Source organism: Lampetra fluviatilis, chromosome 9, assembly GCF_964198595.1.
Source record: "Lampetra fluviatilis chromosome 9, kcLamFluv1.1, whole genome shotgun sequence".
NCBI classification, from domain to species: Eukaryota; Metazoa; Chordata; class Hyperoartia; order Petromyzontiformes; family Petromyzontidae; genus Lampetra; species Lampetra fluviatilis.
This window is the reverse complement of record NC_136283.1, coordinates 12,991,020-13,047,494: the sequence shown is the minus strand read 5'-3', so window position 1 is coordinate 13,047,494 and position 56,475 is coordinate 12,991,020. Positions and strand designations below refer to the sequence as shown.

At 54.5% G+C, this 56,475-nt stretch overlaps 1 protein-coding gene across 8 annotated transcripts; it reads left to right on the top strand.

Moving 5' to 3' along the window:
- The first annotated feature begins 5,368 nt into the window (after positions 1-5,368).
- Positions 5,369-50,787, top strand: LOC144934227 (zinc finger MIZ domain-containing protein 1-like). Of its 8 annotated transcripts, none has more exons than XM_078859841.1 (19): positions 5,369-5,589; positions 27,301-27,445; positions 28,777-28,894; positions 32,487-32,674; positions 33,173-33,371; positions 34,050-34,307; positions 35,231-35,431; positions 36,353-36,430; positions 36,885-37,065; positions 37,884-38,025; positions 39,448-39,658; positions 40,863-40,968; positions 41,927-42,084; positions 42,414-42,481; positions 43,144-43,212; positions 44,039-44,247; positions 44,602-44,726; positions 45,105-45,491; positions 46,631-50,787. In XM_078859841.1, exons 2-19 carry the CDS (start codon positions 27,396-27,398, stop codon positions 46,736-46,738), a joined length of 2,856 nt encoding a protein of 951 aa, XP_078715967.1. In that variant the 5' UTR covers positions 5,369-5,589; positions 27,301-27,395; the 3' UTR covers positions 46,739-50,787. The 8 variants fall into 8 exon arrangements, with proteins under 8 accessions (XP_078715967.1, XP_078715968.1, XP_078715964.1 ...); XM_078859842.1 differs by having other exon boundaries at positions 5,370-5,589; positions 33,155-33,371; positions 41,948-42,084; XM_078859838.1 differs by having other exon boundaries at positions 5,370-5,589; positions 33,155-33,371.
- The last annotated feature ends 5,688 nt before the right edge of the window (positions 50,788-56,475 follow it).

Sequence of the window (56,475 nt, the reverse complement as noted above, 5' to 3'; positions counted from 1 at the left end):
TGTACTGTGTGTAGTGTGTGTACTGTGTGTAGTGTGTGTAGTGTGTGTACTGTGTGTAGTGTGTGTACTGTGTGTAGTGTGTGTAGTGTGTGTAGTGTGTGTAGTGTGTGTACTGTGTATAGTGTGTGTACTGTGTGTATTGTGTGTACTGTGTGTAGTGTGTGTAGTGTGTGTACTGTGTATAGTGTGTGTACTGTGTGTATTGTGTGTACTGTGTGTAGTGTGTGTACTGTGTGTAGTGTGTGTAGTGTGTGTACTGTGTATAGTGTGTGTACTGTGTATAGTGTGTGTACTGTGTGTATTGTGTGTACTGTGTGTAGTGTGTGTACTGTGTATAGTGTGTGTACTGTGTGTAGTGTGTGTAGTGTGTGTACTGTGTGTAGTGTGTGTACTGTGTGTAGTGTGTGTACTGTGTGTATAGTGTGTGTACTGTGTGTATAGTGTGTGTACTGTGTATACTGTGTAGTGTGTAGACTGTATAGTGTGTGTACTGTGTGTATTATGTATACTGTGTGTATTGTGTATAGTGTGTAGTGTTTATAGTGTGTGTACTGTGTGTATTGTGTGTATAGTGTGTGTACTGTGTATAGTGTGTGTACTGTGTGTATTATGTGTACTGTGTATAGTGTGTATAGTGTGTGTACTGTGTATAGTGTGTGTACTGTGTGTATTGTGTGTACTGTGTATACTGTGTGTAGTGTGTCGACTGTGTATAGTGTGTGTACTGTGTATAGTGTGTGTACTGTGTGTATTGTGTGTAGTGTGTGTACTGTGTGTATTGTGTGTACTGTGTATACTGTGTGTAGTGTGTAGACTGTTGTATAGTGTGTGTACTGTGTATACTGTGTGTATTGTGTGTATTGTGTATACTGTGTGTAGTGTGTAGACTGTGTGTATTGTGTGTATTGTGTGTACTGTGTATACTGTGTGTAGTGTGTAGACTGTGTATAGTGTGTGTACTGTGTATACTGTGTGTATTGTGTGTAGTGTTGTATACTGTGTGTAGTGTAGACTGTGTGTATTGTGTGTATTGTGTGTACTGTGTATACTGTGTGTAGTGTGTAGACTGTGTGTACTGTGTATACTGTGTGTAGTGTAGACTGTGTGTATTGTGTGTATTGTGTGTACTGTGTATACTGTGTGTAGTGTGTAGACTGTGTGTACTGTGTATACTGTGTGTAGTGTGTATACTGTGTGTAGTGTAGACTGTGTGTATTGTGGTGTATTGTGTGTACTGTGTATACTGTGTGTATTGTGTATACTGTGTGTATTGTGTGTACTGTGTGTATTGTGTGTACTGTGTGTACTGTGTGTATTGTGTGTACTGTGTATACTGTGTGTATTGTGTATACTGTGTGTATTGTGTGTACTGTGTGTATTGTGTGTACTGTGTGTATTGTGTGTACTGTGTGTATTGTGTGTACTGTGTGTATTGTGTGTACTGTGTATACTGTGTGTATTGTGTGTACTGTGTATACTGTGTGTAGTGTGTAGACTGTGTGTACTGTGTATACTGTGTGTATTGTGTGTACTGTGTATACTGTGTGTATTGTGTGTACTGTGTGTACTGTGTGTATTGTGTATACTGTGTGTATTGTGTGTACTGTGTGTATTGTGTGTATTGTGTGTACTGTGTGTATTGTGTGTACTGTGTGTAGTGTGTGTACTGTGTGTATTGTGTGTACTGTGTATACTGTGTGTATTGTGTATACTGTGTGTATTGTGTGTACTGTGTGTATTGTGTGTATTGTGTGTACTGTGTGTATTGTGTGTACTGCGTGTATTGTGTATACTGTGTTTACTGTGTGTTGTGTATAGTGTGTAGACTGTATATTGTGTGTACTGTGTGTACTATGTAGACTGTGTGTACTGTGTATATTGTGTATACTGTGTAGACTGTATATTGTGTATACTGTGTGTCGTGTGTGTGTAGACTATGTATTGTGTGTACTGTGTAGACTGTATATTGTGTATATTGTCCTTGTGATATTACCAGTCGTGGCAATTATGACGGCGATAGTTCTGGTGATGGTCGCTGCTGCTGATGATGATGCTGATGACGCTATGATTGATAATTGATGGTAAAAAATGACGATGAATGATAGCGAATGTGTTGCAATCACTAGCACTGCGACACGTGGACACACACACACGTGGATATACACACGTGGATATGCACACGTGGACATAACTGCACACGTGGACACACGTGGATACAACTGCACACGTGGTCACTTGGACGACACGGACACACGCGGGCATACAACAATCAGACACGTGGACACGTGCATACAAAGACACAGCTCCCCCATATAGCCTTAACATACTGTTGGGGCAAGTGCCGTTAGCGAGCACCTATTAAGGGTTGCCAACACCACACCCGGCCACCTTTGTCTCCCTAGTGGCGATGTTTACACATCACACCAGGTACTCATTCGAGGCTGAGTCGACCTAGGGGAGGCCTAGGACCGGTTCAGATAATCGTCACTGGTTGATGTAGCGCTAACCGCTACACCACCGCTCCCCACACTCACATACACATCTACTCATACACACACATATACACACGTACACACACACGTACACACACACACGTGCACACACACACGTACACACACACACGTACACACACACACGTGCACACACACACACACAGGCACTCGACACACGCGGACACACACGTATACACACATACACACGTGGACACACACGTATACACACATACACACACACGTGGACACACGCGGACACACACGCGTGACCCCTGGTGGTTGTGTAAGCGGGTGGTGGGGCGGGCGCCAGGTTTGGCAGCTGCCACCACCACCACCATCACTGCGGGAGAGGTGGGGGGAGAGAGAAGGGAGAGAGGAGAGGGAGAGAGGAGAGGGAGGAGGGAGAGAGGAGAGGGAGGAGGGAGAGAGGAGAGGGAGGAGGGAGAGAGAGCCGGGAGGAGGAGGTGGGGGGAGAGACCCTGTCCATGTTTGGCATGAACACGCAGCCATTTTGTCTCTTGTCTGGATGAGTGGCTACCACCACCACGACCACCACCAACACCACCACCAACACCAGCAGCACCACCAGCACCACCACCAGCACCACCAGCACCACCACCAGCACCACCACCAGCAGCACCACCACCAGCACCACCACCAGCACCACTACCAACACCAGCACTACCAGCAGCACCACCACCAACACCAGCACTACCAGCAGCACCACTAGCACCACCACCAGCACCACTACCAACACCAGCACCACCACCAACACCACCACCAGCACCACCAGCACTAGCACCACCAGCACTAGCACCACCACCACTAGCAGCACCACTAGCACCAGTACCAGCACCACCACCAACAGCACCACCACCAGCACCACCACCACCATCAGCACCACCAGTACTACCAGCAGCACCACCAGCACCACCACCACCAGCGCCACCACCAGCACCACCACCACCAGCACCACCAGCACCACCAGCGCCACCACCAGCACCACCACCACTAGTACCACCAGCAGCACCACCAGCACCACCACCACCAGCACCACCAGCACCACCACCAGCGCCACCACCAGTACCACCACCAGCACCACCAGCACCACCACCAGCGCCACCACCAGCACCACCACCACCACCAGCACCACCACCACCACCAGCGCCACCACCAGCACCACCACCACCAGTACCACCAGCAGCACCACCAGCACCAGCACCACCACCAGCAGCACCACCAGCGCCACCACCAGCGCCACTACCAGCACCACCAGCACCACCAGCAGCACCACCAGCACGGCACACACGACTGTAGTGGCGAGTGCTGTTTGCGAGCACCTCCTGCGGCTAAAGTCAATCACTGGGGGTTATGGGCGACACGCTCGATAGAGGGTGGAGGTGTTGTGGCCGGTACAAATGTATCACAATCCTTGTTGTTGACGGTATCGTACGGTTCCTATTTAATGCCGAGTTAACCTGCTAGAGGTCCAAGGCTGATTTATTTACGAACCTCTGATTGTCAACGTTACCATCTATAAACAAAGGCAAATACAGGGTGTTTCAAAACGATGGACCCAATTTCAAAGATATCGATTTCAAATGGGGTCCATCTTTTTGAAACAGCCTGTATATCCCTTTGTAGCCATCAGTAGACTTTATTGGGGGGGGGGGGGGGTCAAGTGCTGTGAGCGAGCACCTTTTATTAAAAGAGTGGGTGACCAACACCACGCCCGGCCGCCTTTGTCTCCCCAGTGCCGACGAATCACGGCACCGGGTACTCGTTTAGGGCCGAGTCGACCTAGGGGAGGAGGAGGCCCAGGGTCTGTTCAGATATTCACCGTTTATCGTGAGCAGATGGCCGGTTTCGTGGCCCAAGTTCGCTAACCACTGCGCCACCGCTCCCCCCCCACGTGTCTCCTGTAAGAGCCTGTTGGTGGCAAATGCTGTTAGCGAGCGCCTATTAAGGCCGTCACACGAAGGGGGAGCGTTGACATGGAGTAGGGAGAGAGGGGGTAGAGAGAGAGGGGGTAGAGAGAGAGGGGGTAGGGAGAGAGGGGGTAGAGAGAGGGGGTAGAGAGAGAGGGGGTAGGGAGAGAGGGGGTAGAGAGAGAGGGGGTAGGGAGAGAGGGGGTAGAGAGAGAGGGGGTAGGGAGAGAGGGGGTAGGGAGAGAGGGGGTAGGGAGAGAGGGGGTAGAGAGAGAGGGGGTAGGGAGAGAGGGGGTAGGGAGAGAGGGGGTAGAGAGAGAGGGGGTAGGGAGAGAGGGGGTAGAGAGAGAGGGGGTAAGAGAGAGAGGGTAGGGGTAAGGAGAGCAGAGAGTGACATTGTGAAATCTTTCATTTAAAAGGGTTACATAAAGCAAAGCATTATAAAAACCCCAAAAAAACTAAATGATGAACGAAGCAAAGTGCCAGCTACACCGAGCATCTTCTTGTTTCCTCTGATCGTAAGAAGAAGATTCCCCCGTGCAGCCTCCGAGTAGCAACACACTGTTGCAGCAAGTGCCATGACACGCGCACACAGACGACGCCACAGGCTACAACACACCACACACACACACGTCCCCACCTCGCCTCTCCACACACATCTCATCCCCCCCCACCTCCTTAACCCTGATGTTTTATATTTATTTCAATCCTCTCTCTTCGCCACCCGCTCGTGTCCTCTCTCTCCTCCTCCTCTCTCCCCGTCCCTCCGTGTCCCTCCCCTCCTCCTCCTCCCCGTCTTTCTCTCTCTCCCCTCCCCGTGCCTCCAGGCTTTGCTCACTCACTAGCTCCCCGGGAGGTCATGCGGGAGTCGCCAGGCAACGCGAGCGAGAGATTAACATGAATAATGCATGCGGCGCTCGCGTTATTATTGTGCCTTGGCTGGGAGGAGGAGGCGGCGGCGGCGAAGAGGGAGGGAGGAGAGAGATCAGGGAGTGGAGAGAGAGAGGACACACACACACTCACGTAGACACACGTACACACATGCACACGCACACATAGAGTAGTAGAGAGAGAGAGGGAGTTGCCATGTGCAGACACAGAGCTCACGGTGGGACAGACCGTGGCATCATAGCGGCGATGGTGCCACAACTGTGACCGGCATTTTGGTGGTGAGTGGTTGGGGCATTCCAAGTGGTGCGACAGGGGGGTTGTGGTTTGGTGGCTTTTGGTGTGCTGCCTCTGTCTATGTGTGTCTATGCCAGCATATGCTAGTCTGTCTACCTGTGTGTGTGTCAGTGTCCGTCTCTGGGTATATTTGTATCTGTGTCTGCCTGTGGAGGCTCTGTAGCGTGAGTCTGTCTGACTGCATTGTCTGCTGTGTGTGTGTCTTCCTTGTCCATCTTGTGTGCCCATCCCCCAGTAGCTTCTTGTAGATTGACAGATATATATATCTTTTTGCAGTGGCCGGTCTGGTTGCCGTGGTTGCAGAGTGCATTTTGCAGAGTTCATTAAGGAGAAATAAATATAAAAAATATAAAAAATAAAAACAGCGGACAAAAAAAAATCTACTGCGGATCGGAGCGCTGATTGGCTGTTGGCAGATCGGCTGCCCCCAATCGGCCGCCCGTGATTGGCTACTGCCAGAGGTTAAAGGTGGCTGCTGTTCTCAGCCCGGGCTGTACCATCATCCCCACTGGGGGAGGGGGGTGCGAGAGAAGAGGTCAAAGGCAATAGGTTGCCGGAATGGTTTCGTCCGCACAGGGCGCATGTGTGGTGGGATTGGGAAGTGTAGAGAGTGGGGAGAGTGGGAAGGAAGGAGAGAGAGAGAGGGGTGGAATGAGAGAGAGGGAAGGAAGGAGAGGGGGGGGGTAAGGAAGGAGTGCGGGGAGTGTAGGTGGGAGGCATTGGCCGGGTGAGTGGGGGGGGATGTAGTTGGTGGTCGTGGTGATTGTGGCGGTCGTGGCTGTGTGATGCAAACGCTTCTCGTCCTCTGCAGCTCTGGAATGGGACACGACGTCCAGAACACTCCGTTAGCGCCACGGAACATTTCATAAAACGTAATTTCTCAGAAATGTTATTAAATTAAAACAAAGCACGCCCAAGCGCCTTTATACTGGTTGCATTTTTTGTTGTTTTTGTGGCGTGTGTTTTTTTTGCCGCACGCTTGCAGCAGCAGCAGTAGCAGCAGCGGCGGCGGCAGCGGGAGGAGCCAGATTAACCTGAGCTTTGGCCCGTACGGTTGAGTCGGCGTACGGAGCCGCAGTGGCCGTCATCGTTTGCCCCCCCCCGCTGCCCACGCGTTGATCTCGGCTCGCGACTCTTCCGCGGCAGTTTTCGTCTCTCGTTGGACGAGGCTCGTGTGGCCGTTCCTCCTCGCTGGGAACCAACCTGTTCGTACCCCGGTGCGCCCACCCTCCCCACACTCCCCACCGGTGGAGCGGCGGTGGTTTGGCTGCGCTGCCTGTTGTCACCTGCCGGTGTAACTAATCCCAGGTGCAGTGCGACGAAGATGGGTGCCGGTGGGAGTTGAGCGCTGCTACGGTGCGGGGAGGGGGGTGGTGCTGGTGATTCCTGGTATTATGATGCAGATTTGGGCCAAGCCCCGGTGTTTGTGTAACCGTGTCATTTATGTAACGATGTCCCCCGGGGTCAGCGACCGTTAAGAACTAATGCTTGCGCTCTCGATTCGCGGGTGGATTTGTGCGTGCGACGATCGATTTGTTTACAATTTTCGCCTATCGGACGTGAGTAATTAGCCATAATAGAGGTTTTTTTGGGTTGGATTGCGTAAATATAAATGTGTAGTTAAACCCGCCGCCACCACCCGACACGGCCAATTAGTAAGGTTTGTCACGACATGCCAATTAGTTACTAGTTCAGCACACCGGTGTGCTGGAGAGTAAACCCACTACATTTACAATTCGAGTACTGTGACGTTTTCGCCGCTAATTACAACCCCAGCCTCATCAGGCGACAGCCAGAATTGTAATTAGCTTACGCAACATTCGACAGCGAACTCTTAAGTCGAGTTGGGTCGACTTAACCTGGCCCTATGTCGAGTTGAGACAACATGAGGTGGTGTCCTAAGCTACTTGAGTCGTCCACGCGGCTTGGGACAGGATTTCTCCCAGAAACACATCCGAGTTTGACTCTCCCAGAAAAGCCTGTACGAACAAGTTCATGACCGCATTGCTCACAAGGTTAATTGTTAAATGTGCCGCCCGACTACATTTTTAATGGTTACGTGTTTATTAAGTCGTGGGTTATATATATGCAGGAGGTCGTAGGTTTGATCGCAACCCTCGCACCTGTATATTTGGAGTTTTTCATGTTCTCCCCGTGGCCTCCGGTTTTTATCTACAAGTTTAGAAACATGCGTTTAGAGTATTTGGCTGCTATACATTTCCACGTGATAAGCCGCTTCGTTGAGATATCATTTGTGGCCAGGTCACGTCTTAAAAAGATCAAGTGGGCCCTATCTGGTCAAATATTGTATTGTTCTGTTTCGTATTCATGCGCCGCCCGATATTCTGAGTTTTGTGAGCTCAGGCCCCGGGCCGTGAAGCGAGGCCGGCCCAGAGAGAGAGAGAAGTCGGCCTCCAGTTCGAAAGTGGCAGCGGAAATGCAGCGCCAAGGGAGCAACTTGAGAGCACACTTGAATTCCGTGGCTCGCTGAAAATATGCAGTTTTGGACTTTGAGCTGTGGTGAAACCCAGTCGCAGTGTCAGCGTCCCTCTGTGTCTGTGTAACCCAGTCCGGTGCAACTCGTGGTCAGTCAGTGTCGTGTGTTGTCAGTGCAACTCAGTGCCGATTGAAATCCGGATTACCTCCAGTCGAAATCAACATTCTGATTCATTGTCACTCGGTATCGCTGCAACTTTGTCAGCGTAATTCGGTGTCGGTGTAACCCAGTCTCATTTCAACGTCAGCCGGTGTCCGTGTAACTCACTGTGAGTGGTGTGCTCTGGCGGGGTAGTCTAACCCAGTCTCAGGGTAACTCTGTGTCATGGTTAGACTGAAACCGAGTTACACTGAAACTGGTTTAACCGAGTCTCATTGCAACTCAACATTAGTGTAACGATGTGTCGGTGTAATTCATTGTCCATGTAACGCTGTGTCAATCTCACTTGGTATCAGTGTAACTCGGTGTAAGTGGCAGGTGGGTGCCTACGGAATTAAACCCGTGTGTGGTGACCATTCCGTGGGCAGCTAGCCGGAGCGAGAAAGCAATTGGGGGGGGGGGGGCGTGCTTCATGCGGGATCCGTCATCCTGGAAACGGCAGTTCCGCATTTTTTGAAATTCCGTCAGAGGTGACGTGCTACACGTGCACGCACTTTGACTCGCTCGCTCGCACACGCACCCACGCACACGTACACACACCCACCCACGCGGGTAGCACACGTTGGCACCTGTGTTTCAGTCCGCTCGCTTTAAAAATAGAAAAACACCCACAAGACACCAAACAACATCCACAACCACTGTACTCTTCTGCGGAATTACCCAATTCGGTCACTCAAATGTGAAACTTCCACCGTTGCCTGTAAACAGGGCGTGAGTGTGGTGTCCAATTCTCGTTAGAGCTGCAAATTACTTTGAAACAAATTTCGGTGACGCATGGAAAGACAAGATCCCCCGTACAGATTTAACATACAGTCCGGGCAAGTGTGGTTAGCGAGTAGCACCTATGAAGGCCAAAGTGGCACACGAGGGGATGGGTGGCCAGCACCACGCCCGGCCGCCATGGTCTCCTTAGTGGCGATGTTTTTACACATCACACCAAGTACTTATTTGAGGCTGAGTCGACCTAGGGGAGGCCCAGGACCGGTTCAGATAATCGTAAATAATGTTGGCCATGAGCGGGAATCGAACTCGGTCACCAGGCTCGTAGCTCAGCAGCGCGCTAACCGCCACACTACCCTACGCACACGCACACGCATTGCCCTCCGTCGTGATGGCTGGCTTCTCAAGCGTAGCAAGGTGATTGTGTCAGCCCAGTCACCAACGAGAATGCACAAAAAACGCAATTTCGTTAAACGTATTTCTCGCTTGAATTTGGCAAATCGTTGCCCTTAACTTATTTACTTGGAATTGCTACGTGACAATCGTGGATAAGAGGCTATTTGAAGGATGCTCAGAAGTAGTTCTGCAATGTCATCTTCCGTGGGCCACTCTCTTCACGCGGGAATGACTATGCACGGCTTTTGCGCTCGAGTTTTGTGTGGAAAGTTCTCATGGCAACGTGACGCTGATAGCGGGATTGGAAAATAACCGGGATGAAAGTTAAAATATGTAACTCAAAAACACCACCACCGCAATTCAGCACTCACACGCCGGTTACGTTTGTGCATTCTACAATGAAAAGTTCACTTGGTTAATTTGATTAACGGTGTTTTGTGATTTAATTAGGTGGAGTGTGATTTTGGAGGGGGTTGTGTTCCACGTAGGATGGGGCCTCAAGCTAGCAGTGGAGTCAGGAGTGATTGGCTGTAACCAGACTGGAGTTCCAGAATCGGGGCTCTCTACCGGAGCCCGTAGATTGATAGCCTCTGAACTGCAGCTCAAGGCTGGAGCTGTAGACCAAAACAAGTTGAGGTTCAATTGGATATTTATTTAAATGTGTTCACAGTGGCCGTTCGGGATTATTTCATACGACCAATGAAGAGAAACCATTCGAGATTCAGTCGGGAGTGATATAGCCATTCTATTGCTGTGGCTTAGAGTTGGTTTCCTTTCACGCGAATGGGGCACATGATGTACGTGTCTGTAAGAGTCTGAGTCTGTCGGTCTGTCGCCTCGCGACACGTTCGCAGACCGGGCCCTCGCTTAGTTGAGTAACAGCCCATAATACGTTCCAGTTGACCACAGGACCAGTAAAAATACAACTTAATCCGGGTTAATAACACTTTAAAATAGGTTTATATACTGCAGCAGTTTCATATACTGTAGGAAACTTAACTGAGGCGGGTGGCATGGCGTGCGTTTTCGGGTTTTGTGGGTGTGCGAGATAAGGGAATTGGCTTGAGGAGTCGAGGGGTTGTGAGTTTGTGGGCGGGTTCCGAGTTGGTGGCGGGTGGGGTGGGTGGGGACGATGTGGTTGACATGTGGCGGTGCCGCTCTCGATACCACCAGCTCTCCCTCCCTCCCACCACCCCGGCCTTTCCACCTCCACCCCCACACTGAAGGAAGCCAGAGCGTGTACATCCGGGGAGTGGGGGCGGGGATGGTGGAGCAGAGCAAGCTCTCGTTCAGGAAGTGTGGTTTTGGAAGAGCGAGTATTGGGCGATCGGAGCGAACCCCACGCTTTTGTCTGCGCCGCTTCTCTGCGGTGCACGTGGCGCCCTCCCCGTGCCATTTCCTGCGTCGGGGTGCCGCTGGGACGCCAATTTCCTGGGCTCTGGAAGCGGCGGCGGTCGTCGTGATGCCGCCAAGGCCATCGACGCGATCGAGATACGAAACACAAATCGGCGGTGAAATAATGCGGGAAAACGTTGATCTTCAATCGGCCGAATGACGCGAGATTGAATTTGTGAAACTATACAAGATGTCCCTTCCCGCCTTCTTGGGTCATGGGTACATGTGGAGGTTGCTGGGAATATCTGGGCAAGCAACTTGGGATAGGGTAAGCAACTTGAAGGTTCAGGATAGAATTTGTCGAGATAGTGTGGCAGGCAAATGTAATCGGGGGAAGTAGAGTGTTGTGATGGGTGGGGACTTGTGTGCAGGCTGGAGAAGGAGGAGGGAAGGTGACTTGAGACGGGCATTTGGGTGGCAGCCAGAGGTTGACGACCCAAGGGGAGAGAAAGACCTCCATCGGGACGAGGACGGTGGTGGTGATGAGAATGGCAGAGTGATCCTTGGAGCTCCGGATATCGACTGCAATAATTGGTGATATTTTCTACCGACGTGACTTTACCGAAAGAACCAAAGAGTATGGATTCCTGCAGTCACGAAAGCTTCAATCTGAACTGGTGATTTGTGACAAAAGGGAGGAAATGCTGTTGAGGTGGTGATCGTCTTAAGCATCGTCCACGATGTTTCTCTCGGTGAGGATTCACCTGAATTAATCTCTCCGAATGCATTCCCCATAGAGCTAATCCCATCAGCAGGGTGTGTGTATCTTCTTAAACCAATGCTACTAAATTGGTACGCAGCCAAGGTGACCCACCCACACTGCCTTCTGCTTCTTAACACGAACCGTGTGCCTGTGTACTGCTCACATCTGAGTTCCTGCATCCGTGTACTCATCGCCGTGTGTGCCCGTGTACTCCCTCGCCCCACGCACCGCCGCCATTATCGTCGCTTTCGCCCACAGTGGCCTCCGAGGTCAGCTTCTCACTGCGCTCGCTCCACCGCTTCACCAGCAGCAAAGTGAGCCGCCTGTGACGTCACTGGCTGACGGTGCCGCCTGTGACGTGTGGCGTGTGACGTCACTGGCTGACGGTGCCGCCTGTGACGTGTGGCGTGTGACGTCACTGGCTGACGGTGCCGCCTGTGACTGGAGGAGGGGGGGGTGCTGTGACTTTTGTTTGTAGAATGTTCGAGCTATGGACGGAATAACATTTTGTTTTGTGTCTCCGAGCGGAGTCGCGGGGAGTCGCGACGAGGCTGGGGCTGTGCGCGGCTCGGTGACGACGACGACGACGAGAGGCCAACCTCGTCACCTTGGCTGCCATGCCTCTCTCTCTCTCTCTCTTACCTCCCTCTTGGCCCTGTTCACTGGGTAGGGTGTGGGTTGTGTGTGGGTAGGGTGTGGGTGGTGTGTGGGTTGTGTGGGTGATGTGTGGGTGGGTGGTGTGTGGGTGGTGTGTGGGTGGTGTGTGGGTGGGTGGTGTGTGGATGGTGTGTGGGTGGGTGGTGTGTGGGTGGTGTGTGGGTGGTGTGTGCGTGGGTGGTGTGTGGGTGGTGTGGGTCGTGTGTGGGTGGTGTGTGGGTGGTGTGTGTGTGGCTGGTGTGTGGGTGGGTGGTGTGTGGGTGGTGTGTGGGTGGTGTGGGTGGTGTGTGGGTGGTGTGTGGGTTGTGTGTGTGTGGGTGGTGTGTGGGTTGTGTGTGTGGGTGGTGTGTGGGTGGTGTGTGGGTGGTGTGTGTGTGGGTGGTGTGTGGGTGGTATGTGGGTGGTGTGTGGGTGGTGTGTGGGTGGGTGGTGTGTGGGTGGGTGGTGTGTGGGTGGTGCGGGTGGCCGTGCCCTGTGCGAAAAGATTAATTTCCTTCCGAATTATTGCCGGGACGCTGGCAGAACGGAGCAGTCGCGGTGTGACGAGAGCAAACCCACAGCCGTAGCGAGAGTTATCATCTATATTATTACTGGACGTGTTGTGCTGGTGGTGGGGGGGGAGTGAGGTGGTTCTTCAGACAGATGCTCGGTAGGGTAGGTGGCTGGCTCCTGTCGGCAGCAGGTACGAGCTGCGTGGGCTGGAAGGGAGAGAGGAGGAGGTGGAGGTGGTGCCGTGCGCGCCGCGTGTCGATTCCGCTGCCTCTGTGCCCTCTTTGCAGCACAAACAGATCTCGGTATTTTTAGATTCTGACGCTGTGAGCGCCGTGTCACCATGGCGATGGGGCGGTGGTGGTGTGGATCGCTGATGAGGGCCCCCCCCCTCTCACTCCCACCACCCCTCCTCCTCCTCCACACTGTGACGTCTCACCTGGACGCGACCCAAAGCCTGGGTTTAATGGGAGGCGTGGAGCAGGTGACAGGTGTGAGTGTTTGTGTGTGTGAGTGTGTTTGTGAGTGTTTGTGTGAGTGTTTGTGTGTGTGAGTGTGTGAGTGTTTGTGTGAGTGTTTGTGTGTGTGAGTGTGTGTGTGTGAGTGTTTGTGTGAGTGTTTGTGTGTGTGAGTGTGTGTGTGAGTGTTTGTGTGAGTGTTTGTGTGTGTGAGTGAGTTTGTGAGTGTGTGGGGAGAGAGCGGTATTGCAGTGGTCAGGGCACTTAACGACGAGCGCGGCGACCCGAGTGCGATGTCTGGTCACGAGCAATAACGCTGGCGAATATTTGAACTCCTTGGGCCCTCCCCTCGGTCAAATCACCCTTCAACGAGTACCTGGTGCGGTGTGTAAGCATTAGCACCGGGGAGACAAAGGCGGCAGGGCGTGGTGCTGGCCACCCACCCCATTCGTGTGCTGTGCCGCCCTTCGTAGGTGCTCGCTAACAGCACTTGCCCCAACGGTCTGGTAAGGCTACACGGGGGATCTTCGTCTTTCTAGGTGTGCGTGTGTGTATACCTGTGTGCAGGTGTGCCTTTGTGCGCGCGTGGGCATATGCTTGCGTGCACAAGTACGACTGTGTGTATGTATATTTGTGCGTAGATCTACAGCGTGTCTGTATGGGTGTGCTTGTGTTGATTTAGTTAGGAATACATGTTTAAACAATAATACCTCTCTCGGCCAACTGTGTGTCGAATTGCAGTACAGTAGTGAGGTTATTACAGTGATTAGTGCAGAGAGTGCAGCCCCGTGGTGTAACACGCGTTGCCTTGCAGCAAGGAGGCACCTGGGTTTGATTCCAGACTCGGGATACTTCCTGTATGGGAGTGTGTGGCGAGATGTTAACTAACTCCCTCGCCCGGTGTGCAGGAGGTCGTGGGTTCGAGCACAACCCGGATGCCTGTATATTTGGAGTTTGCGTGTCTCTCTCTCAGTGGTGAGATGTTAACTACCTCGCCAGGTATACAGGAGGTCGTGGGTTCGATCCCGACCCTGACGCCTGCTGTATATTTGGATTTTGCGTGTCTCTCTCAGTGGTGAGATGTTAACTACCTCGCCTGGTATACAGGAGGTCGTGGGTTTGATCCCGATCCTGACACCCGCTGTATATTTGGAGTTTGCGTGTCTCTCTCAGTGGTGAGATGTTAACTACCTCGCCTGGTATACAGGAGGTCGTGGGTTCGATCCCGACCCTGACGCCTGTATATTTGGAGTTTGCGTGTCTCTCTGTCGGTGGTGAGATGTTAACTACCTCGCCTGGTATACAGGAGGTCGTGGGTTAGATCCCGACCCTGATGCCTGCTGTATGTTTTGAGTCTGCATCTCTCCCTCTCCCGGTGTGGATTTCCTCCGGTTTTCCCCTCCACATTTAGAATCAACATCACGCGTTTATAGTATTTGGCTGCTTTAATTTTACCCGTGATAAGCTACTTTGTTGAGCTATCATTTGTGGCCAGGTCGCTTCTGAAAAGAGCTCATTTGGGCCCTTACCTGGTAAAATAAAAGTAATTTAGTTTGTTTATTTAGTTTACATTCTCCCCCCTGTTTTGCGCGGGCTTCCGTCGGATCCTCCGGTTTCCTCCCATAGACAATAAAAAACAAGCCCATACATTCTCACTGGTATTGGCCAAACATTCCAATGGCGAAAAATTGCCTGCATATTTACTCAATCGGGATCACACACAAACATCAGCAGCAGCAGTAGCAGTGACGTCGACCCCCCCCCCCACACTGTGAGAACCTGACAGGGACCCGCCTCTAAAAGAGTCTGGAAGATTCAACGAAGCTTGCCCCCCTTGGTAAACAAGTGTAATAATATGCTTCTACTACTACTACTAATAACGTGATGCTGTGTTGCAGTAAGTTTATTGCTTGGCTGTTGTTTGGGACTTTTGAGGAGGAGGAGGAGAGGGGGCGGTTGTTGTCGCTCACGTTACACAGAATCTCTTTCGGAATCTTTATCCTGGAGAAATCCGATGAGCTATGAAGCTCTTTCCCACACATGTTTAGTGGGACACTCAGTGTGTTGGTGGGGGGATGCTTCTTGACTGACTGGGGGGGGGGGGGGGCGATGGTGATGGCCTCCATTTCAAAGGCCAGCTCTGACCTGTGCTCGCTCGAATTCCATCCGCCCGCGTGAACTGACTTCTTGGACCTGGGTTGCCTTGGCGTCGACCTTAAAAAGGTCACGTGGCCCAACGGGAGCCAATCGCACAGGTCCGGGCGAACTGGGACGGGAGTTAAAGTTTTAAAAAGTCACATTTTGGAAATTTGACCTCCCCCCTCGGTCCATGTAAACATCTGTCGTGTCTCTATAGCTGGCTCGTTCCATGCCTCTGTGTCGGCGTGTCTAAAGACATCTCTTCGTGCCTGTATATGTGTCTCTAGGTGACTCTCCGTATTTTTTGGTTATCTGTGTCTCGAGGTGTCTGCCCACGTCTCTCCACATCTCTACGCGTCTCTCCCTGTCTGTGTGTGTCTATGTGTCTCTCGCTGTCTCTCTCGATCTGTGTCTTATGTGTCTCTGGCTGTCTCTCCATCTCGCTGTGTGGCAAAGTGTCTAATCATCTCCCCGTGTCTTTGCGCGTCTATGTGCCGCATGATCTCCCCGTGTCCTCTCATCGTGTCTATCTGTGCCTGTTTGCCCAGCTGTCTGCCCGTGTCCCCCCACCGTGTCCCGCGTTCTCTCTGTCCGCCGTCGTGAGTATGCGGCTGTCTGTTAAAGCTCGTTTTAAGACACATAATTGGCGGCGGTGTCTAATTGGCCTCGTCTTGAAGCGAATTACGGGGGTGGGGTGGGGCAGGAGGTGGGAGGGGATGTGAATAAAAATAAAAATAACCCACAATCATGGGCACACAAACAATTAATTGCGGCATTTATTGCGGAGATTTTAAAGTCTCGGGGACTATTGGGTGCCAGGATTCCCGAGGGGCCGGGGGGAGGGGGTCCGGGTGCTGTTGCCTGGACTCCGTGGGGTGGAGTCGCGCCACTCCAGTGGCATGGAGGGTGTCGTCTGGACACACATCCCTTTGAACTGTGGCGCGTGCACGCACATCATCATTACCGTCGTAATTGTGCAAGTGAATGTGTGTGTGCGCGCGTGTGTGTGTAGCACCATCGTTTACCTTACTGTGCAAGGGGGGGGGGGGGGCTTGCTGTGTGGGTGTTTGCACATAGCCATGCCATGAGCGGCGCTGGTTGTGGTTTGTGTGGGTGCTTTATAGGACACGGGACGGGATATTGGCCATATGGGGAGCGGTGGCGTAGTGGTTAGCGCGCTGCGCTCCGAGTTCGATCCGCCGCTCACGACCGGTGACGGTGAATATTTGAACTGGTCCAGGGGTCACCCCTAGGTCGACTTGGCCGGAAATGAGTACCTGGTGTGGTGTGCAAAAAAAAATCGCCACTGGGGAGACAAAGGCGGTCCAGTGTGGTGTTGGACACCCCCACCAACCCCCCCCCCCTCGTGTGCCGTGCCGTTCTTAGGCGCTTTGCTAACGGCACTTTCCCCAAGTCTGCTCCAGGCTATACAGGGGATCTTTGTCTTTGTATCATGCTCTATGTTGGGTGTTTTCATATTCTTGCAAAGTCATGGTCGGTCATTATCAACTTCATCATCGCCGCGTTCAAAGGCTGGAAGGTGCACTCATGTGCAAGCTACGACGTGGATGTCTGCAATAGCGTCTCAATGCAGCTGCGTCTCAAGACTGCACACCACAACCACGAGGGAAGGTGGTTTGCGTGGAATATATGGTGCAAAACATTGCTTTCAAGAGACTCGGTCATCCATTCACCGTAACCACCACCATCATCATCACCGCCGCCACCACCATCATCACCACCACCACCACCATCATCATCATCACCACCACCATCATCATCATCGCCACCACCATCATCACCACCACCATGGTTATGAATCAAGTTCGCAAGCAGGGAAACCGTAGACTCACTCCTAATGCAGGGAAGCTTCTACCAGAGGGAGTAACAGAGGTCAGTGGCGCACAGTGCGTGTGTGTGTGTATTTGTGTGTGTATGTATGTGTGTGTATGTGTGTGTGTGTATTTGTGTGTGTGTATGTATGTGTATGTGTGTGTGTGTGTATTTGTGTGTGTGTATGTATGTGTATGTGTGTGTGCCCGCTTCGTAGAGTGTGGGGAGCGGCGCGCCGTGCTACGAACCCGGCGACACGAGTTCGATTCCCGCTCACGGCCAACGCCGGTGACGATTATCTGTACAGGTGCGGGGCCTCCCCTAGGTCGACTCAGCCTCGAATGAATACCTGGTGCGGTGTGTAACCATCGCCACTGGGGAGACAATGGCGGCCGCGCGTGGCGTTGGCCTCCCCCACCGCCACGTGTGCAGGTGCCGGCCTTCGCTCACAGCACTTGCCCGACCAGTCTGTTAAGGCTACATGGGGGACCTTTGTCTGTGTAGAGTGTAAACAGGAACGCGCGGCGCTGGGATGAGAGGCATTAGACACGCGGCGAGTGTGCCTGGAATAATGAAGGCCCGCGGCCAGAGGAAATCAATGGATCCCTGGCTCCTGCAGACTGCTGGGGGCGGGGTGTGTGCTGGTGTTGGGCTGCGGTGGTGAAGTGGGGGGGGGGAGTTGGGTGGGGGGCTGTGGTGGTTTAGTGGGGGTTTGGTGGTGGAGTTGGGGGTGGGGGGGTGTGGTGATGGAGTTGGGGGTGGGGGGTGTGGTGGTGGAGTTGGGGGTGGGGGTGTGGTGGTGGAGTTGGGGGTTTGGTGGTGGAGTTGGGGGTGGGGGGGTGTGGTGATGGAGTTGGGGGTGGGGGGTGTGGTGGTGGAGTTGGGGGTGGGGGGTGTGGTGGTGGAGTTGGGGGTGTGGTGGTGGAGTTGGGGGTGTGGTGGTGGAGTTGGGGGTTTGGTGGTGGAGTTGGGGGTGGGGGGGTGTGGTGGTGGAGTTGGGGGTGGGGGGTGTGGTGGTGGAGTTGGGGGTGTGATGGTGGAGTTGGGGGTGGGGGGGTGTGGTGGTGGAGTTGGGGGTGGGGGGGTGTGGTGGTGGAGTTGGGGGTGTGATGGTGGAGTTGGGGGTGGGGGGGTGTGGTGGTGGAGTTGGGGGTGGGGGGGGTGTGGTGGTGGAGTTGGGGTGGGGGGTTGTGGTGGTTTAGTGGGGGTTTGGTGGTGGAGTTGGGGGTGGGGGGTGTGGTGGTGGAGTTGGGGGTTTGGTGGTGGAGTTGGGGGTGGGGGGGTGTGGTGGTGGAGTTGGGGGTGGGGGGTGTGGTGGTGGAGTTGGGGGTTTGGTGGTGGAGTTGGGGGGGTGTGGTGGTGGAGTTGGGGGTGGGGGGTGTGGTGGTGGAGTTGGGGGTGTGATGGTGGAGTTGGGGGTGGGGGGGTGTGGTGGTGGAGTTGGGGGTGGGGGGGTGTGGTGGTGGAGTTGGGGGTGTGATGGTGGAGTTGGGGGTGGGGGTGTGTGGTGGTGGAGTTGGGGGTGGGGGGGTGTGGTGGTGGAGTTGGGGGTGTGGTGGTGGAGTTGGGGGTGGGGGGGGTGTGATGGTGGAGTTGGGGGTGGGGGGGTGTGATGGTGGAGTTGGGGGTGGGGTGTGTGCTGGTGTTGGGCTGGGGTAGTGAAGTGGGGGGGGGTGGAGTTGGGGTGGGGGTGGGGGGCTGTGGTGGTTTAGTGGGGGGTGTGGTGGTGGAGTTGGGGGTGGGGGGGTGGTGGAGTTGGGGGTGGTGGTGGAGTTGTTTGTGGTTGTGGTGGTGGTTTCGTGGCGTGTGTGGTGGTGGATTGGGTGGGGGTGTGGTTCGGTAGTAATGTGGAGTGATCGTGTGGCGTATAGTCACCACCATAGTTATCGTCATCTCTCCCGAGCGGCGAGTGTGGTCGTGATGGGGTGGTGGGGTGTGTCACGTGGTGGGTTAGTGAGTCGTGGGGTGTGTCACGTGGTGAGTTAGTGAGTAATGCGGTGTGTCACGTGGTGGGTTAGTGAGTAGTGGGGTGTGTCACGTGGTGGGTTAGTGAGTCGTGGGTTGTGTCACGTGGTGGGTTAGTGAGTCGTGGGTTATGTCACGTGGTGGGTTAGTGAGTAGTGGGGTGTGTCACGTGGTGGGTTAGTGAGTCGTGGGTTATGTCACGTGGTGGGTTAGTGAGTAGTGGGGAGATGACAATAACTATGGTGTACCTTGCCGGCCTTCATCGCTGCTCGCAGTCCGTCAAGGCTATACGGGGGATCTTTGTCTGTGTGTACTCGATGATTCTGTACGGTATTGCAATGGCTGGGGTGGGGGGATGTGCGCGGTGTACTGCCCAGATGCTGCCCGTGCCGTTCCGACCTTCATAGGTGCTCGCTAACAGCACATTCTATGATGTGTGTGTCAATATGTGTTTACGTGTGTCTAAGTCCATGCTTGTACACAGCTTCCTGCTTGCTCTGCCTGCCTGCGTGCTCGTTGGGAGAGTTGTGGTTGGAGAGTCGTGTGTCGTAGGGGGGAGGGAGGGAGGGTTCAGCTGTTTCTGTTTAAGCCGAATATTGCAAGAGTGAGCATTCTCACCCCCCCCCCCGAACAAAACAAGGACAACAGCTCCCCATGATGGTGCGGCCTATTGTTGCTGCTGCTTGCTACCGCGGGAGATCTGTGCGTCTGTACACATCGAGTCAAAGCCCCAACCAAAAGTAGCCGCCGATGAATTGGCAAAGTGGAACAGCACTTAACATCCCCCCACCCACCCATCACCGGTTCCTTAGCAACGCCACCTTGAGGTGTTGTTGTGAGTTCTGACTGTAGCGCGGTTGGGGAGTCCCAGCACCCCCGGCCGCCGCGTGTCGTGCCGGGGCTGTTACATCGCTGCGACGTAGCGCACACACACACACACACGGTGTGTTCGCTTGGAGCATATCAATATAGAACCGCAGAGCTCGGGAACATTGTTGGCGCCTGTCTTGGATGTGTGCCGCCTTGCCCGCTCCGTCCCTAGGTTTTCAGTCGTTCTCTCTCTTATCTCGATCATTCGATTGAGGAATCATTCTATCTCGGAATAATACTCTCTCGGAATAATACTCTCTCGATCATTCGATCTCTCTGAATCATTCTCTCCGAATCATTCTCTCTGATTCATTCTCTCCGAGACTGCGTTGTTGTCGTGCTGCAAGTTGCCACGGTGGGGGTCACAGGCGGTGTGCATCTGCCGGTCAGTCGACCCATGCCACATCTGGGTCTTCCCCGTGACCTCCTGCGAGCGGGCGTTCGACACTTCACGTGGCCTCAAAGTGTACCTAGCCTGGCACAGGAGCTGTGGTGGCGTCACTGCTACTTAGTGACGGATGGCGGTTGTTGTGTGTTTATGTAAGTGCAGGCTGGGTGTTGGTGTGTCAGTCAGAAGTAAAACATTTTTTTAAAGTTCAAGTCTTGCTCAGAGGTCCGCTCGGCAGCATCAGCGTCGTCGTCGTCGTCGTCTCGAACTGCGGGGACACTTCCACCGCCGGCTTGGAGACCGCTCCTTGAGACGCGCGCGGTGCAACACGTGTGGGTGATGTAGGGGCACACGGGGTTACACACACAGCGTGATACACACACACACACAGCGGTATACACACACACAGCGTTACACACACACAGCGTTACACACACAGCGTTACGCACACAGCATTACACACACAGCGTTACGCACACAGCGTTACGCACACAGCGTTACGCACACAGCGTTACACACACACACAGCGTTACACACACACACACAGCGGTATACACACACAGCGTTACACACACACAGCGTTACACACACACACACAGCGGTATACACACACAGCGTTACACACACACAGCGTTACACACACACAGCGTTACACACACAGCGTTACACACACACAGCGTTACACACACAGCGTTACGCACACAGCGTTACGCACACAGCGTTACGCACACAGCGTTACACACACACACACAGCGTTACACACACACACACAGCGGTATACACACACAGCGTTACACACACACACACAGCGTTACACACACAGCGTTACACACACACACACAGCGTTACACACACACACACAGCGTTACACACACACACACAGCGGTATACACACACACACAGCGGTATACACACACAGCGTTACACACACACACAGCGTTACGCACACACACACAGCGTTACACACACACACACAGCGGTATACACACACAGCGTTACACACACACACAGCGTTACACACACAGCGTTACACACACACACAGCGTTACACACACACACACAGCGGTATACACACACAGCGTTACACACACACAGCGTTACACACACACACACAGCGTTACACACACAGCGTTACACACACACACAGCGTTACACACACACAGCGGTATACACACAGCGTTACACACACAGCGTTACACACACACACAGCGTTACACACACACAGCGTTATACACACAGCGTTACACACACAGCGTTACACACACACAGCGTTACACACACACACAGCGTTACGCACACACACAGCGTTACACACACACACAGCGTTACATACACACACAGCGTTACATACACACAGCGTTACACACACACACAGCGTTACACACACACACACAGCGGTATACACACACAGCGTTACGCACACACACAGCGTTACACACACACAGCGGTATACACACACAGCGGTATACACACAGCGTTACACACACACACAGCGTTACACACACACAGCGGTATACACACAGCGTTACATACACACAGCGTTACACACACACACAGCGTTATATACACACACGGCAGCAGACTCCACGTGATGCAGATTCACCTTTACCGAGTCATGGGGGGGGGTGGGGGGTAAGCGCTGTTCGCGAGCACCGAGGACCTCTTGAGACTCAATCTGCTACTCATTCAAGGCTGAGTCGACCTAGGGGGGAAGCACAGGCCAGGTTCGGATGCCACTTGCCAAATCTTGGTGTGTGCACGGCTGTGGGAATGCAATCCAGGTCGTGCTGGATTCGTAGCGCAGTGCGCAAACCACTGCCACGCACCCACACACACACGCACGCTGGTGTGTGCGTGTGTGTACAGCGTGTGTATGTGCGTGTGTGTGTGCAGCGTTGTGTTTGTATGAAGAGGTGAACACGCGCGCGTACAAACATCACGGCGTCACGTGGCCCACGGAGTGGGGCGCCAATCTGGCTCGTGTTCAGCAACAACAGATGCACGGGCAATGACACCGCCCACCCAATTGCAGCCCTCCCACCCTCCCTCTCCCACCCTCCCTCTCCCTCCCTCCCTCCCCCTCCCTCCCTCCCCCTATCCCTCCCTCCGCCTCCCTCCCCCTATCCCTCCCTCCCTCCCTCCCACCCTCTCCCTCCCTCCCCTCCCTCCCCCTCCCTCCCTCCCCCTCCCTCCCTCCCTCCCCCTCCCTCTCTCCCCCTATCCCTCCCTCCCCCTCCCTCCCTCCCTCCCCCTCCCTCCCCCTATCCCTCCCTCTCCCTCCCTCCCTCCCCCTCCCTCCCTCCCTCCCCCTCCCTCTTTCCCCCTATCCCTCCCTCCCCCTCCCTCCCCCTATCCCTCCCCCCCCTATCCCTCCCTCCCCCTCCCTCCCTCCCACCCTCTCCCTCCCTCCCCTCCCTCCCTCCCCTCCCTCCCCCTCTCCCTCCCTCCCCCTTCCTCCCTATCCCTCTCACCCCCCTCCCTACTCCTCTGCCCACTCTCCCTCCCGCGTCTTCCCCGCACTCCCTCTCCGCCTGCAGCACCCCTCACTGCCTCCCTCCCTCCCTCCTCACCAACCCCTCCTCACCAACCCCTCCTCACCAACCCCTCCTCACCAATCCCTCCAACCCCCTTGCCTACTCCCTCCCTCCCTCTCCCCTCCTGACATCATCGCTCATCGCCATTCCCACCCCTCGCCTCCATCGCCTCCATCACCTCCATCGCCTCCACCGTCAACATCGACACCCGCCCCGACCCCGTGCTCTGCCCTGGTCGGCTGTGTCTGGGAGGTGGTGTGTGTGTGTGAGTGGGGTGTGTGGGAGGTGTGTGTGTGTGGGAGTGGGGTGTGTGGGAGGTGTGTGTGTGTGTGGTGTGTTGGAGGTGGTGTGTGTGTGTGTGACTGACTGGGAGGTGGTGTGTGTGTGACTGAGTGGGGGGTGTTGGAGGTGGTGTGTGGGGGTGTGGGAGGTGTGTGTGTGTGTGACTGAGTGGGGTGTGTTGGAGGTGTGTGTGTGAGTGTGTGACTGAGTGGGGGTGTTGGTGTGTGTGTGAGTGGTGTGTGTTGGAGGTTGTGTGTGTGTGGGGTGTGTTGGAGGTGGTGTGTGTGTGTCTGAGTGGTGTGTGTGTGGGGTGTGTTGGAGGTGGTGTGTGTGTGTGTCTGAGTGGGGTGTGTTGGAGGTGTGTGTGTGTGTGTGACTGAGTGGTGTGTGTTGGAGGTGGTGTGTGTGTGTGGGGTGTGTTGGAGGTGTGTGTGTGGGGTGTGTTGGAGGTGTGTGTGACTGAGTGGGTGTGTTGGAGGTGTGTGTGTGTGGGGTGTGTTGGAGGTGTGTGTGACTGAGTGGGTGTGTTGGAGGTGTGTGTGTGTGGGGTGTGTTGGAGGTGTGTGTGACTGAGTGGGTGTGTTGGAAGTGTGTGTGTGTGGGGTGTGTTGGAGGTGTGTGTGACTGAGTGGGTGTGTTGGAGGTGTGTGTGACTGAGTGGGTGTGTTGGAGGTGGTGCGTGTCTGTAGTGACGGGGTTGGGCTGTCTGTGCAGCTGGCAGCGTCCCCATTTCACTCTACCCCCCCCATCTCTCTCTCCCTCTTCCCCTCCCCCTTCTCTCCCTGCGTCTCCCTCCTCCTCACCACCACCACCCGTCCTCTGTCACCACCCCTCTCCCTGCCATGTCATCTTGTGTCCGTCCCTCTCCGCTCTCTCCACCCCCCCCACCTCATTCATTCATTGCCCCCACCGCCTCTCACTCTCTGATTCTCTCCCCTCCCTCCCCCTCTCCCTCCCCCTCTCCATCCCCTCTCTCCCCCCTCCCCCACTTCTCCCTCCCATCTCACCCCCCTCCTTTTCGCATCTTGCTAAATCTTGGCTTTGCGAGCCACATCATCAATGCCTTGGCCCAAACCTCCCACCCACCCACCCACCTCCCTTCCCTCGCCAATACTCGCACAACGCCTTACATGTAACTCTCCACACACACTCACGCGTCTCGAGATAGAGATCCCCCGTGTAGCCTCGACATGCTGTTAGGGTCAAGTGCTGTTAGCGAGCATCTATGACAGCCGGAATGGCACACCGAGGGGTGGGTGGCCAGCACCGTCACAAAAGGTGATGCTTACACGCCACACCAGGTACACGTTTAAGTCTGAGTCGACCTAGGGGGGAGGCCTAGGATCTGTTCAGATATTCGCCACTGTGTTTTTGGGGCGTGAGTGGGAATTTAACTCGCCGGGTTTGTAGCGCAGCGTAACACACCTCCCCCAACACACACACACATCCTCCAACACACACACACACACATCTCCCCCAACACACACACACACACATCCTCCAACACACACACCCACACATCTCCCCCAACACACACACACACATCCTCCAACACACACACCCACACATCTCCCCCAACACACACACACATCCTCCAACACACACACCCACACATCAACACACACAACTCCATGCAAAGGCAAAGATCCCCCCGATAGCATGTAACAGACTGTAGGGGCAAGTGCTGTTAGCGAGCACCTATGAAGGCCGGCACGGCACACGAGGGGGTGGGTGGCCAGCACCACGCCCGGCACGCATCTCTCCACACACACTGAGCCCTAAACACACCACCCCTCTCGAAGCACACACACACACACATCCTCGTACACACCTCAACACACACACGCACATCGTGTGTACTATACACACACACACGCTGCAGTGTCCGGATCTCTATAGTGTGTATATTATGTACGTGTACATTGAGTGTACAATACATATTTCTGGTCTGTACACACACACACAGCGGTGACATCAACGTCTCTGGCCGTGACATCTTGACACGTCTCTATTTAGCGTGTGTACACCACGGGCGCGTGAACGGCGTGGGCATGTGCGTTGTAGCGCGCGTGCGTTGTAGCGCGCGTGCGTTGTAGCGCGCGTGCGTCGTAGCGTGCGTCGTAGCGTGCGTCGTAGCGTGCGTGCGTTGTAGCGTGCGTGCGTGCGTTGTAGCGTGCGTGCGTGCGTTGTAGCGTGCGTGCGTTGTAGCGTGCGTGCGTTGTAGCGTGCGTGCGTTGTAGCGTGTACTAGGACGACTGCATTGTGTGTGTGTAGAGATAGCGCGGCGTGTGTGTGTGTCACGCGTGTGCTGGCTGCTGCTGCTGCTATGCAGCCTTGATTACAGCCACATTTCACTTCTCCATCCCCTGGGGCCACGGGGCTGCATCTCGCGTGGACCAGTATTCACAGTAACGCAGCAGCAGCAGTAGCAGCAGTAGCAGCAGCTATACCACAGTGTGCTGACTACCCATCACAGGCATATCCCCCAGTGGTAGTAGCCGGTAGCTATACCGCAGTATACTGGCTACGTACTCGGGCTGAACGATTAATCGATTTCAAATCGAAATTGCAATTTGAAACGATGCGATTGGCAAGTCGCAAAGGCTGCGATTTTTTGCGATTTGAAAAGTCCTGTTACTTATGGCAATTGGTTTATTATTTTTATTATAACTTTATTTTTTTAAAATTAAAAAATTGCGGTATGTTTGATTGTTCAATTTCAATTAAAACATTTTAATAAATGCATGTTGGAAGCAATTCATATATTTTGATGGTATCATGCGGTAATGCTCCATCACATGTTTTAAATCTATTACACAGTGAATATTGAACTGAAGCTTGACTTACATTTTTTATCGCAAATCGCAAGATGTCAGAAAAATCGCAATTAGATATTTCCCCCAAATCGTTCAAGCCCGACTACACACCACATTCATACCCCAGTGCTAGGAGCCGGTAGCTGTGTAACAAACTAGCGCTGTGGGTCACTCCATCCCAAGTCACTCCTTGCAAGTGAAACTATCCTCGTCTGTCTTGCGTTCTCAGCCGGTTAAACAAGCACACACTCGTGTGTACATAGCCCCAGCTATTTCAGTCCACGGGGCATGTACAACACACAAGACGTGTGTGTGTGTGTGACGGGGGCGGACTGCCTTGTACGTTCCACCGATTACCCGAGTTCGATTCCCAAGCGCAGCTTATAGCATCAGTCGCAAGTGTATTGTAGCTCAGCCCGTCGCGAGCCTCTCTCTCCCCTGAGGTTGTCTCGGTATTCACCGAGTACTTGGTTCAGACGTGTCAACACCACCAGCGCGGGATGAAGCCCTGGGGGTGGGAGGCAGAGAGGTTGGCTCTAGGCGTGGTACTGAACACATCGTCACCTTCTCGTGTGCCAATGCCGACGTTGATAGGTGCTCGCTAACGCCACTTGCTCCATCACTCTGTCTGGCTAAACAGATGACATTATCTTTCCATGCGCGCGCGCGCGTGAATGTGTAATCAAGCAAATGTGCCGTGAAGCCCATGTGGGACGCGCACTGCCCTCCGCTGCCCTCTGCTGCCCTCTGCTGACTGCGATGCGCGTGTCGCTTCGTGCGCTGGTGGTGGACACGTGGTGTGTGTGTGTGCCCTTGCGCGCGTTGTGTTGTGGGTACACACGGTGGCACGTGGTGGGGACGTGGTGTATTTGCGGTGAAGACACCATGCGTAGAAATATTTCACATCTCGATTGGAAGCTCATCTCGTTAGGACTGCTATTTTTAGTTTGTCGTCCTTGCCCTGCGCCTCCGATTAGCGCGGTTGGCTACGTACGGTGCGACAGAAGTTCAACGCACGTACACATCCGTCGTGGTTATTACACGTTGCGTGCAGTGGCGCGCCACGGTGCCCCACGTGGCGCTTATCTTCGCTATGTGCGGTTGTGCCGCGTGGATCTCCTCGCTGTACCCCCCCCCCCCCACGTCTCAACACCGCATTCCTCTCGCCGCAAAAAAAATCCATCGCGCATCCCATTTCAGAAAAATCCATCGCGCCCCCCAAAAGCAATTACAGCAAAATCCCTAAACGACACCTAAAGGAATCCTATAGCGGCCCCCAGGATTTCCGATACCGTTATAGAACCGCGAAGCCGCCACCGCCGCCAGTGACCGTACTCATCCCTGTGATCCCCCCCCGCCTCTCGCCCCCTTGTGTGCCCCCCCCCCAATCACAGCGCTGCTGTCGTCCTGGTGTGAGGACCTCGGCCGCCTGCTGCTGCTGCGCCACCAGAAGACGCGGCAGAGCGAGGGGGGCGCCAAGCTCACCCCGATGCAGCCGGGGATGAACGCCATGAAGCCCAATCTCCCGCCTCCGCACGGGTACCAGCCACTCGCCAGCCCCACTCGCCCACATCCACCCCTCCCGCTCTTCACCCCCGCTCGCCCGCATCCACCCCTCCCGCTCTTCACCCCCGCTCGCCCGCATCCACCCCTCTTCACCCCCGCTCGCCCGCATCCACCCCTCCCGCTCTCCACCCCCTGCAACAATCACCAACAGTCACCAAACACCACCAGTGCGAACACAAGGGTCCCCCTTTTGTAGCCTTTAACCGGCTGTTAGGGCAAGTGCCATTTGCGAGTAGCAACTATGAAAGCCGACACGGCACACAAGGGCGTGGATTGCCAGCACCACACCTGACCACCTCTGTCTTCCCAGTGGCGATGTTTACACACCACACCAGGTATTCAATTGAGGCTGAGTCGACCTAAGGGAGGCCCAGGACCGGTTCAGATAATCGTCACCGGTGTTGGCAGTGAGCGGGAATGGAACTCGGGTCGCCGGGTTTGTAGCGCGACCTGCTAACTGCTGTGCCACCGCTCCCCACGGTACAGACAGACACACCCTGACGCACGCACGCGGCCAGCCCCAATGCGGCCGCGGTTTCCGTGACCGAGAAATGGATTCGGCGGCTGCGGCGGCGGGAGCAGCAGCACGCTGCAGCCACCGCCGCCATTAGCCGCCCCTCTCGAGTAATTAAGTGGGGAGGGCTTTGCCGCGGCTTTGTTTGTCGTGCGCAGGGTGAGGCAGCGGGTGACTGTCGGGCTAATTGAATCTGCCCTGCGCTCCGTGCGAGGGCGGCGCTAATTACACGGGGGGGTACACGGTGACATTTCAATTGGAGTGGCTGCTGGGGTTGAGACGCGGGGGCGGAATCGTGCCGTGAGGTTGCGTGCGTGCAGCGTGCGCAGCGTGCGGTGTGCTTGCCGGCCCGTACTTGCGGGAGGTTTAACCGAGACGCGGTGTGGCCGGGGCAGGTGCTGCGTGAACGCTAGTCGCCCCCCAAATCAGTTAACGCGCAACACCCGGTCTGCCCCATGACCTGCTGGCGAGCCCTTGTTGCCGACGTTCCACGTGGCATCGAAGTGCACCTGTACCTGGCACGTGTGCCTAGTGATGTCTCTGCGGGTTAGAATTACTTCTCTGTTGCGGTCTCTAATCCCCGCATTCGTAGCCCCGATAACGTGACTATAATTAATTGTGACATCGCGTAAATATTATGAGTAAAGCGGCCGCGTCAAGCTCGGCAACGCGATTGAGCGCCGTCGCTGGGGTGACCTGCTGAAGACTCACTGCGTGTGTCTGTGCGTGTACGTGTGTCTGTGCGTGTACGTTTGTGTGTGCGCGTACATTTGTGTGTGCGCGATCGCAGGGACGGCCCATTCACATACAACGAGTCCGTGCCGTGGCCACAGAACCCGAACCAGCCGCCGGGGTCGCTCTCCGTCGTCACCACGGTGTGGGGCGTCACCAACACCACGCAGAGCCAGGTGGCGTACTCACGCACGCACACACGAACGCACCGCCAGCAGATATACGCGGACAGAGGGCACACGTGTGGGTAGGCCTACATGTGGCACAGTGAGAAAGATGAAGATCCCCCTGTAGCCCGACGCAGACTTGGGGAAGAAGGTGATGCCGTTAGCGAGCGCCAGCGAACAACAACACGGCGCACGAGGGGGTGGTGTGGCCAGCATCGTGCCCGGCCGCCTTTGTCTCCCCAGTGCTGACATTTGCTACACACTGCCACCAGGTGGTCATTTAAGGCTGAGTCGACATAGGGACTTTGGGGAGGCTCCGGACCGGTTCAGATATTCTTCACTTGACGTTGGCCGTAAGCGAGAATCGAACTCGGGTCGCCAGGTTCGTAGAGCAGCGGACCGACCACCGCGCTACCGCTGCACGCACACACGCACACGCACACACGGACACACACGCACACGCACAGACACACGCACGCACACGCACGGACACGCACACGCACGGACGCACACGCACGGACGCACACGCACGGGCACGCACATGCACACGCACGCACACGCACGGGCACGCACACACGCGCACGCACGGACACACACGGACATGCACGGACACGGGACACGTGCCAGCCGTGTCCTACGCACTCGGCCCACGTGCGTCAGGAGCGACCGAGGCCAAGGTCAGAATTTCCATTCGGTGCTCTGCGCCCACGGCTATCACTGCGCAGAGTCACGCGTGTATTTTTAGCCGCAGCGATAGGCAACGGACACACGCTACGCACGGACACATGCTCGTATATGCATGTGCGCATGCACACACACAAATCAATGAGCGCGCACAAAGACACACACGTACACATTCACTCAGCCATACGTGCACAAAAGACAGTGGGTAGCCATTACTATGCCAAGCCACCTTTGTCTCCCCAATTATACTGTTTACACACCATACCAGGTGCTCATTTAAGGCAGAATTGACCATTTATGCACACAAAAGACAAAACAGCTCCCGATTTAACTGTTGGGATGAGTAGAGTTATTAAGCCATCGCTGTGCACAGGGGTGTGGTGTGGCCAGCTCGACTCCCTGAAGCCTTTGTCTCTTCACTGCTGATGTTCACACTCAGCACCAGGTGCCGAGTCAACCTAGGGCAGCCTAGGACAGGCCAGATACAACTTGACAGCTTACCACTGATGTTATGAATGGTTGAGAATACAACCAGGGTCACCGAAGGTCCGTCGTGCAGTGTGATAAATAGCACAGCACCACACACACATGTACCCCACCCGTACGTACACACATGCTTATGCACACACTAACACGTACAAATGTTTACAGAGATAAAGATCCCCCGCATAGCCTTAAAACGTTTTTGGGGCAAGTGCTGTTTGCGAGCAACTATGAAGTTCGGAAAAACGACACACCAGGGGGTGGGTGGCCAGTACCACGCCTGGCCGCCTTTGTCGCCCCAATTATACTGCCTCAATTAAGGCTGAGTCAACTTAAGGGAGGCCCAGAAACGGTTCAAATATTCGCCACTGTTATTGGTTGTGAGCGGAAATCGAACTCGGGTCGCGCAGCACGCTAACCGCTACGCTACCTCTCGCGACACGTACGTACACATGCACAAGAAATTAAAACAAAGATATAGATCCCCCAGACTGTTGTTGAAAATGCTGTCGGCAAGTGCCTATTGAGGCCGCCAATGTTCACACTCGATCTCCTGTCCTGAGCCAAGGCTGGTGGTGGCGGTGGTGGGCGGTACAGAGGATGAACTCGTGACGTTTGTTCCCAGACTCGACTCTCTGCCGATCTCCAACTGTGATACGGCTCGCAGGCAGTGTTTAGACAGACGGAGTTCTTTATTTAACCGCGCGAGAAAGAGAGAGCCCCACTGAGATTCGCACGTCTTTTACAAGGGAGACCCAGGGCACGCAGAGGACACAAGCGTGCGCCCGCCGGCGCGCAGCTATTAATCCGACGCAACACGTGTAGCACAAGGACGCCACGGCGTGCAAGCGACGCACGTCAAACAACAACAACACGGCGCAGCCCGTGACAATACAGCGACTTGCATTACCGAGTCAACGAAAATGACAGAGCTGGCAACGTGTTTCGGGCAATGGCCCTTGTATGGAACACGTGGGACAGAGGCCTTTCGTCTTTCGCACAGCACACAGAGAGAGGCCGCTTTGAGCCTCTTTGGCCTGTGTGAAAAGTATACAGAACGTCGCCCATTTAATATTTTGTATTCAGGCCACAGTGTTATTGACTAATGTGCGCCACAGCGGCACCATACTGACTCGGTTAGAAGGCCTTGAGATGATGTGTCGGTAATGCGTGAACGGCGGTTGTCTTGTGGATAGGCTGGCCCCAACCACAGTAATGTGGAATTACCATCACAGGATCAAGACCGCCACCTGAGAATTGAACTCACTCGAGGACGGCGACACCTTCACCGTTGACGTGGCATTACCGGGGTTCTTGACTCTTTCATTGTTTTCATGATGATCATCATCTTCATCAGGGCCCCCCCCCCCACACGAACCCCCACTTGCGTTCACGAGCTCCCCACGCAGCGTCGCGCCTCTTGATGCTCAACACCAGAAGCGGGGAGCCGTCTTGTCTGGTGGCGCGCGCGGTAAATGAAGTCAAATCAAACTACATTTGCGCTCAGAATTAAAAACGTGTAATTAGTGGGAAAATTGGAGCGAAAATTTAAATTGGCGACGGTTGACGACTAATTTGGCTCCGTGAAATCAACACGCGTGCCTGCAGAGTGGACACGTTTGACCGCGAGCGAGCGTGCGTGTCTGTGCACGCGAGTGCGTGCGTGTGCATCAGCGGCGGAACTAAGAGGGGGGCAGTGGGGATAATTGCGCCCCCCGCCCCTATTCTTGATCCGACTCAAGGGTGTGTGTGCGTGTGTGGAAGGGGTGGGGGGGCAAGGAGGGGGGGGGGGGGCACGAGGAGGGTGGCATTGATGTGCCGTGGGGAACGGTGGCGCAGTTGATGCCCTGCGCTACGAACCCAGCGGCCCCGAGGTCGAAAACCGCTCGCCGAGTCCATAGCGCAGCGAAGATCTGAACTGGTACTGGGCCTCCTCTAGGTTTGACAAAGGCAGCAGGGCCCTCATGTGCCATGCCGGCCTTCATAGGTGCTCGCTAACAGGGCTTGCCCCAACAGTCTGTTAAAGGCCATATAGGGGGACGTTTGTCTTTTAATTCGTGTGCCCCAGCATGTGTGCGCATGCTCGTGTCTGTGTGTGCTTACAACTGGTTTTAACTTTGCATTTGCAACTAACATAGCTGAACTTTGACCAGGTTTAGTTTTGGGTTTTACTGTTTAACTGAGTTTAACGATGTCACTGGTTTAAGTCGCTCGCTGCGCACGCAACCGCGCGGTTCGGCCTTGCCCTCGGCAGCGAGTAAGTTGACAAACGCATCCAGGCAGGGACCCTCCTGAAAACCAGTCTCGAGGATTTCCGAATAAACAAACAAACGACCGTCTTCACGAATTCATCCCCCGCTCGTTTTTCAAACGCACGTGTGCATATGCGCCCCCCATCCCATCGCCCCGATCGCCTCGATCGCCTGCTTTACAGGTTCTGGGAAACCCCATGTCCAACAATCCGGGGCTGCCAGGCAACAACCCTGGCATGACGTCGCCCCAGTTCTCCAATCAGCAGCAACCCTTCCAGGGCGGCGGAGGCAACGCTGGCAAGATGTACATTCAGCAGGGGATGTACGCCCGCGGGGGTTACCCCGGGGCGGGGGCCGGATACCCTGGCAGGTGAGGAGGGCACACGGGGTCAGAGGGGGGGACGCGGTTATCCCTCTCGGGGATGTCCGCCTCGGGGGTAACGGGGTCAGAGGTGGGGGGATGGGAGGCGACAGGTTACTATGACAACAGTGGTGACCGACTTTGGACGTGGTGGTGATCACGGCAAGTTTGTGATAACGCTGCTTGCGGTGAAGGCGATGACAGAGGCGTGTTGGAGGCGGTTGTGATGAAAATGGTGATGATGACCAGTGTTGGTGACGGTGTTGGTGGTGCTCATATGATTGGTGACGTTAGTGGTGATGGTGATGTTGGATTATAATAATGATCGTGATGTTGGTAACTTGGATGATGATGATGATGGTGATATTAGCAATGGTGATGCTGAAGAGGTTGGTGTTGGTGGTGATGATTATAGTGATGTTAATATTGGTGACGAATAGAGAGCTGATGAATGTTGATGATGATGTTGGTGATGATGTGTGTGAGCAGCTCTCAACCACGCGGTAGCTTTCCCCAGCCCGCAGCAGCTGCTGCTGCCGCTGCTGTTGCCGCGGCGGCTGCCACGGCAACAGCCACCGCCACGGCAACTGTTGCCGCCCTCCAGGAGAAACAGAACCAAGAGATGGGCCAGTATGGAGCGGTGCGTACCATTGAACCCGAGGGGGTGGCACACGGAACATACCACTACGATCACGGGGGGTGTAGGGTCAGTACTGCACAGTCTGCGTGTGCGCACGTCTGTTTGCATGTATGCTCACACACAAATGTGTACTGCAGTGGTTGGGTGTGGGGGGCAAGGAATGTACCCCACTGCATTCACAGGGGTGGCTTGCAGCATACCACTGTGTTGTATTTACTAGTACGGCATAGTCTGTACCACTAGATTCAGACGTGATCTAATCATTTTGGTGATACTGCACAAGCACAAATAATTAACTGAACGAATTCGTCGAAAACACTGTGGTCTTAAAAGTAAAAATATACAATTGGTCACTCTTCGGTCAATGGCCCTTCTTCATAGCACATGACATGTTTGTATAGACAAATGTGTTGAGTTATATTTATAGAGCAGCTTGGAGCTTACCACTGTGCTCACTAGCGTAGTATGGCCTGTACCACTACGTTCACAGATTTGGCTTGGAACGTACCACTATGCTCACTACGGTAGTGCAGCGCAGCCTGTACCACTGCAATCACAGGATTGGCTTAGGGCATACCACTTAATTGTGTTCACCATTGTGGCATAGCCTGTACCACTGCAGTAGCAGCATTGACCTACAATTGCTCTTGCGGGTACACTTTCTCTTCCACGCGTCTAATATCGGCTCCCCCCTTCGCTTTGGTGTCCCCCTCCCCCCACCACCTTTGTGCCCCACCCCTACAGGTTTGCTCCTCTTTCCAGATGGGCCCCGGGCAACCCTACCAGAACCAGTTCCTGAGCCAGCCGGGTCCACGCGGGGGGCCCGGCATGTCGGGCCCCATGAACCCGCAGGGCATGTCGCGGCCGCCGGGCCTGGGGCCCCTGTACCCGGCGCCGCCCGGGCAGCGCATGGGGCAGCAGGCGGGGGGCGGGTACCCCCCCGGGCACGGCGCCCAGCGCGTTGGCCCGCAGATGGGAATGAAACGCGCCTATCCGGGAGAGGTGAGGGAGGGGAGGGGAGGGGAGGGGGGGGATAGGCACAGCGTGTGGGGCACATGCAGGGGGTACTTGGCAACGGAGGCCAATTAAATGTGGAGAGGATAATGGGGCATTGTGGGAATAGGAGAATTGGGGGGGGGGGGGTTATGATGGATCATAGAGGGTCTGTAGGCCGGTGGAGGGACATGGTATTAGGGGGGGCTGAATGCCATGAGGGTCACGCGGATGACAGGAGACACAGGAGAACACGGAGTTGCGTTTTTTGCCCTTGGACACGCGCAGCCCCTAAAGGGGGGGGGCGCCCTCCGCATGGCCAAACGGAGGCTCACTGGTGGGTCAGGCTTGACAAACTCGTAGTGGCTCAAGCAGAAATAGGCCGCCTAAACAAGCCAACAGGTGACTATAAATAAATGAGATGCGAGGCGCAAATAGCAGGCGCTGGTGGGCTTAATAATAACCGTCGCTGCAGAAAGCTGGAGAAAATCCCTCGAGACACACATCTACTGCTATAAATACAGAGCTAAACTGGCAGTGGCCTCCTCGTGGTGCACGTGCGGAGTGTGGGGTAGTTGGTTTTACGTGGGGAGCGGTGGCATAGCGGTTATCTCACCGCGGGACGGACCCGGCGATCGGGTTTCGATCCCCGGCCACATCGATCTTAAATTTCGCCGCGTAAAATAATTCATTGGGGGTAAATTTACACTGAACGTGTTTCATTCAGCTGAACACTGGGCTCCCTGTTGGTTGACTCTGCCTTAAATAACTACCTGGTGTGGTGTGCAAACATCAACGCTGGGGAGATAAAGGCACCCAGGTGCGGTGTTGGCCACCCACCTAAGTGCTCGCTCGAAGCACTTGCTATGCCGGGATCTTTGTGTTTGCTAACACATGCGTATGTGTGTCTGTGTGTGTCTGTGTGTGTGTAGGGCTATGGTCCCCAGTATCCTGGTGGAGGTCCTCAGTATGGAGGAGCCCAAGGGGGTCAGTTCCCGCAAGCCGCCCCCCAGCGAACCCTGGCCTCCCCGGGCTACCCCGGGCAGCGGCTGCCCGGGCAACCGGGCGGGCAGTACCCGCCCAACCCGGCCATGGGCCAGTACCCCAACCCCAGCATGAGCCAGTACTACAAGGTACGTGGGTCACCCCTGACGGTCGCTCTGCTTGTGTGCGGCCTGGTGGCATCTGTGAGCCTACCGGACATCTGTGAAAGAAGAGCTTCGGAGCTCGCCGGATTTCTTCCAGTCTAAATAAAGATTCTGATTCTCATTTAAGACGTCGATCGTCCTGCTCGGAGTGAACCTAGCCTGGCACAGATGCCGCAGCGACGTGACGTCGCCACCGCTTCGGGCATCACGATGCGCACCCCACCGAGCGGTTTGATGAGTTGTAACAATTAAGAGGTGGTGCACCGATTCCAGAATAATTTATTTTGTGTCTTGATTTTTACCATCTCGTTTGCATTGCTTTGCGTGTTTTTCATCTCGATTGCACAGTTTTGGCAGTGTTGTTATTAGCCAAAATGTAACGCTGGGGGGAATAAATCATCATTGCATAAATCAGCGTCTCGTCTCACTCGCACGCACGATTTGATTCACGCGTTGCGAATGCGAGAATAGATGCTTAATCCGTGGCTTGATGCATTGTCACGTGCCCATCTTTAAAGCGAAGCACTTGGGCTGGCTGTCCTGGGCTGTCCGGCGCAAGCTCTCAAACCACGTTCAGGAGAAAGTGAGGACTTCAAAGTTAGAGCCAGGCACCCTTACAGCAGCAGTCTGTTGATATCACAGCGGCGTCACTCAGGCAATGAATGGCTGTGGAATAACCTCACGATTGCACGACCACATTCAGGACCTCCCCAAGGTTGACTCGGGCATAATTGACGACCTAGCACTGTACGAGATCAACATTGGCGCTGGGAAGACAAAGACGGCGAGAATAATTAGCGCAACAGTATTATGCCCAGTGCCGTGTGCCGGCTCGCTAACTGCGTGCTCTTAGCCATGCTCATAGGATGGTGTCCATTGTCGTTGTGTGCGCGTGTGTGCGTGCAGCCCCAGGAACAGTACAGCACCCAGAACTCCAGCTTCCCTGCGGGCAGCTACGGCTATGGACAGCAAGCGTACCCTGGGGTACGTCTCCACACACGCACACTCGCGTGCCATGCATCACGATCCTCCGTGGACTCGCCCTCGCCTCTACATCTCACTTCTCTCCACACACTCTGCACTCCAACATCCAAGTCCACCAGTAAACCTTCACCGAGTAGGAGGTCGCTCATTCCCCTCTGCTCCCCCAGCCGTCTGTGCTATCGACTCCCTGCCTCTGTTCAAGTCCAAGCTCAAGGCCTTCAGAACCAGTCCTGGCCCTCCGCTAGGTCGATTCAGCCTTAAATTTGTACCTCCTGCGATGTGTAGAAACATGAACACTGTGGAGACAAAAAGCGTGATGCTGTGCCCACCACTCCCCCGCGCCCACCCCCAACTTCCTCCTTGCCACCTTTAATTGGTGCTCGCAAACAGCTCTTGACCCAACAGTTTGTTAAAGCTATACGGCGGATCTTGTGTGTGTGTGCGCATTGTGCAGGCGAGGGGGATGCCCGGTTACCCCCACTCCCCGATCCCCGGGAACCCGACCCCGCCGGTGACCCCGGGGAGCCACGTGCCGCCGTACCTGTCCCCCAGCCAGGACGTGAAGCCCCACTACCCACCCGACGTGAAGCCGCCGTACCCCCCCGACGTCAAGCTGGGTCTGGTCCCGCCGACAGGTGAGCGCCCATCACACGACGGCGAGAGGAACGGCGACGCACGTATGCACGCACGCGTAGGCGCACACACACGCGTAGGCGCACACGCACAACAAAAACAACAACCGCCATTCGCCACTAAGTGGCGGTGAAGTCACCACGGCGCTTGTGCCAGGCTCAGTGCACTTTAAGGCCACGTGAAGTGTCGAACGTCCGCTGGCAGGAGATCACAGGACAGACCCAGGTGCCACGGGTTGACCGAGATCAGTCATCACACGCACACGTAGACACGCACAATAACACGCCTGTCTACATGCACAGATGCACACACACGGGTTCAAACACACTCACTCGCGGAAACACGGAAAACGATAATCGCACCTGGACACGTGCACTCTTGATTCACACACACATGGACACACAAAGACAAAGGTCACCCATATAGCCTCAATAAACTTTTGGGGCAAGTGCTGTCAGCGACCACCATGGACACACACGTGTGCACACAGGCATGTGGACACCGACTCCTACACGTTGACGGACACCCATGGTCTCACACACAAGGACACGTGGACACGTACGCACACATGCAGACACACATCACACGTGCAGACACATGCAGACACATGCATACTTGATTAGATTTATAGATTGCCAACTATCGTGAGAGTTCCAAACCGGATGTGAAGTCGTCTCATAGTCGTGCCAGATAGGTGGACGTGTTACGATGGAACCTGACAAGCGCGTCGCCCATCTCGTTGTCCGTAGCTGTGCGCGTGTGCGCGTGGCTGACCCCGCCCCGCCCCTCCCTGCAACCCCCCCCCCCCCCCCATGTCCAGGGAACCCCGGGGATGAGCTGCGTCTCACGTTTCCGGTGAGGGACGGCATCGTGCTGGAGCCGTTCCGCCTGGAGCACAACCTCGCCGTCTCCAACCACGTGTTCCACCTGCGCCAGTCCGTGCACCAGACCCTCATGTGGAGGTGAGCCGGGACTCCGCACACCCCACCACTGCACGCTCTCCACCGTGCACGCTCTCCACCACTGCACGCTCTCCACCGTGCACGCTCTCCACCGTGCACGCTCTCCACCGTGCACGCTCTCCACCGTGCACGCTCTCCACCGTGCACGCTCTCCACCGTGCACGCTCTCCACCACTGCACGCTCTCCACCGTGCACGCTCTCCACCGTGCACGCTCTCCACCGTGCACGCTCTCCACCGTGCACGCTCTCCACCGTGCACGCTCTCCACCGTGCACGCTCTCCACCGTGCACGCTCTCCACCGTGCACGCTCTCCACCGTGCACGCTCTCCACCGTGCACGCTCTCCACCACTGCACGCTCTCCACCGTGCACGCTCTCCACCGTGCACGCTCTCCACCGTGCACGCTCTCCACCACTGCACGCTCTCCACCGTGCACGCTCTCCACTGTGCACGCTCTCCACCGTGCACGCTCTCCACCGTGCACGCTCTCCACCGTGCACGCTCTCCACCGTGCACGCTCTCCACCGTGCACGCTCTCCACCACTGCACGCTCTCCACCGTGCACGCACCCCACCGTGCACGCTCTCCACCGTGCACGCTCTCCACCGTGCACGCTCTCCACCGTGCACGCTCTCCACCGTGCACGCACCCCACCGTGCACGCTCTCCACCGTGCACGCTCTCCACCGTGCACGCTCTCCACCGTGCACGCTCTCCACCGTGCACGCTCTCCACCGTGCACGCTCTCCACCGTGCACGTTCTCCACCGTGCACGCTCTCCACCGTGCACTCTGCACCCGGCCCGTCCCGAGTCACACGCTCGCCCGCACGCGCGCGCGCAATTCCACTCGCGTCGCGCAGAGACGCCGCACTTCACGCGGCTGCGGCGCCCACCTCCACGTGCCTTTACCACGGGCACTCAAACGAATCCTAGAACCTTGGCCTTCGCCTGGACCGTGATATTATATGACTGTTTTAACATCCCCATTCATTCCTTTTATGAAGCGCTCTGAGACGCCTTTATTGATGTGAAGTGCGCTCTATATAGATTGATAACATTTAACCAGACCCCGAGAGCCGTTGTAACACAGATCCTAATGCAGATCTTAACCGTGCCTAAGATCGTATATGTAGCCATAACAGTTCTATTGCTAACCCTACCCCTCACCCTAAATAAAGCTAAGCCCCTAGCCTGACCCCATAACCTTTTCCTGATCCAGACCCTCGTCCCCAGACCCACAGCGTCCTGCTAGCCTTCAAAGCCTAACCTCAAAGCAATCCATGGCTCATATCTCAGACTAACTTGGCCCTCGTCCTAATCCTAGCACTAACCCCAGCCCTAGTTCTAACCCTAGTCCTTAACTGAACTTGAACCTCGCTCCTGTTGTGCGGTGCCTCCCTCCTCCCCGCGGCCCGTTCAGGCCGGACCTGGAGCTTCAGTTCAAGTGCTACCACCACGAGGACCGGCAGATGCACACAAACTGGCCGGCGTCCGTGCAAGTGAGCGTGAACGCGACGCCGCTCAACATCGAGCGCGGGGAGAACAAGACGTCGCACAAGCCGCTGCACCTCAAGCACGTGTGTCAGCCCGGCCGCAACACCATCCAGATCACCGTGACGGCCTGCTGCTGCGTGAGTCGCCCTCGCCGCACTCGCAACGCGCAAACGCGCTCACACTCGCAGACGCGTGCTCCACACGCACAATCGTGCGACACATTCGCGCGAGCGAACTCGTGCTCCTCCACACTCACACCCCACACTCACAATCACACTCTGACCCCACACTCACACTCCACACTCACACTCCACACTCACACCCCACGCTCACACCCCACGCTCACACTCTGACCCCACACTCGCACTCACACCCCACGCTCACACTCGCACCCCACACTCACACTCTGACCCCACACTCACACTCTGACCCCACACTCACTCTCGCAGTCACGTGAGCGGGCGTCTAGTAATAAACGCAGGCGCGCGTCTGCTATGATGGTCTCCGTCCTTCGTGTGGCATCGGAAGAGCACCTGGTGCCGAGTGTGCACACAGGTTTCTGGGTTCATGTTTGTGACTCCCGGCTTTGCTAACCGTGCGTGTGTATGTGTCTGTATAGTGGTGAGTGGTGGCACAGTTGTTGGCGTACTGCACTACAAATTAGGCATCTTGAGTTTGATTCCACGGCTGACACCATTGGCGAGTTATATAATAACCGATCGCGGGCCTCCTTTGGGTCGACCCAGCCTTAATCGAGTACCTGGTGCGATGTGTGAAACCACAAGCACCGGGGAATCAAAGAAATCCAGGAATGCCGCTTGCCACCCTGTGCCCTCGTGCGCCGTGCTGGCCTTTAATAGTTTCTCGCTAGCGGTACTTGCCCAACAGTCTGTTAGAGAGACGTGTGTGTGTGTTGCAGTCTGTCAGGAGAGACGCGTGCATGTGTGTGTGTTGCAGCTGCTAGAGAGATGTCTGTGTGTGTGTGTCCTGCAGTTTGTCAGGAGAGATGTTTGTGTCTGTGTGTGTGTGTCCTGCAGTCTGTCAGGAGAGACGCGTGGGTGTGTGTGTGCTGCAGCTGCTAGAGAGATGTTTGTGTCTGTGTGTCCTGCAGTCTGTCAGGAGAGACGCGTGCGTGTGTGTGTGCTGCAGCTGCTAGAGAGATGTCTGTGTCTGTGTGTCCTGCAGTCTGTCAGGAGAGACGCGTGCGTGTGTGTGTGCTGCAGCTGCTAGAGAGATGTTTGTGTCTGTGTGTCCTGCAGTCTGTCAGGAGAGACGCGTGCATGTGTGTGTGTGCTGCAGCTGCTTGAGAGATGTCTGTGTCTGTGTGTGTGTGTCCTGCAGTCACACCTATTCGTGCTGCAACTGGTGCACCGCCCCACGGTTCGCTCCGTGCTGCAGGGGCTACTCAAGAAGCGCCTCCTGCCCGCCGAGCACTGCATAACCAAGAGTGAGTCCCACACCGACCCACGCACTGACCCGCCCTCATGTGTACTGCACCGCAGAGTGACCCGCCCTGACCTGCACTGCACCACGCCGATCCGCACTGACCCACACTGAGTTCTACTGCACCACGGCGTGACCCGCACTGCAGCACACTGGCCCACACCGATTCCTCAGGGTACCACGAAGTTGCAGCAGTAACCCACGCAGGGACCTACGCAGCGATCCGCACTGACTGCACCACACAGTGACCCACACTAACCTGCACGGATTCGTAATGTACCATATGGAGTGACCCACACTGCACTACACTGACCTACACACAGTAAACTGCAAGGTGACCCACTGACCTACACTGCACCATGCAAATGAACCACGCACTGACCTGCACTGATCCATCACTCGCTGAGCTGCATTGCACTTTGAAATGACCCGCACTGATATGTTCTGCATTCCACATCGAGTCACAGTGCACAGCACCATTACCCATTCATGGGACATGCACGGTACTCTAAGATAGGCCCGAGTGCATTTGTGTGTGTGTGTGCGCGCGCACATCAATGTATACGTCTGTGTTTGTGCCCCCATGTGTGTATATGGAAATCTTGGGTGAGCAGTGGCCTAGTGGTTAACACACCCAGTTCGATTCTGACATCAGTGGTGAGAGCCGGTCCTGGGCCTTACCCCTGTGTTTGTTTTGACTTTACAAAGAGTACCTGGTGCAGCAATAGAAACATCGGCACTGCACTGGGGAGACAAAAGGCAGCCCAGGGGTTGCGCTGTGGCCACGCCACTTCCTCGTGCGCCGTGCAGGCCTTCGTAGTACGTGCTTGCTAATGGCACTTGCCTCCCCCCGTCCCCCACACAACGGTCTGTTAAAGGCTACAAGGGGCCACCCGTGCGCATCTGTATGTCTACATGTGTGTGTGTGTGTGCTCGTGTGCGTGCGTGTGCACGGCGTGCAGTAAAACGTAACTTCTCATCAGTGGCCGTGTCGTCGGGGAGCGGCCTCAACGGAGAGGACGGCGTGGAGCAGACGGCCATCAAGGTGTCGCTCAAGTGCCCCATCACCTTCCGCAGGATCACGCTGCCCGCGCGGGGACAGGACTGCAAGCACGTGCAGGTTCGTCGTGCCCGTGCCGTGCGGAGCCGCTCGGTAGTGTGCGCGTACGTGAAGGCGCGTGGCGAGCGTCGTGTCAAAAAGTGCGCAGCGGCGAAAGTGTGCGCCGTCGTATGAGAACTAGTTGGCCTGTGGTCGAACCGTTAAGAACCCCCCCTGCTGCTGCAATACCTTGGGACAAGCACAAGACGCTGAGGCGGGTGTCCAAGTGGGGCGATCGACTGCGTAACTGAAAAACGTAGTCTGGAACGTGAATGTGCCTTGGGGTGTATCCGTGCGCAGCGTCATGTACTCACGTGTGCGTGTGTTGGCGTGTGCGTTTCCCCCGTCAGTGCTTCGACCTCGAGTCGTATCTGCAGCTGAACTGCGAGCGTGGCACTTGGCGCTGCCCCGTGTGCAAGTAAGACTCGCACACACAGACAAGCAATCCCTTCCAAAGATTAACAGAATTTGCACAATGTAACGGATACTGGCCGAAACACCCAGTGCTGAGAAAGTACCTTCTATGATAATTGGTTTTTTACCCTTCTATCTGGCAACAAAACTGACACCTTTTTTACAAGGAGTCATGTTTGCATAGACCACAATACCTGCAGTCATAATTCAAACAAAAAACATTACTCTGATAATGTGCACTGTCCTTGAAGTTGATTGGTCCACACCCGAGACAGCTTTCCTTAGAGCCTAGTCTCACATGGGTTGGACCAGATGACGCCAAAAGGTGTCAGTTTTGTTGCCAGATAGAAGGGTAAAAAACCAATTATCATATTTTTTACTGGCAAATGAGGTTCCAATGGAAGTACCTTCTAATTACTCAATCGAGATGACACACGGCAACATCGTCATCTCGTGTGAAAACGTGGCAGGACCCTCCTGATAAGAGAAACACGAGACTCCGTGTGAGGCTTTCCTGGGTAAAATAACCGTCATAATAATAATACATATAACAACCAACATTACCATCTGAGGTTGTCAAGTACATTATCAGAGACTAACCAAGGGTCATTCTATCGCAACCACCGTTCACATTTAACTCTGTGCCGTCGTGATCTGTGCTCACAGTAAAACGGCGCTGCTGGAGGGCCTGGAGGTGGATCAGTACATGTGGGGCATCCTGGACGCCATCCGCAAGTGAGCGCTCTTCCCACACACACAGACACACACAAAGATCACCCGTATAGCCTTAACAGATTGTTGGGGCAAGTGCTGTTAGCGGGCCGCACCTACGAAGGCCGGCACGGCACACGAAGGGGTTGAGTGGCCAACACCACGCCCGGCCGCCTTTGTTTCCCCAGTGGCGATGCTTACACACCGCACCAGGTACTCATTTGAGGCTGAGTCGACCTAGGGGAAGCCCAGCACGGGTTCATATAATCGTCGCTGATGTTGGCCATGAGTGGGAATCGAACTTGGGTCGCCGGGTTCGTAGCGCACCGTGCTTAAGGCTGCACTACCGTTACACACGCACACACACACGCACGCACACACGCACACACGCACGCACACACACACACACGCACACACGCACGCACGCACTCCACCACACGCCGAGGTGGCCGGGTGGCTCCGGAGGTCCGAGACGCCGAGATTCACCGCGGCTATCACCGCGATTACCACCGGGTCCTCAAGTGTGGTGAGCTGTTGTGTCACAGCCTGGTCACCAGTGACTCTCAGAGAAACCCAAAAAAAAACCGGGTTGAGTGTAATGAGTTGATGATCTCAGTCTGCTCACAAATTACTTACTTAGACACCTGCAGACTCGCATAGAGACTCACAGACCGGGCGCTCAAGTGCTGTGAGCTGATGGTTTCGCTCTGGTCCCTAATGACTGCACCAAAAAACCCATCGTATTCAATTCGGATCTGCGCTCAATTTGGCTAAATTCTCGCTCCGTGTCCCCGTGCCCCTGCGCTCACGGTCCCCCCGCCCCTCCTCGTGCCCGCACGTCCCCCTGCAGCACGGAGGTCGAGGAGGTGACCATCGACCCGACGTGCAGCTGGCGCGCCGTGCCCATCAAGTCGGACGTGCACGTGAAGGAGGACCCCGACGGGCCGCTCGCCAAGCGCTTCAAGCCGACCAGCCCCAGCCAGACGGCGCTGCCCAACGTCCTGGAGACCATCGCCGCGCTAGGCCCCGCCGGATACCCCTCCGAGTACACTCACCAGGGTGAGCGCGCGCACAAAGCCGCTCGCGCTCACGCTCACTCACCCGCCTGTGCATTCACCGCACCACGCTCCTGCAGACCCCTCTACCTGGCTGCCTGCCTGCGCACATGTTTACCAACCTGTCTACCTACCCACGTGACTCTCCGACTACCCATACACACGATCTCACTTGTCTGCTTGCCCACCAACTCACCACCCAACCACGTACCAACCACTCGCCCAAACACTCACCCACCCATACAGCCATCCTCTCAGCTGCCCACCAGTTCACTCATCCATCCATCTATCCGTCCACTCACCTGTTGACCCATCCACTCGCTCACTAACTGTATATCTGCGTGGCACCACCATACAGGCAACAGCTACGCTGGCCAGGGCGGATTTGGAGAGTTCCCGCAAGGTTCTTCGGCAGCACCGGCCCTCAACGACTTCATGAGCGGCCCCCAGCTCTCGCACCCGCCTGACGGCATTCCTGAGCAGGTGGGATCCTCCAGCCCCAACAGCACTCACCCCAACACCGTCACTGATGCTCGCCCCTAACCCTGACCTGAACACTATCTGTAATACGATCCACGACACTGTCACCAACGCAATCACTAACACTATCCCGAACCCAAAATGTTATCCTAACCCTGCAACCGGATTTACACCTACTGCCAAATGTAACTCTTTATCCTGACACAAAATTGAACACGGACTCTTTACCTTAACCTTTGTAGTGTAAAACCAGACCCCCCAAAACTAGCCCGCACACGATCCGATTCACTATCCTTAACTATGAATGTCTGTGCCTCCCCCTGTGTGTCTGTGCGTGTGTGTGCGCGCATTCTCCATCTTCGTCTCCTGCCCCCCTCCCAGATGTCTCACTCACATCCACATGGCCCCGAGCAGCCCCACAATGCAATGCAGCCGGGTCAGGGCCCACCAATGGGAGGACAGCACCATCAGCATCACCAGCAACAACAGCAGCAGCAGCAGCACCAGCAACAACAACACCAGCAGCAGCAGCAACAGCAGCAGCAGCAACAACAACAGCAGCAGCAGCAACAGCAGCAGCAGCAACAGCAACAACAGCAGCAGCAGCATGGCATGCAGGGCGGCGGGCAGGGGGGCGGCCTGCACCATGGGGGGCCACAACAGCAACCCCAGTCGGCGCCCCCACCGGAGCTGGGGGGTTTCAACCCAGGTCTGGACGGGCCGGGCGGTGGAGGTGGAACCCCAGAGGTCCCAGAACCATCGTTGGATGTGAGTACCGCTATCTCCCTCACCCCCCCCTATCCCCCGACTCTTCCGAAACCAAATGAGAGAGGCGGCCGTAATGGGGCAGTAAGATTCATAACAATCGTGTCGGAGACGACCCGACGCCAGGCAGACCTAGGCTAGCTTCGGGCTTTGAGGCTGAATCTCTTGCTCAGGTTTCGTTCATAATAATCTTTGTCGGTGATGCCGAGCCGAAACAGCCGAGCTCCGTTATTTGAGGCCAGCGATTCCAGTGTCCCCAAGCGTAGCCCGGCGGCGGTGGTGCAAGCCTACAGGAGGCAGCGAGGGTTGGTGGATCGCACACATTTGTGAAATACCCAAACCCGCTGCGGTGCGAGGTTGCCATCTCCTGACTTCTCGGGGTATGGCAGTAGAGCGAGTGGGGTTATTTCCATCTGCATTACGTCTTCACGGGGATTTCTCTGGATATTTCGGTTTCTTCAACGAGTGAGAATTCATGGAGTTGGCCAAACAACCCAATGTAGGCTGCTTCCCCGCTAGCCTGTGGTTTTCTGCGTCGTCTTCTACAACAAAGCCTGTGCAGCGAGGTACAAATTGCTGTGTTTATTTATTAGTTTATTTGAGCGAGTTTACATGACAGCCTGGTCACCGCATGTATCACGCATAAAGCACAAGTGCCCGCCTCCAGTGTTAGGCGAGGAATACATGTTGAAGGAAAATGATCAAGTGTTTGGCATTGTAGTTTGAGATTATTCTTTGACAAGACGCGATGTTCCACTGCTCGCTGTTGGAGCCTCCTGAAGGACGTTTCGTTTTTTTGATGTCAGCGCCGATATCGGAGGTAGAATATGTTTCGAACGTCGGAGTGGTTGCTTGCTCAAATGCTGTATCATTTATTTGACCAGGAGATCTATTCAACCCATTGAGAGACCCTCTTCTGCAAGGGCAACTTGGTTTCACGCAAATGCGTGTGCAGGAGTGCCTGTTCCATGTTTATAGTTTTGAGCTGTAGTGTGAATTTCACATTCCATTGGTTTACCTCCTTGGAAGTGGCGCTAACTTTATTGCCTTTGGAGGCAATAGAAACGTAAAATGTTTCAACATTGATCGGAGACTTTGTTAACCTTCTGCTTGCAATATGCTTTGTCTGTGTGTGTGCGCAGCTGTTGCCGGACCTGACCAATCCCGATGAGCTACTGTCATACCTTGACCCCTCGGACCTCCCTAACAACAGCAACGACGACTTGCTGTCTCTCTTCGAGAACAGCTGAGCGAGCCCCCGCCCACTTCTGTCCATCTCCCAACCCCCCAACCCTTAACCATGAGCCCTCAGCCCCCTCCCCTCTCCACCTCCCCGTCACCCGCCCCCCCACCCCCGTCATCGGCTCCGTGTCCGACCTCACGAACGATGTGCCGGCCGGCGTCACGTGACTGGCCTAGGAACCGACTGCTGACACGCGGCCCGGGCAGGCGGCACGTGACCGTGTGTCTCTGGCTGGCGGTCACATGACGCAACCGGCCACCCGCTACCCCTGCTCAAACTACCGCGTCTCTGCAATCTTATTGGACAGCTGGGATTATGTGACCAGGAACAGTGACTCTTCGCTCCGCGGATGGAACTCTTGACCGAGCTGCTCGGATCGGCCTTCGCGGATCACGTGATAGTACGAGAGGAGCACACGGGGTGGGGTCGTGTTCTCACCTTCGCTGCGTCTTCCCGAGCCGAGGCCGCCAGGACCCACGCACCCCGCGATGGGCTGTGCTTCCTGAACCCTCCCTCACTCTCTGTGCCCTGCGAACTTAACCCTACCCGTCGTCACCCCCCCCCCCCCCACCACCACCAATGCTTCACCTCCTCACCCGACGATCGCAGCAGCAGCAGCAGCAGCAGCGTCAGCCCCCAGTGGCCTCGCGATCCTCCCGCACTCCCCCGAGCGGCCGCTGCGCGGATTCTGTAAAGCACAAACGGCCACCGCGTGGACAAGAGAGGGCCGCTCAAGCCTCCTCGCCACCCAAACAACGAGGGCGCGAGGCAGAGAACAGGGGGAGCAACGCGAGCGGAAGGGAAACGGAGAAACAGGGAGACGGAGGCAGATGGAGAAATGGCGGGGCTGGACAGATCAGCAGAGGGAGAGAAACCGGGACGACGCGCGCACGCGCGCCGCGCTTGCTGGCGGCAGACATTTTAGATGTGAAGCGTGGGCGGACGAGGGGGACGGACGGCAGCTGTGCCCCAGCCCCCTCGTGCCCATCGCTCCCTCGTCGCTCCCTCGCCCTCGTCGCTCGCTCGTCCCGCCGCAAGCCGGCGACGTCGGCGCAACAGAAAAAGGGATTCGCTTAAAGCACAACGCCGAGCCGCGCGGCACCACCCGCAGCCGGCAACCCCTTCCGGCCGACGCTCACTTCCCGTGGCTGCCGGCTGCCGCAGTCTGGTGGTGTTGCCCCCGCTCGCTCCTTTGCTCCGTCGATCCCTCGATCCCCTACGACCCCTGTGAAGGGGGCCGGAGGAGGGGGCACTCCCCCCCCCCTCCCCTGTCGGTGAATCCCAGGCCCCCGCAGCCTCTCGTCTGGGCGACTCTCCCAGCCTCTCCCTGCCGCCCCGAGCCAGGGTCTGCACCCCCCTCGTTCCCCCCAGGACAACCCCCGCCCTCCCCCCTGACCCCCCCGCCAGCAAACACTGCAATAACCACATGAATTGGGTGCATGCGCTGCCACTGAGCGCCCGTTATTTTATGAAACTACGTTTTTATTTGGTATATGTTGTATTTAATTTGAAAACCAAACTCGTGATGCTTCTAAATGAAGGTTTTTAATTTTTTTTGTTATTTTATAGAAACTTTTTAGTAATAAATAATAGAGAGATGGGGGGGGGGGTTCTTTTTTTTTTCACCAAAGGCAAACTTTGTAATGTCGCTAGCCCTGTTTGTGTCGTCGTTGCTGATGATGATGATGATGTCGTTGTTGTTGTTATTGTTGTTGTGGTGTGACCGGGCCGTGGCCTCTCAACCCCCAAATCCCACAACCTCCGACCTCCGACCTCCGACCCGCGGTCCGGCCTCGCCCATCCGATTTAGCTAGCCCGGCTTTTACGTGTAACCCCCAACCCCTCCCACTCCCCGTGTTGTTAGTATGTGCCGTGCGTTACGTGACGACCCCCCACCCCTCCCCAGTTACAAAAAGTAAAAAAAAAACTTTAAAAAAATCCCAACGATAGTCATATGTAAATACATGCAGATGCCTCATATCTCCTCTCTTACCCCCCCTCCCACCCCCCTTCTCCACACCTCCAGACCTCACCTTCCAGAGTCATGACATGGGATTCGGCTCCCTGGCCCACCCTCTAAGAACCTCCCTCCTCCCCAGGTCTTCCCTGCATGCGTCGTGTTTGTCCTTTCGTGGTAGCGCCCCCCACCCCTTCACACTAACCACGTAGTGCGTGCGTGGGTGTGCGTGCGCGTGCGTGGGTGGGTGTGCGTGCGTGGGTGTGCGTGGGTGTGCGAAAGCGGCCTTTACGTTTTCTTTCGTCCCGCCCGATTGGCGCGCACCCCCCCCCCGCCCGTTCGTGTCCGCGTGTTGTGCGCCCGTGTTACTCGTGGTGAGGGCAGCTGTACAGACGTGTTGCTGTTACGAGTGGCTAAGTGCCCCCCGGCTCCCCCGCTGCCCAATCTGTGCCCACCCCTCCCGGCTCGTGACCCACTGAACCCCCTACCCAACAAACGTGTGATGACCCTGTAACCAACCCGGCACCACCCCCTCCCCATCTCTCCCTGCAACACCGCGCGTGTCTGTCCACTTGTTGGACCACCTCCGTGCCCCCCCCCTCCCTCTGGTGTGTAAATCTACCCCCCCCCCCCACCACCACCAAATAAGTCCCTAGACCCCCCACTTTCTCCTGACCTTGTTGTTGGTTTGTCCACACACACACACCAGCACGCCTGGGGTTTCTATGGCGATGGCAGCTTACCCATTTCCCTCCCCCCGAGTTCCAAAAAGAAGATAAAGTTTAAACAATTTAGGGGGGTGGTGGTGGTGTTGGGGCAGGGGGGGGGTTCGAGGTGGGTGGGGGAGTGGCCTGTCGGACACACGTGCTCTGTAACACACAACACACACAACACCACACACACTGTAACACACACAACACCACACACACGTTAGGGAGAGCGAGCAGAAGAAACGATGCTGCCCGTGTTTTATGGGTGGAGTATTTGGGAGACACGGCGAGAGAGAAAGAGCGGTGGGTGGGGGGGGGGGTGACACGTGGCGCTACAGACAGAGAGGGACGCCATGAGATGAGAATTGCCCCCCCCCCCCCCTGTACAGTGCTGGACCTGGTTCCCTGTGTTGAACCCAATTTTTAGGCTGAGTTGACCCTAAAGGAGACCCCCTCCCCCCAGGCCAGGTTCAGATCCCAGATGTATGTGTGTACGTGCGCGTGTGTGCGCGTGTGACCCACGCCCTCACCCGGTTAATCGTCTGCCATGGGGTACAAAAATGTCCCCATAGCAGCGAGTGTCGTTTCAGCGACCCACCGATCTTCGTCCCTTCCCCCGACTCGTTCAGAGTGGCGCGGCTCCCTCTGTCCACCGATCGTGGCGCCTTCATCCACACACCTGTGTGTGTGTGTGTGCCCCCCTCCTCTTCCTCTCAGTCAGTCGGTGTGTGTGTGTGCGCGCGCTCGAGACGTGCATAGCATTACATAGCGGAGTTGGCAAGTGTGGCATTGTGTGTGTGTGTGTGCGCGCGTGTGTGTGTGTGAGTGTTAAAAAGGCGTGCGAGCTTACACGAGGACTGTGTATGTGTAATTGTAACCGAGTGCGAGGGAGTATTAGGCGTGTGTATTTTAAATAAACGTGAGTGTAATGAAATGTGTGTGTGACTGAGTGAATGCGTGTGGAGCGTAATGGAGCATTTAAGGATAATTGAGCGTGCGCTTGTGCAACCTACAACGGTGTGTGTGTGTGTGTGATTGTGTACGTATGACTGTTTTGTGTGTTTGTTGAATGTGGCTGTGTGTGTGTAGCAAGCAAGTGTGTGGGTCAGGACAGGGGTGAGTGCGCATGACCGTGTACCTGAGTGTAAGGTGTGTGTGTGACTTGCGGAAGTAGCTGGCCCCGTGTGTGCATAACTGCGTTGTGTAAGGAGGCTAAGTATGTGATTGTGAAGGTGTGTGTGTGTCTGAGCGAGTGTGACTTTGTGTGTCGTGCCCTGCCCTCTAACGTGTGTTTCTCAGTCTCCCACACCCATGTACTGTACTGTACTTGCAACTAGCCCATGTGACCACCTAATATTTATCTAATAAATATCAATCTTAGACAAAGAACCCGTCCTGTTGCCATCTTTGCAAGTGATTTTGATGCCTGTTTATTTAGATACTAGCGGGAAGTACCAAGCGTTGCCCGGGCGAAAACAACAACAACCGCTATTCGCCACTACGTGGCGGAGACGTCACCACGACGCTCGTGCCAGGCTATGTGCACCTTGAGGCCAAGTGAAGTGTCGAACGCCCGCTGGCAGGAGGTCACGGGGCAGACCCAGGTGCCACGGGTCGACTGACTGAGATGACCGAGATGGCTGGCTGATGCACCACCTGTGCCCCCTACTGTGCCAACTTGCTGTGCTTTAGCCACCCGGCGCTCCGCTCGTTGTTGTGAGCGTCGCTCCTCCGCCCTCCGTTGTTGCTGGAGGGCGACTGCCTCCAACTGCCCAGTAGCGTCCTTCATGAGCCTCCTCCACAGAGGCCGATCTTGACCGCTGGCACCGGTCATCTGCAAGTCCACTCAGCTCCACGTCCTCCTGTACCACATCACTCCATCTCTTCTCTAGCCGATGCCGCGCCCGTTTAGCCCCCTCGATCCGGCCGAACAAAAGCTGTTTAGGCATGCGGTGGCTGGGCATGCGGGCTACATGTCCCCCCGGGGCCTCCGGCACAAGCTTATTAATACAAATTTTCATTCGTGGCTTAGTGGTAATTAATTGAAGGTGGATGGGTTACCAGCCCCTCACACCCGTCCAGAGCCCCCAGTTGGCGCTGGGGTAGTTCAACTTCCAAAAAATTAACCGGTAAAAACAAAGTTTTTCACTATAAATCCTTTATATGCGTGGCATCGGTTTTATTTTATTATTCATTTCTGTTTTTCTTGAGTAAGAGTTTCATTTTTATCACATTGGTATTTTAAATTAAATATGAAAAAAAAAATTCCTAAAAAGTGGAAAATTTTGGAAAAAAAATTTCACAAAAATAAATTGTCACGCACAACGAGTCTGTGTGCAAAATGTCAGCTCGATTGGATCACGGGAAGTGGGTTAAAAAACGACTGAAAGATTTGCACGGTCGTAAGCGCGCAAGCAAGCAAGCGCGCAAGCGAACTTAATATAAAGGATTTAAAAAAGGGTCATAACCCAGATGTTTGCCTCGTCCGGCCAAAATAAGAAAGACCAACTTAAACATCGCTCTGCTAACAGAAGCTTTCAGGAGCGACTTGACTGGGGCACTTCTCAGCTGATGGTGCTGTGAGCTGCCACCCTATCGCTGATCTACTCAGTGGCAGAGTACAGCACATCCGCCTGGCATGAGAGCTCGTATACCACAAAACTGCTAGCGATGCACATAAGAACCTGGAGCACTGAAGCCGACACCAATCCCCTGGCTCCCTGTTATGGTAAACATTCTGCCACCAAATAGCCAAAGGGACATGCAAACTGCAAGGGAGTTTACACGTGTTCTTGCCAACGAAAACCCAACGATCACCCAGCACCTCGAAAATGTACCTCGCTGGGATCACATGCTGTCGCCATCCGAGAAACTCACCCAGATCCGGGAAAAAACTCGCGAGCAGAGTTTGAACAAAGTGGGCATACAGAATAAACACCTCATAAGAAACCGAAACATCACAACCTCCTGGCTATGACATTCATCCTCGAAGCCACTGGTGTACTATTAACCGCACCGGAACATCAACGGACCGATGCAATCATCTCCTTCACGAATAGGAAAATAAAAGCCAAGCCACAGTGCACTTGTGACTGTGGAAACCCAACTATGTACCGTATAGTAAAACCACTAGTCTACGCTTCTTCAACAGAGGAATAGCCAAACTATAAACAAACTCGCGCCTCAAGCCAAATCTGTTAATCCATTATCAATGCCTACCTTATTACAGACCAATTCAGACATTATTGGTCACCCCGTGCCCTTATAAATCTCAACGTTAATCCTACAAAGTCCCATCAGAAGGGAGAAACACCGACAAAAGTTATGTTACTAAACAAAAACTGTTTTATCTATTCATTTTGATCATTGGTGTCGATGCTACTTATCATGCTACCGTCTGTGATCTTGCATCCTGCTGATGCTGCTGATGCTGCTGCTGATGCTGCTGATGCTGCTGCTGATGCTGCTGCTGATGCTGCTGCTGATGCTGCTGCTGATGCTGCTGATGCTGATTCTGCTGCTGATGCTGCTGATGCTGCTGCTGCTGATGCTGCTGATGCTGCTGATGCTGCTGCTGATGCTGCTGCTGCTGATGCTGCTGATGCTGCTGCTGCTGCTTGCTTGATATGTGGATGCACACACTCAGGTTGTACAAGTATCACAATAAACACCGAATAGTATGAATAGTTAAACAATACACTATCAACCATGTACATCCCAATCGTGTTTGTCGGTTAATACGGACATCGCTACTTTCCAGAGTACAGAAAAAAAACTGTCCCACGACTTTTTTTTTGCCCGTATGATTTTTTTGTCGCCCGTATTGAAACGGCTGTACAAGAATGTGGAGTGAACCGTATGGGGTTGGCACGGTATGTGAAGCCCTCTCTTGGCTAGCAAATCTCGAAATTTGCACTTAGCTCCTGAACATATTGTCACATGCAAAAATATAATTACAGAATTATCATTGTGTACCCAGCAGAGCCTCACTGATCCTGATTGAAAAGTATAATCCAAATTGAGTAATATGCCGGTACATTTTTCAGAGGTTTGTGGTTCGGCCCTAGCGGCCGCCCTGGTTATTACTGTGGCTGTTGGAACTGTTATAGAACCACACGCTGTCTGCTTCACAGTTAATGCTTTGCAAACTGGACCTTGCAATGAAAATGTCAATGGTTCAATGCCATCTTCCGGAGCGGCAGTTAAAACAATGGGGGCATTTTTGTCAAAAAACGAAATCCTCTTCACCACCTGTGTGGCGAGGTAAAGCATGGGATGGGTACGCACATCCATTCCCAGACGTCTGGCCAGCGTGGATGATGATGAGACAAAATGCCCCCTCGAGCCTGCTCCAGTGAAGGGTCTTCCGCCAGCAATGGCGTGAACAAGTTTCAAGTTTCATGTATTAGGTATAGCCCTGTGAGCCATTCGGCTCTTGAATCGGGTGCAACCGCAACAAACAAAAAACAAAAACATGAACAAGAAAACATCTTAAAGTGACTAAGTGCAAACAGAAAATCCAAGAAAAGACAGCAAAATATTGCAGAAAAAGCACCGTACACCAACACTGTGTGCAAACATCCCAGTGGGATGCAAGTCAAACAACAACAACAACAACCACAAGACAACTTAGATTAAGGCCATCAGTCTAACTCTGTACTACAACAAACAAACATGGCCAAACCGAAAAACTTTTCAAAAATCACCAAAATAAAGCCATAAAAGCAATGAAACAGTGATCATAGGAACTGTGACATCACCCCCTCACCAACTCACCCCTTCACTACCTTACCCCCTCACCACCTAACCCCCTTACCAGCTCACCTACTCACCACCTCACCCCCTTCACCTCTCCACCTTACGCCGCTGGTCACTTCAACAGGCTGGGCCCCCACAGAGGCCCAGAAGTTCTGCGTCTGTCCGTGGCCACGGCTCCTGGACCTCTAACAGGAGGCTGGCGGGTAGAAGGACCGCCTCACCTTCACTTAAAAACACAACATTTACGATTCGAGTGCGAGGCAAACCTCACCCCGTCTTTTCATTTCATTTACTTGAGCTTCACGGCTGCGTACCGAACATTCAAAGGTTTTTTCCCCGCCTCAAGACTGTGAGAGGGCTGTTGAACTCACTGAAGTGGCAATGCTTTTAGTGAATTGTGCCTGGAGCATGCACTAACAAATCACACCGTTCCATTGTTGAAGGGTTCGTCTGTTAGTAACTATACTCATGCCAACTTCTTGGTTCTTTCGGTAAAGTCACGTAGAATGGAAATAATAAAATAATAAAAATAAAACATAATTACATAATTCTCACGACGTTTCGGCCACAACGCAAGTAGCCGTCCTCAGGTGGAGAACAGGTCTGAGGACGGCTACTTGCGTTGTGGCCGAAACGTCGTGAGAATTATTTAATAGTTTTATTTTATTATTTCCCTTCTACGTGACTTTACCGAAAGAACCAAGAAGATGAATCCCTGCAGTCACGAAAGCTTTACATCGAAATTGTACTCATGCCAAGTTGTAAATTGCTCATCAGAATAGTTTTTTTTATACTTTGTTTTGATTCTCATCATCAAGCATCGTGGTGTAAACAAGCGCAGTCTCCACAATCAGACTATTTATTTATTCTAGAGAAGAAATCCGATGAGTTATAAAGCTTTTTTGTCGTAGATGTCCAGTAGGTGCGGGCAAGAAAGTTACAAAAACAAATTCAATAGATAAAGTAGGTCAAAAGCAAGTTTTTCAATGCACACACTGTTAATTGCACTAAAAAGTAGAAATTACATTATCTTGACCCCAGAATTAATCAAATTCGAAGTGCTCAATAAAAGTGGGTGGTTTCCTTTCGATGTGTTTACATTTCTTAATGCAAACCACCAGATTTCGATTTAAAGCTTTCGTGACTGCAGGGATTCATCTTCTTGGATCTTTCGGTAAAGTCACGTAGAAGGGAAATATTAAAATAATAAAAATAGAACAATAAAATACAATTCTCACGATGTTTCGGCCACAACGCAAGCAGCCGTCCTCAGGTGAAGAAAAGGTCTGTCGGAAAGACAGCGTCTGTCGGAAAGACAGGTATTTCCGACAGGTATTTCCGACAGCCCTGTTCTTCACCTGAGGACGGCTGCTTGCGTTGTGGCCGAAAGGTCGTGAGAATTGTATTTTATTATGTTTTATTTTTATTCTTTTATTATTTCCCTTCTACGTGACTTTACCGAAAGAACCAAGAAGAAGGCAAGCCACCAGCTTTTATATTTGTTATCGGCCCAGGATCGGGGGGACGTTGACCGGCTCTTTAAATCTTGAATTGTAAACGCGATACGAGTATGTGTATACAATTTCAGCTCGTTATGGCTTCGTAGGTCCGAAGATATCGAGAAGCGTCAAACATTTGCAAGACTATAAACAGACAACAGGGCAAGTGAAAAAAAAAGTGTGTTAAAAAAAACACGATAATCGTGCAAAGTACAAAAATGTAAAGAAATCGCTCAAACGCACACCCACAATGCAAACTAAACCATTCCCCGGCCTACCAGGCAAAGCCCTCTGAGGCATAAACGTATACTGGAAGGAACCACCTGGTTCCACCAGCCCACAGGGGATTATTGTGTCCGTCCGTCGTGCAGGGAGGGGCTGGGTGGGGAGGGGCTGGGTGGGGGGGGCGTGGGGCTGGGTGGGGAGGGGCTGGTCACCCCGTGGTGCCCTTATAAAACTCAACGTTTAACCTACTCACGCCGGCTTGTGCCCGCCCTCAGTCGGGCATATTTGCGGAATACACCACGCCGCCGTTGACCCTGCAGGCCATTGACCGAGCAACCCGACGTTCCTACCAGCTCCCTCCGCAGGAGGAGGAATGTGTTTTTACAGAAGCAACCTGGACATCTGTGAAACAGATCTTCAACGCTCATCTGATTCCTCCGGTATAAATAAACATTCCGATGTTTTAACACCACCTCTCTGGCCTCTGCTTATGTGCTATGAGACTTTTATGAAGAAGGGTCTTCACCCGAAACGTCTCTCAAGTTTGAAATCCGCATTGCTACCGACGAACGCGTTGGCCGCCTCTGTCGTTTGC

Excerpts from the sequence above, each read along its gene's own strand:
- LOC144934227 (XM_078859838.1), top strand. The coding sequence starts at position 27,396 with ATGCAGCCGGGGATGAACGCCATGAAGCCCAATCTCCCGCCTCCGCAC. Across the intron at positions 40,969-41,926 it reads CGAGCACTGCATAACCAAGA|TAAAACGTAACTTCTCATCA; the intron begins GTGAGTCCCACA and ends CACGGCGTGCAG. Across the intron at positions 42,482-43,143 it reads TGGCGCTGCCCCGTGTGCAA|TAAAACGGCGCTGCTGGAGG; the intron begins GTAAGACTCGCA and ends CTGTGCTCACAG.